This window comes from Rana temporaria, chromosome 6 (assembly GCF_905171775.1).
Source record: "Rana temporaria chromosome 6, aRanTem1.1, whole genome shotgun sequence".
In the NCBI taxonomy this organism is placed as follows: Eukaryota; Metazoa; Chordata; class Amphibia; order Anura; family Ranidae; genus Rana; species Rana temporaria.
The window spans coordinates 676,237-744,946 of NC_053494.1; the positions used below are offsets into that span (position 1 = coordinate 676,237).

The 68,710-nt window shown below is 55.7% G+C and overlaps 3 protein-coding genes across 5 annotated transcripts; 2 read left to right on the top strand and 1 right to left on the bottom strand.

The window, feature by feature from the left end:
- Positions 1-3,721: 3,721 nt before the first annotated feature.
- Positions 3,722-19,179, top strand: LOC120942882 (TBC1 domain family member 10B-like). Of its 3 annotated transcripts, none has more exons than XM_040355823.1 (10): positions 3,722-4,715; positions 4,758-6,265; positions 10,149-10,248; positions 10,337-10,444; positions 10,817-10,923; positions 15,601-15,715; positions 15,810-15,875; positions 16,886-17,075; positions 17,149-17,303; positions 18,229-19,179. In XM_040355823.1, the coding sequence occupies exons 1-10, from the start codon at positions 3,780-3,782 to the stop codon at positions 18,865-18,867; spliced, it is 3,924 nt and encodes a 1,307-aa protein (XP_040211757.1). In that variant the 5' UTR covers positions 3,722-3,779; the 3' UTR covers positions 18,868-19,179. The 3 variants fall into 3 exon arrangements, with proteins under 3 accessions (XP_040211757.1, XP_040211756.1, XP_040211755.1); XM_040355822.1 differs by having other exon boundaries at positions 3,722-4,279; positions 4,316-6,265; XM_040355821.1 differs by having other exon boundaries at positions 3,722-6,265.
- Positions 19,180-24,820: 5,641 nt separating this feature from the next.
- LOC120942883 (sesquipedalian-1-like) lies at positions 24,821-33,995 on the bottom strand. Its single transcript, XM_040355824.1, has 2 exons — positions 33,058-33,995; positions 24,821-25,394 (listed from the first exon to the last, which is right to left on the bottom strand). Exon 2 carries the CDS (start codon positions 25,385-25,387, stop codon positions 24,869-24,871), a length of 519 nt encoding a protein of 172 aa, XP_040211758.1. The 5' UTR covers positions 25,388-25,394; positions 33,058-33,995; the 3' UTR covers positions 24,821-24,868.
- Positions 33,996-45,198: 11,203 nt separating this feature from the next.
- On the top strand, positions 45,199-51,659 carry CD2BP2 (CD2 cytoplasmic tail binding protein 2). Its single transcript, XM_040355825.1, has 6 exons — positions 45,199-45,341; positions 48,025-48,157; positions 49,210-49,367; positions 50,079-50,670; positions 51,165-51,259; positions 51,339-51,659. Exons 1-6 carry the CDS (start codon positions 45,270-45,272, stop codon positions 51,441-51,443), a joined length of 1,155 nt encoding a protein of 384 aa, XP_040211759.1. The 5' UTR covers positions 45,199-45,269; the 3' UTR covers positions 51,444-51,659.
- The last annotated feature ends 17,051 nt before the right edge of the window (positions 51,660-68,710 follow it).

Sequence of the window (68,710 nt, forward strand, 5' to 3'; positions counted from 1 at the left end):
AGACATTGCGGCATCAAGGAAGTGACGGAATACCCGCACACTACCCCGATGAATCCATATACAGGAAGTGACGGAATACCCGCACACTTCCCGATGAATCCATATACAGGAAGTGACGGAATACCCGCACACTACCCCATGAATCCATATACAGGAAGTGACGGAATACCCACACACTACCCCATGAATCCATATACAGGAAGTGACGGAATACCCGCACACTACCCGATGAATCCATATACAGGAAGTGACGGAATACCCGCACACTACCCGAGGAATCCATATACAGGAAGTGACGGAATACCCGCACACTACCCCATGAATCCATATACAGGAAGTGACGGAATACCCGCACACTACCCGAGGAATCCATATACAGGAAGTGACGGAATACCCGCACACTACCCGAGGAATCCATATACAGGAAGTGACGGAACACCCGCACACTACCCGATGAATCCATATACAGGAAGTAACGGAATACCCGCACACTACCCCGATGAATCCATATACAGGAAGTGACGGAATACCCGCACACTACCCCGATGAATCCATATACAGGAAGTGACGGAATACCCGCACACTTCCCGATGAATCCATATACAGGAAGTGACGGAATACCCGCACACTACCCCATGAATCCATATACAGGAAGTGACGGAATACCCACACACTACCCCATGAATCCATATACAGGAAGTGACGGAATACCCGCACACTACCCGATGAATCCATATACAGGAAGTGACGGAATACCCGCACACTACCCGAGGAATCCATATACAGGAAGTGACGGAATACCCGCACACTACCCCATGAATCCATATACAGGAAGTGACGGAATACCCGCACACTACCCGAGGAATCCATATACAGGAAGTGACGGAATACCCGCACACTACCCGAGGAATCCATATACAGGAAGTGACGGAACACCCGCACACTACCCGATGAATCCATATACAGGAAGTAACGGAATACCCGCACACTACCCGATGAATCCATATACAGGAAGTGACGGAATACCCGCACACTACCCCATGAATCCATATACAGGAAGTGACGGAATACCCGCACACCACCCGATGAATCCATATACAGGAAGTAACGGAATACCCGCACACTACCCGATGAATCCATATACAGGAAGTAACGGAATACCCGCACACTACCCGATGAATCCATATACAGGAAGTGATAGAATACCCGCACACTACCCCATGAATCCATATACAGGAAGTGACGGAATACCCGCACACCACCCGATGAATCCATATACAGGAAGTGACGGAATACCCGCACACTACCCGATGAATCCATATACAGGAAGTGACGGAATACCCGCACACTACCCGATGAATCCATATACAGGAAGTGACGGAATACCCGCACACTACCTGATAATTCCATATACAGGAAGTGACGGAATACCCGCACACCACCCCATGAATCCATATACAGGAAGTGACGGAATACCCGCACACTACCCCATGAATCCATATACAGGAAGTGACGGAATACCCGCACACTACCCGATGAATCCATATACAGGAAGTGACGGAATACCCACACACTACCCCATGAATCCATATACAGGAAGTGACGGAATACCAGCACACTACCCGAGGAATCCATATACAGGAAGTGACGGAATACCCGCACACTACCCGATGAATCCATATACAGGAAGTGACAGAATACCTGCACACTACCCCATGAATCCATATACAGGAAGTGACGGAATACCCGCACACTACCCCATGAATCCATATACAGGAAGTGACGGAATACCCGCACACCACCCGATGAATCCATATACAGGAAGTGATAGAATACCCGCACACTACCCGATGAATCCATATACAGGAAGTGACAGAATACCTGCACACTACCCCATGAATCCATATACAGGAAGTGACGGAACACCCGCACACTACCCCATGAATCCATATACAGGAAGTGACGGAATACCCGCACACTACCCGATGAATCCATATACAGGAAGTGATAGAATACCCGCACACTACCCGATGAATCCATATACAGGAAGTGATAGAATACCCGCATACTACCCGATGAATCCATATACAGGAAGCGGCCAGTAACATAAAGGATTACTAAGGTACAGTGGATCGGAAAAAAAAACCGTGCGGTTTAGTTATATGAGCGTACCATTTTTTTTTTGGTGGGGGAGGGGATCTTGGGTGGGAGTTCCCACACTTTTTCCCCCAGGACTTGACCCCCCCTGGGGTAGAGCTGACGAATCTGGCATCATTACCACCAGCTGTATGAAGACGTGGCGGCACAACAAGCGGCATTACTGATCCCTGTCCTACAGCCTTGCGATCTGCAAGCAGAGTTACCCGGTGTGCTGTGAAATATATCGTCTCTGCCCAGGTACAATGTCGCAGTCCTGATAAAAATCGCAGATCGCTGCCATTTCTAGTAAAAAATAATAATAATAAAAATGCCATAAAACTATCTCCCCTATTTTGTAGACGCTATACCAATCAATAAACGCTTATTGAGATTTTTTTTTTTAACCAAAAATATGTAGAAGAAGAATACAAATCGGCCTAAACTGAGGACATTTTTTATTTTTATACATTTTTGGGGATATTTATTATAGCAAAAAGTAAAAAATATTGATTTTTTTTAAAAATGTCCGCTCTATTTTTGTTTATAGCACAAAAAATAAAAACCGCAGAGGTGATCAAATACCACCAAAAGAAAGCTCTATTTGTGGGAAAAAAAGGACGTCTTTTTTTTGTTTGGGAGCCACGTCGCACGACCGCGCAATTGTCAGTTAAAGCCTGGTCATAAGGGGGGTAAATCCTTCCAGGGCCTCAGATCCGTGTAATTCACGTGTTTTCGGGTTTATAGGGATGACGTCACAACTCTAGTATACACACGGATCGGCGGGTTCACCCCAAAAATACATTTTTACATGACATTCAGGCGAGTTGTCAGAATGACAATCGGCTGTTTTTTTTCATTGCGGCACATACCGTATTTTCACCGCCGCTTCCGGGTATGTAATGTGCGGAACTGGGCGTTCCTAATTGATTGACATCCTTCCGACCGGCGCATACAGCGTGTCACGAGTTGCCGAAAGAAGCCGAACGTCGGTGCGCAGGCGCCGTATAGAGCCGATTCGCAGTCCGGCTTCTTTCGGCAACTCGTGGCGCGCTGTATGCGCCGGTCGGAAGCCTGTCAATCAATTAGGAACATTACATACCCGGAAGCCGCGGTTGTCATTCTGACAACTCGGCTGAATGTCATGTTAAAACGTTTTTTTTGGGGTGAACCCCCCGCTTTAAGGGGCGGGGCTCATGGGAACGAGCCTTCAGTCACATCAAATCTGTTCGCATTCGGGTGTGTAAATAAAGTTTTTGAAAGAGAACTTCACCCCACTTCCTTGTTTGTCTCTCTTCCTAGAGCTGATTGGTCAGGCGGCCTGGCGCTGAACGCTGATTGGTTGAGACTCCGCCCTTTTTCGGAGACCGCTACTTCCTTTTCCTGGTTCCGGGCTCCGCCCTTCTGCGCCTTGCACTCAACATGCCCCTGATTGGTCAGGTGGCATTAAGCTTATCCAGTCACCGTTCACCTTACATTCGTCAGCGGACAGCCATACGTGTCCCTCACTCCAATTGGCTGTATCTACGTCCCCGCCCAGTTCCTGCCGCTCGCTGATTGGCCGAGGTTCTGTCAGGGCTGGGCAGGGATTGGTGGTTACTGTCCGCTGTCATTTGGGCCGGTGAGCGCTGCAGAGCCCCGACATGGAGCCTCCACCGCCCGGGCCCTGCTCCTCCCCGCCGGGGCCCCGGCCCGTACCGCCTCCCCGGAAAGGCTCCATGGAGCGCCGGCCCCACAGAGAGCCCAGCGAGGTCCGGGGCCCCGGAGGACAGCCAGGGACCCCAGAGAGGGCCACAGTCACCCAGACAGTGCTGATCGTCATGGAGGGCCGTTCTGTCACCTCAGAGGAGACCAACCTGGGGGGTCAGAGGGCCCCTCCACTACAGTCTATGGATACAGAGAAGACGGGGCCCCCACCGCCTGGGAATACCACTGACCTGGGGCCCCTACTGCCCCAGGGGCCCCCACCGCCTGGATATAACACTGATCCGGGGCCCCGATACACCGTTACTGAGAGCCAGGGGCCCATACTGCCCCAGGGGCCCCCACCGCCTAGAGATAACACTGATCCGGGGCCCCGATACACCGTTACTAAGAGCCAGGGGCCCCCACCGCCTGGAAATAACACCGATTCCGACAGCCAGGGGCCCCCACCACCGCCTGGGAAGACCACCGATCCGGGGCCCCCACCACCCCGATACATCGCTTCCGAGAGCATGGGGCACCTACCACCTGGAAATATCACCGCTACCCCCAATCTGGGGCCCCTCCTACCACAATACACAGTTACCGAGAACCAGGGGCCCCTACCACACCAATACACAGTTACCGAGAGCCAGGGGCCCCTACAACCCGGGAGTTACAGCGCTACTCTTGATCCGGGGCCCCTACCACACCAATACATCTTATCTGAGAGCCAGGGGCACCTACCACCTGGGAATACCACCGATCTGGGGCCCCCACCACCCCGATACATTGCTTCCGAGAGCCAGGGGCACCTACCACCTGGAAATATCATCGCTACCCCCAATCTGGGGCCCCTCCTACCACAATACAGCGTTACCGAAAGCCAGGGGCCCCTACAACCCGAGAGTTACAGCGCTACTCTTCATCCGGGGCCTCTACCACACCAATACACAGTTACCGAGAGCCAGGGGCCCCTACCACACCAATACATCTTATCTGAGAGCCACGGGCACCTACCACCCAGGAGTACCACTGTTGTACAAGAAGCGGGGCCCCCACCACTGCAGTATTCCATAACTGAGAGCCAGGGGCCCCTACCACCTGGGAGTACCACTGGAGGGCCAGAACTAGGGCCCCCACCGGCTGGGAGCATCACCACTGTGCAGGATCCAGGGCCCTTACCACCACAGTACACCATGCCAGAGAGCAAGGGGCCCCCAGCACCTGTGCCAAATCTGAGGCCCGTATCACCACAATACACAGCGCCCGAGAGCCAGGGGCCCCCACGGGCTGGGGCGGCCACTGGTGTACCAGATTCGGGGCCCATACCGCCACTATACACCACGTCGGAGTGCCGGGCAATGGTCACTGTTAGCACTCCGCCTCATGATGAGCTGATCCCGCCCCCGAGGGACTCTCCAAGAAAAGCCCCAGTGATCAGACCTGTGTGGGTAATGCCAAGAAAGGTCCCTGAGAACCTGGGGGGCCCTCCAACACAAGGCCCCGCCTCTCCACCCACACAAAGTAACACTGGACGAGGAGTGGCCCTAATACAGACCTCGGGGGAGGTACCCATAGAGCACATGGCCGCACAGAGGGTACCACCCCCTCAGGACTCCCCGGCACACCTCGTTCCATCTCAGGGCCAAAGAACATCCGAACTGCCAATAAAGGGGCCACAGGAGACGTCACAAGATGGCAGACAGTGGGCTCAGGGCGCCGTGGCGTCACTCCTGAATAAGCGCAGTGAAGAAGTGATTGCAGCGCCCCGGGTGATGTCTGACCCCGATACCGCAGCTGAGAAAATGGGGCCCCCACCACCTGTGACGCAGGGCCCAACCTCCGCGGAGGCTCCGGCACATGGCGGGCAGATTGAGCCCTCCGTACCCCCCGGCACAACGTCTGCGGGGCCACAGAACTCTTCTATCCCACCAGAGGGCGCCCTTCCCGATGGTTCCTCTCAGAGCTCCGCGGCTCCCCCACCGGGCTCTGTGATTGGTCCACCCGCTTCCTCCACCCTCCCTCAGCAGCAGGACACTTCGGAGAAGAAGGCTTTGCCTGGCCAGAATTCCACCCCCCCGACGGGTCCACCTTCCACCCAGCTGGGGACATCCCTCTCTCCTCATCGGAGCGTCTCCTCCAAACCCCCGCTTCCCATTCCACCCAGATCCTCCCTCTACCCCGGCCACGCCCCTTCTATACGGGAGCAGGAACCCTCCCTCAGCCTTGACACCGCCTCTCTGTCCAGCTTCAGGTCCAAGGCCCCCGCCCCCGACACGCTCAGCTACCTGGACTCTGTCAGCCTGATGTCAGGTACGATGGAGTCCCTCAGCCACCTGGATGACGCCAGCTCTCTGGGCTCGGACTCTGAGATCAACGGCATGCCCTACCGCAGGACCGACAAGTACGGCTTCCTGGGAGGAAACCAGTTCAGCGGGAACGGGTCAGTATGTGAAGAACACTCTCATATAGGGGGGCGCTGCAGCACTATATACAGATGTATGTGTAGCCTTCACTGGTCACCTCAGAGGGGCGCTCTCCCAGAGAAGATGGATGTGTAGTCCAGTGTGGAGGGCCTGGGCAACCAGGGAAGCTGAGGGTCTGGGCAACCAGGGAAGCTGAGGGCATGGGCAACCGGGGAAGCTGAGGGCCTGGGCAACCGGGGAAGCTGAGGGTCTGGGCATCCAGGGAAGCTGAGGGTCTGGGCATCCGGGGAAGCTGAGGGTCTGGGCAACCGGGGAAGCTGAGGGTCTGGGCAACCGGGGAAGCTGAGGGTCTGGGCAACCAGGGAAGCTTGAGGGTCTGGGCAACCAGGGAAGCTTGAGGGCCTGGGCATCCAGGGAAGCTGAGGGCCTGGGCATCCAGGGAAGCTGAGGGCCTGGGCATCCGGGGAAGCTTGAGGGTCTGCTCTGGTTAAGGGGGGAGGGGGGCGGTTGCTTCTGCTCTGGGCAATCAGGGAAGCGGATGTTTAGAAATAAGACAATGATGGTGATGGTAGGGAGTGAGAAGATGCTGGTTGGGAATGGAATAATGTTGTTTAGAAATGGGACAATGATGCTCAGGGATGGGATGATGATGGTTGGAATGGTCAGGACTGGGGGGGACGATGATGGAAGAAGGTGAGCAGACGCTGGTTAGGAATGGGCTCGTGATGGGAGGAAGTGGGACGATGATCTTCAATAATTAGATGCTAATTGTCGGAACTGGGACAGTAATGGTGGAGAGTAGGACAGCAACGATTGGGACGATGATGGTCGGGAATAGAATTGGGATTTGGATGGTGATGGTTGAGGGTGTGACGGTGGTGATGGGGGGGGGTGTGACGGTGGTGATGGGGGGGGGTGTGACGGTGGTGATGGGGGGGGTGTGACGGTGGTGATGGGGGGGTGTGACGGTGGTGATGGGGGGTGTGATGGGGCGGTGACGGTGGTGATGTGGGCGGTGGGGGGTGTGACGGTGGTGATGGGGGGGGTGTGACGGTGGTGATGGGGGTGTGACGGTGGTGATGGGGGCGGTGACGGTGGTGATGGGGGCGGTGGGGGGTGTGACGGTGGTGATCGGGATGGTGGGGGGTGTGACGGTGGCGGTGGGGGGTGTGACAGTGGTGATGGGGGCGGTGACGGTGGTGATGGGGGCGGGTGACGGTGGTGATGGGGGGTGTGATGGGGGCGGTGACGGTGGTGATGGGGGGGTGACGGTGGTGATGGGGCGGTGTCGGTGGTGATGGGGGCGGTGTCGGTGGTGATGGGGGCGGTGTCGGTGGTGATCGGGGCGGTGACGGTGGTGATCGGGGCAGTGGGGGGTGTGACGGTGGTGATGGGCGGTGACGGTGGTGATGGGCGGTGATGGGGGCGGTGACGGTGGTGATGGGGGGCGGTGACGGTGGTGATGGGGGGCGGTGACGGTGGTGATGGGGGGCGGTGACGGTGGTGATGTGGGCGGTGTGACGGTGGTGATCGGGATGGTGGGGGGTGTGACAGTGGTGATGGGGGCGGTGACGGTGGTGATGGGGGCGGGTGACGGTGGTGATGGGGGCGGTGATGGGGTGACGGTGGTGATGGGGGCGGTGTCGGTGGTGATGGGGGCGGTGTCGGTGGTGATGGGGGGCGGTGACGGTGGTGATCGGGGCAGTGGGGGGTGTGACGGTGGTGATGGGCGGTGACGGTGGTGATGGGCGGTGATGGGGGCGGTGACGGTGGTGATGGGGGGCGGTGACGGTGGTGATGGGGGGCGGTGACGGTGGTGATGTGGGCGGTGTGACGGTGGTGATCGGGATGGTGGGGGGTGTGACGGTGGTGATGGGCGGAGGGGGGTGTGACGGTGGTGATGGGCGGTGATGGTGGTGATGGGGGGTGTGACGGTGGTGATGGGGGCGGTGACGGTGGTGATCGGGATGGTGGGGGGTGTGACGGTGGTGATGGGGGGCGGTGGGGGGTGTGACGGTGGTGATGGGCGGTGACTGTGGTGATGGGGGTGGTGATGGGGGCGGTGACGGTGGTGATGTGGGCGGTGACGTTGGTGATGGGGGCGGTGACGGTCGGTGATGGGGGGTGTGATGTGGGGGGTGTGACGGTGGTGATGTGGGCGGTGACGGTGGTGATCGGGGGCGGTGACTGTGGTGATGGGGGCGGTGACGGTGGTGATGGGGGGTGTGACGGTGGTGATGGGGGCGGTGACGGTGGTAATGGGGGCGGTGGTGACGGTGGTGATGGGGGGGGTGTGACGGTGGTGATGGGGGGCGGTGGGGGTGGTGATGGGGGCGGTGACGGTGGTGATGTGGGCGGTGTGACGGTGGTGATCGGGATGGTGGGGGGTGTGACGGTGGTGATGGGGGCGGTGACGGTGGTGATCGGGATGGTGGGGGGTGTGACGGTGGTGATGGGGGGCGGTGGGGGGTGTGACGGTGGTGATGGGCGGTGACTGTGGTGATGGGGGTGGTGATGGGGGCGGTGACGGTGGTGATGTGGGCGGTGACGTTGGTGATGGGGGCGGTGACGGTCGGTGATGGGGGGTGTGATGTGGGGGGTGTGACGGTGGTGATGTGGGCGGTGACGGTGGTGATCGGGGGCGGTGACTGTGGTGATGGGGGCGGTGACGGTGGTGATGGGGGGTGTGACGGTGGTGATGGGGGCGGTGACGGTGGTAATGGGGGCGGTGGTGACGGTGGTGATGGGGGCGGTGACGGTGGTAATGGGGGCGGTGGTGACGGTGGTGATGGGGGCTGTGACTGTGGTGATGGGGGCGGTGACGGTGGTGATGGGGCGGTGACGGTGGTAATGGGGGCGGTGGTGATGGGGGCGGTGACGGTGGTGATGGGGGCTGTGACGGTGGTGATGGGGGCTGTGACTGTGGTGATGGGGGCGGTGACGGTGGTGATGGGGGGTGTGACGGTGGTGATGGGGGCGGTGACGGTGGTGATGGGGGCGGTGACGGTGGTGATGGGGGGTGTGACGGTGGTGATGGGGGCGGTGGTGACGGTGGTGATGGGGGCGGTGGTGACGGTGGTGATGGGGGCGGTGGTGACGGTGGTGATGGGGGGTGTGACGGTGGTGATGGGGGCGGTGACGGTGGTGATGGGGGGTGTGACGGTGGTGATGGGGGCGGTGGTGACGGTGGTGATGGGGGCGGTGACGGTGGTGATGGGGGGTGTGACGGTGGTGATGGGGGCGGTGGTGATGGGGGCGGTGACGGTGGTGATGGGGGGTGTGACGGTGGTGATGGGGGCGGTGGTGACGGTGGTGATGGGGGCGGTGGTGACGGTGGTGATGGGGGCGGTGGTGACGGTGGTGATGGGGGCGGTGACGGTGGTGATGGGGGCGGTGGGGGGTGTGACGGTGGGGGTGGTGACGTGGGTGGTGATGGGGGCGGTGACGGTGGTGATGGGGGGTGGGGCGGTGACGGTGGTGATGGGGGGTGTGACGGTGGGGGTGGTGACGTGGGTGGTAATGGGGGCGGTAACGGTGGTGATGGGGGCGGTGGGGGCGGTGACGTGGGTGGTGATGGGGGCGGTGACGGTCGGGAAATGAACGCCAATATTCTTTCTCTTGCAGGGAGAGTAACCTGTGGGCGGTGACGGTGGTGATGGGGGGGGGGGGGGGTGTGACGGTGGTGATGGGGGGGGTGTGACGGTGGTGATGGGGGGGGTGTGACGGTGGTGATGGGGGGGGTGTGACGGTGGTGATGGGGGGGGGGGTGTGACGGTGGTGAGGGGGGCGGTGACGGTGGTGATGGGGGCGGTGGGGGGTGTGACGGTGGGGGCGGTGACGTGGGTGGTGATGGGGGCGGTGACGGTCAGGAAATGAACGCCAATGTTCTTTCTCTTGCAGGGAGAGTAACCTTTCTGTGGAAATCGCCCGGCAGAGGGAGTTGAAGTGGCTGGACATGTTCAATCATTGGGACAAATGGCTGATCCGGCGATTCCAGAAGGTGAGAACGATGTCGCCCACCTATAGGGGAGCGCATACACTGCTCTAGTCCAGGGACAATGTTCACCTCCCTTCTGTCTCATGTACAGGTGAAGCTGCGATGTAGAAAAGGAATCCCATCTTCTCTACGTGCGCGTGCGTGGCAATATCTCTCCAACAGTCACTATCTCCTCAGCAAGAACCCGGGGAAGTTCGAGGTAATTCCTGATCGCGTGTTTCTCTCCCCTGTATGATGAGCGCTGTGTTTCTCTCCCCTGTATGATGAGCGCTGTGTTTCTCTCCCCTGTTTGATGATCGCTGTGTTTCTCTCCCCTGTATGATGATCGCTGTGTTTCTCTCCCCTGTATGATGAGCGCTGTGTTTCTCTCCCCTGTATGATGAGCGCTGTGTTTCTCTCCCCTGTATGATGAGCGCTTTGTTTCTCTCCCCTGTATGATGAGCGCTGTGTTTCTCTCCCCTGTATGATGAGCGCTGTGTTTCTCTCCCCTGTATGATGAGCGCTGTGTTTCTCTCCCCTGTATGATGAGCGCTGTGTTTCTCTCCCCTGTATGATGATCGCTGTGTTGCAGGAGTTGGAGAGACATCCTGGAGACCCCAAGTGGTTGGATGTGATAGAGAAAGATCTTCACCGGCAGTTCCCATTCCATGAAATGTTTGCTGCACGCGGGGGCCATGGGTGAGTCTGGGTTTGTAGTTTGGGGTGGGGGTGGGGACAGGGTGGTGGGTTTGTAGTTTGGGGTGGGGACGGGGTGGTGGGTTTGTAGTTTGGGGTGGGGACGGGGTGGTGGGTTTGTAGTTTGGGGTGGGGACGGGGTGGTGGGTTTGTAGTTTGGGGTGGGGACGGGGTGGTGGGTTTGTAGTTTGGGGTGGGGACGGGGTGGTGGGTTTGTAGTTTGGGGTGGGGACGGGGTGGTGGGTTTGTAGTTTGGGGTGGGGACGGGGTGGTGGGTTTGTAGTTTGGGGTGGGGCCATGGGTGGTGGGTTTGTAGTTTGGGGTGGGGGTTGGGACAGGGTGGTGGTCTAAGGGGGAAGTTAATGAGTTGGGTGACCTCAGGCAGGGATTGACTTGGGTATTGGGATGGAAGCATGGTGGTCTGAGGGGGGAAGGCAGTTTGAGGGAGGGGGGGGCATTGTAGAATGAGGGGGGTTGCATTGTAGAATGAGGGGGGGGCATTGTAGAATGAGGGGGGGCATTGTAGAATGAGGGGGGGCATTGTAGAATGAGGGGGGGGGAGTTAAAGGGGTTGTAAAGGAAATAATAATCCTCCTTTCCCTGCAGACATTCCTCTTCTCACTTCCTCATTGTTGGTTTTTGCTCAGAAGTTGCTCTATTTCTTCTCTGTTCTGCTCACTTCCTGCTTGTCTGATTGTTACTCACCACCGTGACGGGAGGCTTTCCTGCGGTGGTCAGTGACGTGCCCCGCCCCCTTCTGGGATCTGTGCGGCAGGACGCTCTCTACGTGTTAGAGACTTCAAGGAGGTGTGAATTACTGGGCGTGCCGCAATGCATACTGGGAAATGTAGTTCTTACATGAACGAGCGCAGCAAAGCAGGAAGTGAATGAGAGAACAGAAACTAGAACCCCGGAGGTGATATAGAGGAAGGAATTTATTACACTGTTCTCTCTGTCTACCGCGCACATTCATTGTAGGCAAAAAATGTTTTTCCTTTATAACTCCTTTAAGGGCGGCAGTGTGGAGTGGGGGAAGGGGCAAGTTGGGTGTACTGGATGGTTTGGGGGTGTAACGGACACATGCATGCTGCCGGGACAGTTATGATCTTCGTGCAGGGGGACTACAAGGAACTGCATGGCTTGTCACAATTGGATGTACCACATTGTATTCTGAGCTCAAAGGGTTAATTGGACAAGGGTCTCTGTCACTGCTGAATGCTAATGTTCCCTTCGCATAGATAATGAACCCTCTTTTGTGTGTAGGTAACAGCCCCCCTGTGAGGTGTATGCTGATGGGGATTATGTGTGAGTGATAATTGTTTTAAAGGTTAATTGAATTCTATTGAGAAAGGAATGTGCCTGGCCAGAAAATGTTAAGTGGTTTGCGGTGCCGAAGCGTCTAGAGACTGGTCAAGTGATTAATTCAAGGAGATGTCATTGTTTCAGGGGGTCTGTGTTGAAGCCCCCTACTGGGAAAAGGGGAGGGCGGAAACTGTCATTGTTCTTGTAACAGTTGTAACCAGATATAAGCAGGTGAAATATGCCAAATAAAGTCAGTCTGCTTGACCCTTCAAACGTAGCACGTCTCGTTTCTTGGAAGGGCGTTCGATGGGATATACCGGCGGTACCTGCATATCGCAGCTTGCCAGGGAAAAGGACGTCTCCAATGGCTGAGACCCTCTCACTACATGGGTAGCCGTTACATTGGTTGGCAGCGGTGGGATGGTCCTTTTATCCAAAGAGCAAGTGCTGAATGGAGTCGCAGTACGCCAGGCTGAAAAGATCCACACTAAAAGATCTATTGGAGAGTCGTGGTAGGAGTACCAGTAACAGACCACGGAGGGAGCTGATAGCTGACCTGCTGGAGCTGGACGAAATGGATGGATCCATGGAAGGAACGGATAGCTGACCTGCTGGAGCTGGACGAAATGGATGGATCCATGGAAGGAACGGAGCCCCTTGCACCGGTCAGCAAAGAAGATGTAATTACTGGGATTGTACAGCGGAGATTATCCTTGTATCCAGAAACGTCCGTGGAACTAATCAACCAGCTGTTCCGGGAAGCAAGGGAGGAGATACAAACGAAGAGGGGACAAGAACTGGAACTGGTAAGAGCGAGACAGCCCATTACACCTGCAGTTCCTACCCCCCCACCTGCTGCTACAGGAAAGAAAATACCGTTCACGGCATTTAAAGCTTTTGTAGAAAGTGAGGAGGAAATCGATGGATATTTGGCGGACTTTGAGAGGCAGTGCTCACTACACCAGGTACCACCAGACCAATTGGTCACTATTTTGTCGGGGAAATTGTCGGGCAAAGCCAACGAAGCCTTTCGGGCTCTCGCTCCAGAGGATATTTTACAATACCAGCAAGTTAAAAAGGCGCTGCTAACCCGATATGCCGTAACGCCAGAAGCCTACCGCCGGCGCTTCCGGGAGTCCAAGAAGATGGCTGTGGACTCCCACATGGAATGGGCCAACCAGTTACAAAGGGTGGCATCCCTTTGGGTCCAAGGGTGCAAGGCCAACACCGGGGAGGAAGTATTGCAGCTGTTCCTAATGGAACATTTCTTCCAAGACCTGGCCGCAGACATACAAGACTGGGTACGAGATCGCCGTCCCGCTAACTTAAACGAGGCGGCTCGGCTAGCAGATGAGTACGCGGAGACAAGGAAAGTAAGCCAGAGTACTATGCGGCTGGCTCAGAAGGTAGAACCGCGTACTCCAACCGTCACCCCATGCCCAGAGTTTCGGGCTCCAGTCCCACCACGTCCTCAGGGGCCTAGCAACTACCCCCGGGATTCGCCTAGGGTGACGTGCCATCACTGCAGCGACACTGGACATATTGCTCATTATTGCCCTGTGAGAGCTACAAATAACAATTGGAGACGCACAACACCCAACACAGAGGTCACTCCATCACGTCCCTCTGCGGCCCACTGCCTGGAGACCGAGGGTGGCCCGGAGGAATGTCTGGGAATTTGGTATGAGGCAGACCCAATACAAGCGGCCTCTCCAGATAACCGTCAGCATCACCGTCAGGAGGTACGAGTGAATGGACAAGTAGCACAAGGCTTAAGAGATTCCGGGACTACTATCACTCTGATTCAAAAACATCTGGTAAAGCCAGAGAACGTGTCCACTCGCACAGTTGCCGTCCGGGTCGCAGGGGGTGCTGTATTTCGCGTACCCACCACCCGTGTGCACTTAGACTGGGGAGCCGGGTCAGGAAAGACCACAGTTGGTATCATGGACAACCTACCTGCCGAGGTGGTGCTGGGCAACGACATTGGCCCTCTGACTTCGGCTTATTTACCTACACCTGCTGCTGCTTGTGCCGTGACCACCCGCGTTGCTGGAATCAACCCACTTGCTGCTGAGAACCGGGTAAGACTACCTTCCCCGACATGTACTGTAGATCCGGCACAATATCACAGTCTAAAATGGGAATGTGACAAGTTGGCCAGTGAGAAATCAGAGATGCACCGACACTATGTCATGTATTATGAGATGTCCCGTGGCTTGAACATTGAAATGCACAAACAGGCGGAAATTGTCAAAAGATTAAATGGGATTTGCATCCAGGTGGTGCCGTATCTGTCCCAAGAGCATCAGCAACAGGTTTTGGGAGCCATTGAGAGAGCAAAACAAGTGACTGTTCCAGAACTGAATTCTATTATTCACCTTCACCATCAGCTACCGACCTGGTAAGTCAATGGGAAGGCCGACGGACTGTCCAGGCAAACGGAACTTTTACCCTAACAGCAGACCGGACATCCCCAAGTTGATCCGAAAAGGATCAATCCGGGTCTGCCGGAGTGTTCCACAAAGGGGGAGTAGTGTAACGGACACATGCATGCTGCCGGGACAGTTATAATCTTCGTGCAGGGGGACTACAAGGAACTGCATGGCTTGTCACAATTGGATGTACCACATTGTATTCTGAGCTCAAAGGGTTAATTGGACAAGTTTCTTTTCATTGCTGAATGCTAATGTTCCCTTCGCATAGCTAATGAACCCTCTTTTGTGTGCAGGTAAACAGCCCCCCTGTGAGGTGTATGCTGAGGGGGATTATGTGTGAGTGATAATTGTTTTAAAGGTTAATTGAATTCTATGTGCCTGGCCAGGAAATGTTAAGTGGGGTGAGGTGCCGAAGAGTCTAGAAACTGGCCAAGTGATTAATTCAAGGAGATGTCATTGTTTCAGGGGGTCTGTGTTGAAGCCCCCTACTGGGAAAAGGGGAGGGCGGAAACTGTCATTGTTCTTGTAACAGTTGTAACCAGATATAAGCAGGTGAAATATGCCAAATAAAGTCAGTCTGCTTGACCCTGCAAACGTAGCACGTCTCGTTTCTTGGAAGGGCGTTCGATGGTATATACCGGCGGTACCTGCATATCGCAGCTTGCCAGGGAAAAGGACGTCTCCAACGGCTGAGACCCTCACACCAGTGGGTAGCCGTTACAGGGGGTGATATGGATTCTGCAGTGTTTAGTTCCATAGAGTTGGGTTCTGCATTGTTGGGTGGAAGGGGGTTGGGTTCTGCAAGGAGGGGGGGTTGGGTCATGTAATTACAGTGGGGGGGGGGGGCATATATAGAATATGGGGGGGGTGTAGAAAGTTACTTCCTGTGGTCGGTATATAACGGACATCCTATGTGACGCTGTGATTGGCCCCCATGCAGGCAGCAGGACTTGTACCGCATACTGAAGGCGTACACGGTGTATCGCCCGGAGGAGGGGTACTGCCAGGCGCAGGCTCCGGTGGCCGCCGTCTTGCTGATGCACATGCCGGCAGAGGTGAGGATTCTGTTGATGATTTCCGGTGATGTCAGTAGGGATTGTGCCGTCCTTGTATTCTGACCAATCACAATGTTTCTCTCTCACCCCCCAGCAAGCATTCTGGTGTTTGGTCCAAATCTGTGACAAGTATCTGCCGGGATATTACAGTGCCGGCCTGGTGAGAAAACTGCCCCCCCCCCCCTTGTGTGACTGACCACCGTTCACATTCGTGTCCACCTTCTGTCCTCCGATCCTCCCCGTCTCCTCCCCCTTCTGTCCTCCGATCCTCACTATCCCCTCCCCCTTCTGTCCTCCGATCCTCACTATCTCCTCCCCCTTCTGTCCTCCGATCCTCACCGTCTCCTCCCCCTTCTGTCCTCTGATCCTCACCGTCTCCTCCCCCTTCTGTCCTCTGATCCTCACCGTCTCCTCCCCCTTCTGTCCTCCGATCCTCACCGTCTCCTCCCCCTTCTGTCCTCTGATCCTCACCGTCTCCTCCCCCTTCTGTCCTCTGATCCTCACCGTCTCCTCCCCCTTCTGTCCTCTGATCCTCACCGTCTCCTCCCCCTTCTGTCCTCTGATCCTCACCGTCTCCTCCCCCTTCTGTCCTCTGATCCTCACCGTCTCCTCCCCCTTCTGTCCTCCGATCCTCACTATCTCCTCCCCCTTCTGTCCTCCGATCCTCACTATCTCCTCCCCCTTCTGTCCTCCGATCCTCACCATCTCCTCCCCCTTCTGTCCTCCGATCCTCCCCCTTCTGTCCTCCAATCCTCACCATCTACTCCCCCTTCTGTCCTCTGATCCTCACCGTCTCCTCCCCCTTCTGTCCTCCGATCCTCACCATCTCCTCCCCCTTCTGTCTTCCGATCCTCACCATCTCCTCCATCCTTCTGTCCTCCGATCCTCACCCTTCTGTCCTCCGATCCTCACCATCTCCTCTCCCTTCTGTCCTCTGATCCTCCCTGTCTGCTCTCCCATTACTTGGTGTTTATTCCCTCTCCTCTCCCCCGGTGTCCTCCTCTCCTCTCCTCTCCCCCGGTGTCCTCCTCTCCTCTCCTCTCCCCCGGTGTCCTCCTCTCCCCTCCCCTCCCCCGGTGTCCTCCTCTCCCCTCCCCCGGTGTCCATTCCCTCTCCCCTCCCCCGGTGTCCTCCTCTCCGTGGGTCTCACCCCCGTTTCTCTCCTGATAGGAAGCCATCCAGCTGGACGGAGAGATCTTCTTTGCTCTGCTGCGTAGGGTTTGCCCCATGGCTTACAGACATCTGAAGAAGTTTAAGATTGACCCGATCCTGTACATGACGGAGTGGTTCATGTGCATCTTCTCCCGCACTCTGCCGTGGTCCTCGGTGCTGCGTGTGTGGGACATGTTCTTCTGTGAAGGTGGGTGTGGCCCCAGCATAGCCTTGTACTGCCCACATCCAGGGGGGTGCTGATTTCTTCCTCTCTCTTGTAGGGGTGAAGATCGTTTTCCGGGTCGGTCTCGTGTTGCTTCGGCACACGTTGGGATCGGTGGACAAGCTGCGGAGCTGCCAAGGAATGTATGAGACGATGGAGAAGTTACGTAGCCTCCCACCTCACTGCATGCAGGAGGAAGTTCTTCTCCCGGAGGTGAGCGTCCCCCCCCCCCCCGACCCTCCTTATATCCGAACTAGTCTTACAACATGACCCCCTCCCCCAACACCTAGTACTAAGGATTGGGATGGTGAAGGAGGTAGAGGAAGGGGTATACAATGAGGTTATTGGGGAGAGGGATGGGTGAGAACCTAGTATCAAGGATGGCATGGTGGGGAGGTACTATGTATGTAAGAGTATACAATGGGGTTATTGGGTAGAGGTCCTATGAGGTTGAGAGGGATGATGGTGATGTAGAGTGAGGGGTATACAATGGGGTTATTGGGTAGAGGTCCTATGAGGTTGATGGGGATGTAGAGTGAGGGGTATACAATGGGGTTATTGGGTAGAGGTCCTATGAGGTTGAGAGGGATAGGTGAGAACATAGTATCAAGCATTGGGATGATGGGTGAGGTAGAGGGAGGGGTTTACAATGGGGTTATTGGGTAGGGATGCTATGGGGTTGCGAGGCATGGGTGAAAACCTAGTATCAAGGATTGGGATGATGGGGAGGTACTATATATGGAGGGGTTTACAATGGGGTCATTGGGTAGAGGAACTATGAGGTTGATGGGGATGACGGTGATGTAGAGTAAGGGGTATACAATGAGGTTATTGGGTAGAGGTGCTATGGGGTTGCGAGGGATGGGTGAGAACCTAGTATCAAGGATTGGGATGATGATGAAGAAGATGGGAGAGGTAGAGGGAGGGGTTATTGGGTAGAGATACTATGTGGTTGAGAGGGATTGGTGAGGGTCTATTATCAAACATTGGGAGGGTGGTGGAAAGGGGAGGGGGTAAAGATGTGAGAAGGGCCTGGGATGGAGGTGGGAGGAGTTGGGGGGGGTCTCTGTGTAGTAAAGCCTTTTCTTTATCCCGGAGAATTCTGGGATTTTTATGACCTTTATATTTGACTTTTCAGGTGAGTGCCCTTGCGGTTACCGATGCTCTTATAGAAAGGGAAAGCAATACACAGCTGCGCAAGTGGAGAGAAAACCGAGGAGAGTTGCAGTACCGCCCTTCACGCCGCTTACACGGGGCTCGCCAAATTCAGGAAGAAAAGCTGCGCCTGAACCCTTCTCTGAGCGGTAGTCGGCTTAGCTTATCCAGCCTATCCAGTTTTCGAAGGCCCTCTCCTCCCGCCAGTCCCGCTCTCGTCCTCCAACCACCAGAGTCTGTGGTGGTGTCTGAGGGTCTGCATCCTGTTCTGCCTTCTCCCACCGCCAATAAAGCACCCTTGGGACCACCCAAGGAGGCCGCCAAGAAGGGTAAGGAGAAACAAAAAGAACAGGACAAAAAGAGAGAGAGGGAAGAAAGGGAGCGGGAAAAGAAGAGAGAGAAGGAAGAGAGAGAAGAGAGGGAGCGCGAGCGGAAAAGGGAGAAAGAGCGAGAAAAACTAAAAGAAAAAGAAGAAAAGCGACTTCAGAAAGAGAAGGAGAAAGCGGAGGCCAAACAGAAGAAAGAGAGGAAAGTTTCTTTCCGTCGTAAGGAGTCGTCTTCCCCGGCCACTGACTCCACCCACAAAGGTGCCACTGGCTCAGCCGATGACACGTATTTCTAACAGACCACGTTGTGGATTCTCCGAGTGGAACTGTGTGTCAGTCACTGGATAGTCTTACGAAGAGAGGGAGGTCCTCTGTCTGGGGAAAGTCCTGCAAGACAGGACATGTTTATATTCTGGATCCGTGTTACCTCCAGCAGGGCACTCCTGGATATTTCCCCCCGCCCCCCTTTGTTCAGGCTGGTCTCTCCTGATACTCTGGTCTCTCTGAAGTTATGGTGGACGTTACAGATTTTAACTGCTCCACATCTTAGGAAACCCAAAACCTGGAACTGGAACCCCTCCAAAGCTCTTTTTTTCATTTTTTTTTTTTACCCCCCCTTTCCTCTCCCCCATCCCTCTACCCACCAACTCCAGCAGCCCATAGCATTTCTTCAACATTTCCTGGGGTAACCCCAGCAGCCCTGTGTGAACAAAGTCAGAGGACAGTTGATTTGGTAGTCATGTAAATTGGTTTGTGAGTGCATTATCCAGTTCTAAAAAACAGGACAGGGTGGGGTGGAGAAAACCAGGTCTGTAATAACCTTTAAACTCGGCTTAACCCCCCCCCCCCGGTGTTGCTGACTACTTGCTGAAGACTAACACTCCAAGTCTTCCTTTGATTGTATGTCATACTTATTCATTCCCTCCCCGATTGACCTTTGTGCAATGGGCTGTGGTGCGTGCCCATGGCAGTGCCTTGCACAATGGTCTGTGGTGCGTGCCCATGGCAGTGCCTTGCACAATGGGCTGTGGTGCATGCCCATGGCAGTGCCTTGTGTACAGGCAGAAAGTTACATGAAGTGTTATGCACTCCACATCGAGTAAAGGAAACTGATTATGTTTACAACCCTGAGAAGATTGCACTCCACCCCTGTCCCCATCCCCTCTGATCGGCGCATGAACCTCCCCCCCCCCATCCCCTCTGCTGTGCGCATGAACCCCCCCCCCCCCCTTTGCATTTCAGGTATACACTTTTATTTGTATATATATATTGGTTGCGTTGCTTTCTGTTTTTAAATGATGATCTGTGAGTGTTATATATACATGAGAGCCTTCGATAACTGGATCCCGATCTGACCCTCGGCATTTCATTCTGGAACAAAGCAGAGCGTCGCACTCTGCACCTGGAGCATAGGACAACCCAAGCCTTGTATTTGTATGTACATATATGTATATTTCTTTGTCTATTCTCTCTGAAGAAACCAACTGTTCTTGCTCAGTCATGCTGTATTGATGCCGTAAACACATGCTTTTCCCTCTGCTTTACACCTTACTCAGCTCTTTGCTCTCTGACCTCTGCTCCATCCCTCGGGTCCCCCTCCGATCTTTTATCTATTCCTCTAGTCCCCCTCCAACCTCTGGTCCTTTCTCTATCCCTCTAGTTCCCCTCTAGCCTCCTGTCCTCTGCTCTAACCCTCTGGTCCCCTCCCCCTTCTGGTCTCTGCCTTGTCCCTCTGGCTCCCCTCCACCCGCCGGTTTCGGCTTTGTCCCTCTGGCTCCCCTCCACCCGCCGGTTTCGGCTTTGTCCCTCTGGCTCCCCTCCACCCGCCGGTTTCGGCTTTGTCCCTCTGGCTCCCCTCCACCCGCCGATTTCGGCTTTGTCCCTCTGGGCCCCCACCCCTTACCCGCCTGTCCTCTCGCCTTTGCTCCACCCTTCTGGTCCCTACACTACCCTCTAGTCTGTTGTCACGCCCCAGTCCCTCTCTACCCTCTGCTCCCCCTATCACACCTCTGCTCCATGCTCCAGTACCTTTTGCACCCTCTTTGTTGTCCTCAGTGGTTTGCATGATACATTTCATATGGGCCACACCAGTGTGCGGCAGCCTCTCCTGCACTGAAGATTGGAACTTATATTTAATATTATGGATGTGTGAGGATTTAGGGGGCAGTGTGTGTGGGGAGGGTCTACCTGCATTGCTGTTACTCCTCATCCTTGGCTACAACATTACAAAGATCTAACCCTAAACTGAGTGTCGTCTCCTTTTTCCCCACATGGAGGGGATCTTGTCTGAGTTTAGTTCTGTTGGTCATGGAAGCTCGGGCAACGCATGGCCACAATCTCTCTTCATGGCCGGGAGAATGTAGGGCAGGCCAGTGGGAGACAAGTCACCCGGAAATCAAGATAAATGTTTATTGTGAAAATGGTGTCACATAAGTCAAGATACATATCCCGGGATGTGCCCCCCGCATCTCAGTGGTTCCTCCCACCAACCACTATGTCACTCTACTGTATCCTGAGCTAGAGGGAGGAACCTCCTGAGATCTGCAAGGAGAAGGGGCAAGAGATGGACGTTCCTGGAAGTGTCGGTCTTTGTGTCCTGCAGCTCTGATTGGTTCCACCTACCAACCCCCATATAATAATTCTCTACTGCTGGTCAGAGAGAAGAACCACTGGGAGCCGAAGCGATGGATATCCCTGGAAGTGTCGCTCTTCTGTGTCCTCTGCATCTCTGAGTGGTTCCTTCTACTGACCCCAATGTCACTCTACTGTATCCTGATATGAGTGGAGGTCAGAGCGAGGAACCAGTGAGAGCTGGAGGGGGAACCTCAGACATGACTTGTGTGGAACCCCTGAGATCTTTAGGGGGGGTGGAGGAGATGGAAATTCCTGGAAGTGTTGGTCTTCTGTGTTCCTCCCACTGACCCCCCAATGTCACTTTACTGTATCCTGAGATGGTGGTCAGGAGAAGGAACCAGTGAGAGCTGGAGGGGGAACCTAGGACATGGACATTCTGGGAAGTGTTGGGCTTGTGTGGAACCCCTGAGATCTTGGGGGGAGGGGTGCACATTCCTGTAAGTGTTGGTCTTCTCTGAACCCTGCAGCTCTGAGTGGTTCCTCCCACGAACCCCCATATGACTGTGCTATCCTGCAATGGGTGGAGGTCAGAGAGAGGAATCCCTGAGATCTGCAGGGGAGCCAAGGTGATAGATATCCCTGGTTGGGTCCCCTAAATATCAGTGGTTCCTCCCACCAACCACTGTGTCACTCTACTGTATCCTGTGCTAAAGGGAGGAACCTGAGATCTGCAAGGAGAAGGGGCAAGAGATGGACGTTCCTGGAAGTGTCGGTCTTTGTGTCCTGCATCTCTGATTGGTTCCACCTACCAACCCCCATATAATTATTCTCTACTGCTGGTCAGAGAGAAGAACCACCGAGATCTGCATGGGAGCCGAAGCGATGGATATCCCTGGAAGTGTCGCTCTTCTGTGTCCTCTGCATCTCTGAGTGGTTCCTCCTACTGACCCCTATGTCACTCTACTGTATCCTGAGATGAGTGGAGGTCAGAGGGAGGAACCAGTGAGAGCTGGAGGGGGAACCTCAGACATGACTTGTATGGAACCCCTGAGATCTTGGTGGGGGTGCTCATTGCTGTAAGTGTTGGTCTTCTCTGAACCCTGCAGCTCTGAGTGGTTCCTCCCACCAACCCCCATATGCTCTCCTACAATGGGTGGAGGTCAGAGAGAGGAATCCCTGAGCTCTGCAGGGGAGCCAAGGAGATACATATCCCTTGATGTGTCGCCTGCATCTCTGAATGGTTCCTCCTACCGACCCCTATGTCACTCTACTGCAGGGGGTGTCAAACTGGCGGCCCTCCAGCTGTTGCGAAACTACAAGTCCCATCATGCCTCTGCCTGTGGGAGTCATGCTTGTAACTGTCAGCCTTGCAATGCCCCATGGAACTTGTAGTTTCACAACAGCTGGAGGGCTGCCGGTTTGAGAACCTGCTCTACTATATCTTGTGCTAGATGGAGGTCAGAGGGGAGGAACCACTGACATCTGCATGGAGGGAGGGGGGGGGGGGGAGACATTCCTAGAAGTGTCAGGCTTGTGTGCCCTACAGCTCTGGGCAGTTCCTCCCACCACACCCTCTTCACTAATGTATTCTGTAATATGTCAGAGAGAGGAACCAAGGGCATTCTGGGAAATGTTCCCTGCAGCTTTCAGAGTGAGTGAGTAACTTGTATAGCGCAGCAAATGCGAACTTAATCGCCTCAAGGCGCTTGGAATCCAGCGTCATACCGGTCCTTCAGAAGAGGTGGGTCTTTAGTTTTTTCCTAAAGGCCTGATGGTTTTCCTCCAAGCGGAGGAAAACCCCTAAAGGCTTTCAGGGGTTCTTTCTTCCCACTAAACCCCCAACGTCACTCTACTATAATGTGTTATAGGCGGAGGAACCACTGAGCACTGCTGGGGGCGGCTCTAAGAAGTTTTGGGGGACGGGGGGGGTCCTCACCAATGGGAGTGTTCGGGGGCTATGAAATAAATGGCAGTAATACAATGACCCCTCTGGGCTGGTGGTACGAGGCGGTTCTACTCTGCAGAGCCGTCATGGACTTCTGTGTCCAGGAAGACGTCTTCCATATGGGGAGCGGAATGGAGAAGACGGGGACAGACGTCAATCTAATGGAACCACACCAGCGTCTCACCATCGGAGGGCACCGGGGTGATGATTGGTAGTACCAGGCTGTGGGCCCAGGGGTGATGATTGGTAGTACCAGGCTGTGGGCCCAGGGGTGATGATTGGTGGGCCCAGGGGTGATTATTGGTAGTACCAGGCTGTGGGCACCGGGGTGATGATTGGTAGTACCAGGTTGTGGGCCCAGGGGTGATGAGTGGTAGTACCAGGCTGTGGGCCCAGGGGTGATGAGTGGTAGTACCAGGCTGTAGGCCCAGGGGTGATGATTGGTAGTACCAGGTTGTGGGCCCAGGGGTGATGAGTGGTAGTACCAGGCTGTGGGCCCAGGGGTGATGAGTGGTAGTACCAGGCTGTAGGCCCAGGGGTGATGATTGGTAGTACCAGGTTGTGGGCCCAGGGGTGATGAGTGGTGGTACCAGGCTGTAGGCCCAGGGGTGATGAGTGGTGGTACCAGGTTGCGGGCCCAGGGGTGATGAGTGGTGGTACCAGATTGCGGGCCCAGGGGTGATGAGTGGTAGTACCAGGGGTGATGAGTGGTAGTACCAGGTTGTGGGCCCAGGGGTGATGATTGGTAGTACCAGGTTGTGGGCCCAGGGGTGATGAGTGGTAGTACCAGGCTGTGGGCCCAGGGGTGATGATTGGTAGTACCAGGTTGTGGGCCCAGGGGTGATGAGTGGTAGTACCAGGGGTGATGAGTGGTAGTACCAGGCTGTAGGCCCAGGGGTGATGATTGGTAGTACCAGGCTGTGGGCCCAGGGGTGATGAGTGGTAGTACCAGGCTGTAGGCCCAGGGGTGATGATTGGTAGTACCAGGTTGTGGGCCCAGGGGTGATGAGTGGTGGTACCAGGTTGCGGGCCCAGGGGTGATGAGTGGTGGTACCAGATTGCGGGCCCAGGGGTGATGAGTGGTAGTACCAGGGGTGATGATTGGTAGTACCAGGTTGTGGGCCCAGGGGTGATGAGTGGTGGTACCAGGCTGTAGGCCCAGGGGTGATGAGTGGTGGTACCAGGTTGCGGGCCCAGGGGTGATGAGTGGTGGTACCAGATTGCGGGCCCAGGGGTGATGAGTGGTAGTACCAGGGGTGATGAGTGGTAGTACCAGGTTGTGGGCCCAGGGGTGATGATTGGTAGTACCAGGTTGTGGGCCCAGGGGTGATGAGTGGTAGTACCAGGCTGTGGGCCCAGGGGTGATGATTGGTAGTACCAGGTTGTGGGCCCAGGGGTGATGAGTGGTAGTACCAGGGGTGATGATTGGTAGTACCAGGCTGTGGGCCCAGGGGTGATGAGTGGTAGTACCAGGCTGTAGGCCCAGGGGTGATGATTGGTAGTACCAGGTTGTGGGCCCAGGGGTGATGAGTGGTGGTACCAGGTTGCGGGCCCAGGGGTGATGAGTGGTGGTACCAGATTGCGGGCCCAGGGGTGATGAGTGGTAGTACCAGGGGTGATGAGTGGTAGTACCAGGTTGTGGGCCCAGGGGTGATGATTGGTGGTACCAGGTTGCGGCCCGGTTTCTCTCTCCTCCTGCCCTCAGGTGAAATAATTGGATCTCCTCGGGGTTGGGGTCACATAATATCTTTATTTCTCTTTGGCACACAACATTCAGATCATAAAAGGTCAATGAGCTTCGTGTCCCTCAGTGATTGGATTTCCTCTCCCAACCAGTGATGCAGAAGCCCAAACTCCGCCTCCCATGTTGCCTCCTCAGAGGCGGAGCCTCCAGTCTGTATGGATTTCTGTTCAGTTTGGCTTTGTGTGAGACTCAGATACTGGCTGCGCAGCTCCCCGAGGAGCGCCTTGGTGTAGCCCAGGTTGGCACTGAGTAACGCCCGCACCCACAGCTCTAGGTCCCTCCGGCTCTCGGCTGCCATTTTGTAGACGCGAGACACCGAGCAGATAGAGAAGGCGAATTCCAGTTTAGAGTTCCTCAAGGTGACGGAGCTTCCCTCTAAGAGGATGAGGCCGAGAGGCTGCGGGTCCCCCTGGCGATCCCAATACAAGAGCAGATTGCCGCAGAGCAGGAACCAGCGGCGGTGGTAGGAGGCATGGCGGCTCCCCTTCTTCAGCAAGTAGCCTTCCTTCTGTGCCGAGGAACAGGCCAGCCGGGAGCTGCTGTCCAGCTTCATGGGGCCCCTGAAAGAGACAACACGTGACCTCGGGGGACAGTCCTACACCCCCCATAGTGTCCCATAGAGATACCGGCCTCACCTGACCTCGGGGGACAGTCCTACACCCCCCATAGTGTCACATAGAGATACCGGCCCCACCTGACCTCGGGGGACAGTCCTACACCCCCCATAGAGATACCGGCCCCACCTGACCTCGGAGTACAGTCCCACACCCCCCATAGTGTCCCATAGAGATAGTGGCCCCACCTGACCTCGGGATACAGTCCTACACCCCCCATAGTGTCCCATAGAGATACCGGCCCCACCTGACCTCAGGATACAGTCCCACACCCCCCATAGTGTCCCATAGAGATAGTGGCCCCACCTGACCTCGGGGGACAGTCCCACACCCCCCATAGTGTCCCATAGAGATACCGGCCCCACCTGACCTCAGGATACAGTCCTACACCCCCCATAGTGTCACATAGAGATACCGGCCCCACCTGACCTCGGGGGACAGTCCCACACCCCCCATAGTGTCCCATAGAGATACCGGCCCCACCTGACCTCAGGATACAGTCCTACACCCCCCATAGTGTCCCATAGAGATACCGGCCCCACCTGACCTCGGGATACAGTCCTACACCCCCCATAGTGTCCCATAGAGATACCGGCCCCACCTGACCTCGGGGTACAGTCCTACACCCCCCATAGTGTCCCATAGAGATACCGGCCCCACCTGACCTCGGGGTACAGTCCTACACCCCCCATAGTGTCACATAGAGATATCGGCCCCACCTGACCTCGGGATACAGTCCTACACCATCCATAGTGTCCCATAGAGATACCGGCCCCACCTGACCTCGGGATACAGTCCTACACCCCCCATAGTGTCCCATAGAGATACCGGCCCCACCTGACCTCGGGGTACAGTCCTACACCCCCCATAGTGTCCCATAGAGATACCGGCCCCACCTGACCTCGGGATACAGTCCTACACCCCCCATAGTGTCCCATAGAGATAGTGGCCCCACCTGACCTCGGGGTACAGTCCCACACCCCCCATAGTGTCCCATAGAGATACCGGCCCCACCAGACTTCGGGGTACAGTCCCACACCCCCCATAGTGTCCCATAGAGATACCGGCCCCACCTGACCTCGGGGGACAGTCCCACGCCCCCCATAGTGTCCCATAGAGATACCGGCCCCACCTGACCTCGGGATACAGTCCCACATCATCCATAGTGTCCCATAGAGATAGTGGCCCCACCTGACCTCGGGATACAGTCCTACACCCCCCATAGTGTCACATAGAGATTCCGGCCCCACCTGACCTCGGGATACAGTCCTACACCCCCCATAGTGTCCCATAGAGATACCGGCCCCACCTGACCTCGGGGGACAGTCCCACGCCCCCCATAGTGTCCCATAGAGATACCGGCCCCACCTGACCTCGGGATACAGTCCTACACCCCCCCATAGTGTCCCATAGAGATACCGGCCCCACCTGACCTCGGGGTACAGTCCTACACCCCCATAGTGTCCCATAGAGATAGTGGCCCTACCTGACCTCGGGGTACAGTCCTACACCCCCATAGTGTCCCATAGAGATACCGGCCCCACCTGACCTCGGGGTACAGTCCTACACCCCCCATAGTGTCCCATAGAGATACCGGCCCCACCTGACCTCGGGGTACAGTCCCACACCCCCCATAGTGTCCCATAGAGATACCGGCCCCACCTGACCTCGGGGTACAGTCCTACACCCCCCATAGTGTCCCATAGAGATACCGGCCCCACCAGACTTCGGGGTACAGTCCCACACCCCCCATAGTGTCCCATAGAGATACCGGCCCCACCTGACCTCGGGGTACAGTCTCACACCCCCCATAGTGTCCCATAGAGATACCGGCCCCACCTGACCTCGGGATACAGTCCTACACCCCCCATAGTGTCCCATAGAGATAGTGGCCCCACCTGACCTCGGGGTACAGTCCCACACCCCCCATAGTGTCCCATAGAGATACCGGCCCCACCAGACTTCGGGGTACAGTCCCACACCCCCCATAGTGTCCCATAGAGATACCGGCCCCACCTGACCTCGGGGGACAGTCCTACACCCCCCATAGTGTCCCATAGAGATACCGGCCCCACCTGACCTTGGGATACAGTCCTACACCCCCCATAGTGTCCCATAGAGATACCGGCCCCACCTGACCACGGGGTACAGTCCTACACCCCCCCATAGTGTCCCATAGAGATACCGGCCCCACCTGACCTCGGGGTACAGTCCCACACCCCCCATAGTGTCACATAGAGATACCGGCCCCACCTGACCTCGGGGTACAGTCCTACACCCCCCATAGTGTCCCATAGAGATACCGGCCCCACCTGACCTCGGGATACAGTCCTACACCCCCCATAGTGTCCCATAGAGATAGTGGCCCCACCTGACCTCGGGGTACAGTCCCACACCCCCCATAGTGTCCCATAGAGATACCGGCCCCACCAGACTTCGGGGTACAGTCCTACACCCCCCATAGTGTCCCATAGAGATACTGGCCCCACCTGACCTCAGGGTACAGTCCCACACCCCCCATAGTGTCCCATAGAGATTCCGGCCCCACCTGACCTCGGGGTACAGTCCCACACCCCCCATAGTGTCCCATAGAGATACCGGCCCCACCTGACCTCGGGGGACAGTCCTACACCCCCCATAGTGTGCCATAGAGATACCGGCCCCACCTGACCTCTGGGGACAGTCCTACACCCCCCATAGTGTCACATAGAGATACCGGCCCCACCTGACCTCGGGATACAGTCCCACACCCCCCATAGTGTCCCATAGAGATAGTGGCCCTACCTGACCTCGGGGTACAGTCCTACACCCCCCATAGTGTCCCATAGAGATACCGGCCCCACCTGACCTCGGGGTACAGTCCTACACCCCCTCATAGTGTCCCATAGAGATTCCGGCCCCACCTGACCTTGGGGTACAGTCCTACACCCCCCATAGTGTCCCATAGAGATACCGGCCCCACCTGACCTCGGGATACAGTCCTACACCCCTCATAGTGTCCCATAGAGATACCGGCCCCACCTGACCTCGGGGTACAGTCCTACACCACCCCATAGTGTCCCATAGAGATACCGGCCCCACCTGACCTCGGGATACAGTCCCACACCCCCCATAGTGTCCCATAGAGATACCGGCCCCACCTGACCTCGGGGTACAGTCCTACACCCCCCATAGTGTCCCATAGAGATACCGGCCCCACCTGACCTCGGGGGACAGTCCTACACCCCCCATAGTGTCCCATAGAGATAACGGCCCCACCTGACCTCGGGGGACAGTCCTACACCCCCCCATAGTGTCCCATAGAGATACCGGCCCCACCTGACCTCGGGATACAGTCCTACACCCCCCATAGTGTCCCATAGAGATACCGGCCCCACCTGACCTCGGGATACAGTCCTACACCCCCCATAGTGTCCCATAGAGATACCGGCCCCACCTGACCTCGGGGTACAGTCCTACACCACCCCATAGTGTCCCATAGAGATACCGGCCCCACCTGACCTCCGGATACAGTCCCACACCCCCCATAGTGTCCCATAGAGATACCGGCCCCACCTGACCTCGGGATACAGTCCCACACCCCCCATAGTGTCCCATAGAGATACCGGCCCTACCTGACTTCGGGGGACAGTCCTACACCCCCCATAGTGTCCCATAGAGATACCGGCCCCACCTGACCTCGGGATACAGTCCTACACCCCCCCATAGTGTTCCATAGAGATACCGGCCCCACCTGACCTCGGGATACAGTCCTACACCCCCCATAGTGTCCCATAGAGATACCGGCCCCACCTGACCTCGGGGTACAGTCCTACACCCCCCATAGTGTCCCATAGAGATACCGGCCCCACCTGACCTCGGGATACAGTCCTACACCCCCATAGTGTCCCATAGAGATACCGGCCCCACCTGACCTCGGGGTACAGTCCTACACCCCCCATAGTGTCCCATAGAGATACCGGCCCCACCTGACCTCGGGTACAGTCCTACACCCCCCATAGAGATACCGGCCCCACCTGACCTCGGGGTACAGTCCTACACCCCCCCATAGTGTCCCATAGAGATACCGGCCCCACCTGACCTCGGGGTACAGTCCTACACCCCCCATAGTGTCCCATAGAGATACCGGCCCCACCTGACCTCGGGGGACAGTCCTACATCCCCCATAGTGTCCCATAGAGATACCGGCCCCACCTGACCTCAGGATACAGTCCTACACCCCCCATAGTGTCCCATAGAGATACCGGCCCCACCTGACCTCGGGGTACAGTCCTACACCCCCCATAGTGTGCCATAGAGATACCGGCCCCACCTGACCTCGGGGTACAGTCCTACACCCCCCATAGTGTCCCATAGAGATTCCGGCCCCACCTGACCTTGGGGTACAGTCCTACACCCCCCATAGTGTCCCATAGAGATACCGTCCCCACCTGACCTCGGGATACAGTCCTACACCCCTCATAGTGTCCCATAGAGATACCGGCCCCACCTGACCTCGGGGTACAGTCCTACACCACCCCATAGTGTCCCATAGAGATACCGGCCCCACCTGACCTCGGGATACAGTCCCACACCCCCCATAGTGTCCCATATAGATACCGGCCCCACCTGACCTCGGGGTACAGTCCTACACCCCCCATAGTGTCCCATAGAGATACCGGCCCCACCTGACCTCGGGGTACAGTCCTACACCCCCCATAGTGTCCCATAGAGATACCGGCCCCACCTGACCTCGGGGGACAGTCCTACACCCCCCATAGTGTCCCATAGAGATAACGGCCCCACCTGACCTCGGGGGACAGTCCTACACCCCCCCATAGTGTCCCATAGAGATACCGGCCCCACCTGACCTCGGGATACAGTCCTACACCCCCCATAGTGTCCCATAGAGATACCGGCCCCACCTGACCTCGGGATACAGTCCTACACCCCCCATAGTGTCCCATAGAGATACCGGCCCCACCTGACCTCGGGGGACAGTCCTACACCACCCCATAGTGTCCCATAGAGATACCGGCCCCACCTGACCTCGGGATACAGTCCCACACCCCCCATAGTGTCCCATAGAGATACCGGCCCCACCTGACCTCGGGGTACAGTCCTACACCCCCCATAGTGTCCCATAGAGATACCGGCCCCACCTGACCTCGGGATACAGTCCCACACCCCCCATAGTGTCACATAGAGATACCGGCCCTACCTGACCTTGGGGTACAGTCCTACACCACCCCATAGTGTTCCATAGAGATTCCGGCCCCACCTGACCTCGGGGTACAGTCCTACACCCCCCATAGTGTCCCATAGAGATACCGGCCCCACCTGACCTCGGGGTACAGTCCTACACCCCCCATAGTGTCCCATAGAGATACCGTCCCCACCTGACCTCGGGGTACAGTCCTACACCCCCCCATAGTGTCCCATAGAGATACCGGCCCCACCTGACCTCGGGGTACAGTCCCACACCCCCCATAGTGTCCCATAGAGATAGTGGCCCTACCTGACCTCGGGGGACAGTCCTACACCCCCCATAGTGTCCCATAGAGATACCGGCCCCACCTGACCTCGGGGTACAGTCCTACACCCCCCATAGTGTCCCATAGAGATACCGGCCCCACCTGACCTCGGGATACAGTCCTACACCCCCCATAGTGTCCCATAGAGATACCGGCCCCACCTGACCTCGGGGTACAGTCCTACACCCCCCATAGTGTCCCATAGAGATACCGGCCCCACCTGACCTCGGGATACAGTCCTACACCCCCCATAGTGTCCCATAGAGATACCGGCCCCACCTGACCTCGGGATACAGTCCTACACCCCCCATAGTGTCCCATAGAGATACCGGCCCCACCTGACCTCGGGATACAGTCCTACACCCCCCATAGTGTCCCATAGAGATACCGGCCCCACCTGACCTCGGGATACAGTCCCACACCCCCCATAGTGTCCCATAGAGATACCGGCCCCACCTGACCTCGGGGGACAGTCCTACACCCCCCCATAGTGTCCCATAGAGATACCGGCCCCACCTGACCTCGGGATACAGTCCTACACCCCCCATAGTGTCCCATAGAGATACCGGCCCCACCTGACCTCGGGATACAGTCCCACACCCCCCATAGTGTCCCATAGAGATACCGGCCCCACCTGACCTCGGGGGACAGTCCTACACCCCCCATAGTGTCCCATAGAGATACCGGCCCCACCTGACCTCGGGGGACAGTCCTACACCCCCCATAGTGTCCCATAGAGATACCGGCCCCACCTGACCTCGGGATACAGTCCTACACCCCCCATAGAGATACCGGCCCCACCTGACCTCGGGGTACAGTCCTACACCCCCCCATAGTGTCCCATAGAGATACCGGCCCCACCTGACCTCGGGGTACAGTCCTACACCCCCCATAGTGTCCCATAGAGATACCGGCCCCACCTGACCTCGGGATACAGTCCTACACCCCCCCATAGTGTCCCATAGAGATACCGGCCCCACCTGACCTCGGGATACAGTCCTACACCCCCCATAGTGTCCCATAGAGATACCGGCCCCACCTGACCTCGGGGGACAGTCCCACACCCCCCATAGTGTCCCATAGAGATAGTGGCCCCACCTGACCTCGGGGGACAGTCCCACACCCCCCATAGTGTCCCATAGAGATACCGGCCCCACCTGACCTCGGGATACAGTCCTACACCCCCCATAGTGTCCCATAGAGATACCGGCCCCACCTGACCTCGGGGTACAGTCCAACATAATACCATGTCCATTGGCAGGTTCTACGTGTCTCATCTTATATCTGACAGTCTCTCCTCTCCTCTGATCCCTGACAGTCTCTCCTCTGATCTCTGACTGTCTCTCCTCTCCTCCCTGACACTCTCTCCTCTCCTCTGATCTCTGACAGTCTCTCCTCCTCTGATCCCTGACAGTCTCTCCTCTGATCCCTGACAGTCTCTCCTCTCCTCCCTGACAGTCTCTCCTCTCTTCCCTGACAGTCTCTCCTCTCCTCTGATCCCTGACACTCTCTCCTCTCCTCTGATCTCTGACAGTCTCTCCTCTCCTCCCTGACAGTCTCTCCTCCTCTGATCCCTGACAGTCTCTCCTCTCCTCTGATCCCTGACAGTCTCTCCTCCCTGACACTCTCTCCTCTCCTCTGATCTCTGACAGTCTCTCCTCTCCTCCCTGACAGTCTCTCCTCCTCTGATCCCTGACAGTCTCTCCTCCCTGACAGTCTCTCCTCCTCTGATCTCTGACAGTCTCTCCTCTCCTCCCTGACAGTCTCTCCTCTCCTCTGATCCCTGACAGTCTCTCCTCCCTGACAGTCTCTCCTCCTCTGATCCCTGACAGTCTCTCCTCTCCTCCCTGACAGTCTCTCCTCTCTGACAGTCTCTCCTCTCCTCTCTGACAGTCTCTCCTCTCCGACAGTCTCTCCTCTCCTCTCTGACAGTCTCTTCTCTCCTCTCTGACAGTCTCTTCTCTCATCTCTGGCAGTCTCTCCTCCCTGACAGTCTCTCCTCTCTGACAGTCTCTCCTGTGCTCTCTGACAGTCTCTCCTCTCTGACAGTCTCTCCTTTCTCTCATACAGTGTCTTCTCTTTATATTTGAACTCACCTTGCTCTGTGAAGTCTCTCGGCTGTCTCTTGTGCTATGGATGAGTTGCAGTCTCCTCTGATCAGCGATCGCTCTGATATCTCACTTCCTGTACCAGCGGGGGGCGGTCTCCTCCAGGTGTGGGTGTGTCTGAGCTCTCACCTGTCAGGTACACCTGGGAAGCAGAGCACTCTGGGAGTTGTAGTTCAGGTTCTTGTCTCTCTACTCTGTGATCTCTCTCACATCTCACTTCCTGTACCAGCAGGGGGCGGTCTCCTCCAGGTGTGGGTGTGTCTGAGCTCTCACCTGTCAGGTACACCTGGGAAGCAGAGCACTCTGGGAGTTGTAGTTCAGGTTCTTGTCTCTCTACTCTGTGATCTCTCTCACATCTCTCTTCCTGTACCAGCGGGGGGGCGGTCTCTTCCAGGTGTGGGTGTGTCTGAGCTCTCACCTGTCAGGTACACCTGGGAACCAGAGCACTCTGGGAGTTGTAGTTCAGGTTCTTGTCTCTCTACTCTGTGATCTCTCTGGTATCTCTCTTCCTGTACCAGCGGGGGGCGGTCTCCTCCAGGTGTGGGTGTGTCTGAGCTCTCACCTGTCAGGTACACCTGGGAAGCAGAGCACTCTGGGAGTTGTAGTTCAGGTTCTTGTCTCTCTACTCTGTGATCTCTCTCACATCTCACTTCCTGTACCAGCGGGGGGCGGTCTCTTCCAGGTGTGGGTGTGTCTGAGTTCTCACCTGTCAGGTACACCTGGGAAGCAGAGCACTCTGGGAGTTGTAGTTCAGATTCTTGTCTCTCTACTCTGTGATCTCTCTCACATCTCACTTCCTGTACCAGCGGGGGGCGGTCTCCTCCAGGTGTGGGTGTGTCTGAGATCTCACCTGTTGGACACACCTGGGGTGGAGAGCATTCTGGGAGTTGTAGTCCAGTCTCTGCTCTGTTGAGTGTCTCTATAGAAGCAGAAGCTGTCTCGGAGTGATCTCACTCACTTCCCATTTCTCTGACCATCCCCCCACTCCACTTCATATATATGTAGTGAGGATCCAATCACAGGGCTCCTTGTGTGTGATGTCATCATACAGAGAGAAGTGTTCTGGTGTCATGTCCATCCTCTGGATTCCCCCCAATATTCCATTCTATACAATCCCAAGAAACATCCAGCTGTGTCAGTGAGTGGAGTGTCAGTGAGTGGAGTGTCAGTGATTGGAGTGTCAGTGAGTGGAGTGTCAGTGAGTGGAGTGTCAGTGAGTGGAGTGTCAGTGAGTGGAGTGTCAGTGAGTGGAGTGTCAGTGAGTGGAGTGTCAGTGAGTGGAGTGTCAGTGAGTGGAGTGTCCGTGAGTGGAGTGTCAGTGATTGGAGTGTCAGTGATTGGAGTGTCAGTGATTGGAGTGTCAGTGAGTGGAGTGTCAGTGATTGGAGTGTCAGTGAGTGGAGTGTCAGTGAGTGGAGTGTCAGTGAGTGGAGTGTCCGTGAGTGGAGTGTCAGTGATTGGAGTGTCAGTGAGTGGAGTGTCCGTGAGTGGAGTGTCAGTGATTGGAGTGTCAGTGATTGGAGTGTCAGTGAGTGGAGTGTCAGTGAGTGGAGTGTCAGTGAGTGGAGTGTCAGTGATTGGAGTGTCAGTGAGTGGAGTGTCAGTGAGTGGAGTGTCAGTGATTGGAGTGTCAGTGATTGGAGTGTCAGTGAGTGGAGTGTCAGTGAGTGGAGTGTCAGAGAGTGGAGTGTCAGTGAGTGGAGTGTCAGTGAGTGGAGTGTCAGTGAGTGGAGTGTCAGTGAGTGGAGTGTCAGTGAGTGGAGTGTCAGTGAGTGGAGTGTCAGTGAGTGGTGTCAGTGAGTGGAGTGTCAGTGAGTGGAGTGTCAGTGAGTGGTGTCAGTGAGTGGAGGGTCAGTGAGTGGAGTGTCAGTGAGTGGAGTGTCAGTGAGTGGAGTGTCAGTGAGTGGAGTATCAGTGATTGGAGTGTCAGTGAGTGGAGTGTCAGTGAGTGGAGTGTCAGTGAGTGGAGTGTCAGTGATTGGAGTGTCAGTGAGTGGAGTGTCAGTGAGTGGAGTGTCAGTGATTGAAGTGTCAGTGAGTGGAGTGTCAGTGAGTGGAGTGTCAGTGAGTGGAGTGTCAGTGATTGGAGTGTCAGAGAGTGGAGTGTCAGTGATTGGAGTGTCAGTGATTGGAGTGTCAGTGAGTGGAGTGTCAGTGAGTGGAGTGTCAGTGATTGGAGTGTCAGTGAGTGGAGTGTCAGTGAGTGGAGTGTCAGTGATTGGAGTGTCAGTGATTGGAGTGTCAGTGAGTGGAGTGTCAGTGAGTGGAGTGTCAGTGAGTGGAGTGTCAGTGAGTGGAGTGTCAGTGAGTGGAGTGTCAGTGAGTGAAGTGTCAGTGATTGGAGTGTCAGTGAGTGGAGTGTCAGTGAGTGGAGTGTCAGTGAGTGGAGTGTCAGTGAGTGAAGTGTCAGTGATTGGAGTGTCAGTGAGTGGAGTGTCAGTGAGTGAAGTGTCAGTGATTGGAGTGTCAGTGAGTGGAGTGTCAGTGAGTGGAGTGTCAGTGAGTGGAGTGTCAGTGAGTGGAGTGTCAGTGATTGGAGTGTCAGTGAGTGGAGTGTCAGTGAGTGGAGTGTCAGTGAGTGGAGTGTCAGAGAGTGGAGTGTCAGTGAGTGGAGTGTCAGTGATTGGAGTGTCAGTGAGTGGAGTGTCAGTGAGTGGAGTGTCAGTGATTGGAGTGTCAGTGAGTGGAGTGTCAGTGAGTGGAGTGTCAGAGAGTGGAGTGTCAGAGAGTGGAGTGTCAGTGAGTGGAGTGTCAGTGAGTGGAGTGTCAGTGATTGGAGTGTCAGTGAGTGGAGTGTCAGTGAGTGGAGTGTCAGTGAGTGGAGTGTCAGTGATTGGAGTGTCAGTGAGTGGAGTGTCAATCAGGTCCCTACAATGGCTGCCTATTCCTGGGGTGTTTTTATATGACCCTCTCTAGTGTCTCTCGTGGTCTCCTCTCTCTCTCTAGTCTCTCTCGTGGTCTCCTCTCTCTAGTCTCTCTCGTGGTCTCCTCTCTCTCTAGTCTCTCTCGTGGTCTCCTCTCTCTCTCTAGTCTCTCTCGTGGTCTCCTCTCTCTCTCTAGTCTCTCTCGTGGTCTCCTCTCTCTAGTCTCTCTCGTGGTCTCCTCTCTCTCTAGTCTCTCTCGTGGTCTCCTCTCTCTCTCTAGTCTCTCTCGTGGTCTCCTCTCTCTCTAGTCTCTCTCGTGGTCTCCTCTCTCTCTAGTCTCTCTCGTGGTCTCCTCTCTCTCTAGTCTCTCTCGTGGTCTTCTCTCTCTCTCTCTCTAGTCTCTCTCGTGGTCTCCTCTCTCTCTAGTCTCTCTCGTGGTCTCCTCTCTCTCTAGTCTCTCTCGTGGTCTCCTCTCTCTCTAGTCTCTCTCGTGGTCTCCTCTCTCTCTCTCTATAGTCTCTCTCGTGGTCTCCTCTCTCTCTAGTCTCTCTCGTGGTCTCCTCTCTCTCTCTAGTGTCTCTTGTGGTCTCCTCTCTCTCTCTCTAGTCTCTCTCGTGGTCTCCTCTCTCTCTAGTCTCTCTCGTGGTCTCCTCTCTCTCTCTCTCTAGTCTCTCTCGTGGTCTCCTCTCTCTCTCTCTTGGTCTCCTCTCTCTAGTCTCTCTTGTGGTCTCCTCTCTCTAGTCTCTCTCAGGGTCTCCTCTCTCTCTAGTCTCTCTCGTGGTCTCCTCTCTCTAGTGTCTCTCTCTAGTGGTCTCCTCTCTCTCTCTTGGTCTCCTCTCTCTCTAGTCTCTCTTGTGGTCTCCTCTCTCTAGTGTCTCTCGTGGTCTCCTCTCTCTCTAGTGTCTCTTGTGGTCTCCCCTCTCTCGTGTCTCACCTCTCTCTAGTCTCTCTTGTGGTCTCCTCTCTCTCTCTCTCTAGTCTCTCTCGTGGTCTCCTCTCTCTCTAGTCTCTCTCGTGGTCTCCTCTCTCTCTAGTCTCTCTCGTGGTCTCCTCTCTCTCTCTAGTCTCTCCTCTCTCTCTCTAGTCTCTCTCGTGGTCTCCTCTCTCTCTCTAGTCTCTCCTCTCTCTCTCTAGTCTCTCTCGTGGTCTCCTCTCTCTCTAGTCTCTCTCATGGTCTCCTCTCTCTCTCTCTCTAGTCTCTCTCGTGGTCTCCTCTCTCTCTCTCGTGGTCTCCTCTCTCTCTCTAGTCTCTCTCGTGGTCTCCTCTCTCTCTCTAGTCTCTCTCGTGGTCTCCTCTCTCTCGTGGTCTCCTCTCTCTCTCTCGTGGTCTCCTCTCTCTCTAGTCTCTCTCGTGGTCTCCTCTCTCTCTCTAGTCTCTCTCGTGGTCTCCTCTCTCTCTCTAGTCTCTCTCGTGGTCTCCTCTCTCTCTCTAGTCTCTCTCGTGGTCTCGTCTCTCTCGTGGTCTCCTCTCTCTCTCTAGTCTCTCTCGTGGTCTCCTCTCTCTCTAGTCTCTCTCGTGGTCTCCTCTCTCTCGTGGTCTCCTCTCTCTCTCTAGTCTCTCTCGTGGTCTCCTCTCTCTCTCTCGTGGTCTCCTCTCTCTCTAGTCTCTCTCGTGGTCTCCTCTCTCTCTCCTCTCTCTCTCTAGTCTCTCTCGTGGTCTCCTCTCTCTCGTGGTCTCCTCTCTCTCTAGTCTCTCTCGTGGTCTCCTCTCTCTCTCTCGTCTCTCTCGTGGTCTCCTCTCTCTCTAGTCTCTCTCGTGGTCTCCTCTCTCTCTAGTCTCTCTCGTGGTCTCCTCTCTCTCTCGTGGTCTCCTCTCTCTCTAGTCTCTCTCGTGGTCTCCTCTCTCTCTCTAGTCTCTCTCGTGGTCTCCTCTCTCTCTCTCGTGGTCTCCTCTCTCTCTAGTCTCTCTCGTGGTCTCCTCTCTCTCTCTAGTCTCTCTCGTGGTCTCCTCTCTCTCTCTCGTGGTCTCCTCTCTCTCTCTAGTCTCTCTCGTGGTCTCCTCTCTCTCTCTCTTGGTCTCCTCTCTCTCTAGTCTCTCTCGTGGTCTCCTCTCTCTCTCTAGTGGTCTCCTCTCTCTCTAGTCTCTCTCGTGGTCTCCTCTCTCTCTAGTCTCTCTCGTGGTCTCCTCTCTCTCTAGTCTCTCTCGTGGTCTCCTCTCTCTCTCGTGGTCTCCTCTCTCTCTAGTCTCTCTCGTGGTCTCCTCTCTCTCTCTAGTGTCTCTCGTGGTCTCCTCTCTCTCTAGTCTCCTCTCTCTCTCTCTCTCTCTAGTCTCTCTCGTGGTCTCCTCTCTCTCTCTCTCGTGGTCTCCTCTCTCTCGTGGTCTCCTCTCTCTCTAGTCTCTCTCGTGGTCTCCTCTCTCTCGTGGTCTCCTCTCTCTCTCTAGTCTCTCTCGTGGTCTCCTCTCTCTCTAGTCTCTCTCGTGGTCTCCTCTCTCTCTCTAGTCTCTCTCGTGGTCTCCTCTCTCTCTCTTGGTCTCCTCTCTCTCTAGTCTCTCTCGTGGTCTCCTCTCTCTCTCTAGTCTCTCTCGTGGTCTCCTCTCTCTCTAGTCTCTCTCGTGGTCTCCTCTCTCTCTAGTCTCTCTCGTGGTCTCCTCTCTCTCTCTCGTGGTCTCCTCTCTCTCTAGTCTCTCTCGTGGTCTCCTCTCTCTCTCTAGTCTCTCTCGTGGTCTCCTCTCTCTCTCTAGTCTCTCTCGTGGTCTCCTTTCTCTCTAGTCTCTCTCGTGGTCTCCTCTCTCTCTCTAGTCTCTCTTGTGGTCTCCTCTCTCTCTCTAGTCTCTCTCGTGGTCTCCTCTCTCTCTCTCTCGTGGTCTCCTCTCTCTCTAGTCTCTCTCGTGGTCTCCTCTCTCTCTAGTCTCTCTCGTGGTCTCCTCTCTCTCTCGTGGTCTCCTCTCTCTCTCTAGTCTCTCTCGTGGTCTCCTCTCTCTCTCTCGTGGTCTCCTCTCTCTCTAGTCTCTCTCGTGGTCTCCTCTCTCTCTAGTCTCTCTTGTGGTCTCCTCTCTCTCTCTCTCTAGTGTCTCTCGTGGTCTCCTCTCTCTCTCTAGTCTCTCTCGTGGTCTCCTCTCTCTCTAGTCTCTCTCGTGGTCTCCTCTCTCTCTAGTCTCTCTCGTGGTCTCCTCTCTCTCTTGTCTCTCTCGTGGTCTCCTCTCTCTCTCTAGTCTCTCTCGTGGTCTCCTCTCTCTCTAGTCTCTCTCGTGGTCTCCTCTCTCTCTAGTCTCTCTCGTGGTCTCCTCTCTCTCTAGTCTCTCTCGTGGTCTCCTCTCTCTCTCTAGTCTCTCTCGTGGTCTCCTCTCTCTCTCTAGTCTCTCTCGTGGTCTCCTCTCTCTCTAGTCTCTCTCGTGGTCTCCTCTCTCTCTTGTCTCTCTCGTGGTCTCCTCTCTCTCTTGTCTCTCTCGTGGTCTCCTCTCTCTCTCTAGTCTCTCTCGTGGTCTCCTCTCTCTCTCTCTAGTCTCTCTCGTGGTCTCCTCTCTCTCTAGTCTCTCTCGTGGTCTCCTCTCTCTCTTGTCTCTCTCGTGGTCTCCTCTCTCTCTTGTCTCTCTCGTGGTCTCCTCTCTCTCTAGTCTCTCTCGTGGTCTCCTCTCTCTCGTGGTCTCCTCTCTCTCTCTCTCTCTAGTCTCTCTCGTGGTCTCCTCTCTCTCTAGTCTCTCTCGTGGTCTCCTCTCTCTCTCTAGTCTCTCTCGTGGTCTCCTCTCTCTCTCTAGTCTCTCTCGTGGTCTCCTCTCTCTCTTGTCTCTCTCGTGGTCTCCTCTCTCTCTCTAGTCTCTCTCGTGGTCTCCTCTCTCTCTCTAGTCTCTCTTGTGGTCTCCTCTCTCTCTTGTCTCTCTCGTGGTCTCCTCTCTCTCTTGTCTCTCTCGTGGTCTCCTCTCTCTCTAGTCTCTCTCGTGGTCTCCTCTCTCTCTCTCGTCTCTCTCGTGGTCTCCTCTCTCTCTCGTGGTCTCCTCTCTCTCTCTAGTCTCTCTCGTGGTCTCCTCTCTCTAGTCTCTCTCGTGGTCTCCTCTCTCTCTTGTCTCTCTCGTGGTCTCCTCTCTCTCTCTAGTCTCTCTCGTGGTCTCCTCTCTCTCTTGTCTCTCTCGTGGTCTCCTCTCTCTCTCGTGGTCTCCTCTCTCTCTCTAGTCTCTCTCGTGGTCTCCTCTCTCTCTAGTCTCTCTCGTGGTCTCCTCTCTCTCTAGTCTCTCTCGTGGTCTCCTCTCTCTCTAGTCTCTCTCGTGGTCTCCTCTCTCTCTCTTGTCTCTCTCGTGGTCTCCTCTCTCTCTTGTCTCTCTCGTGGTCTCCTCTCTCTCTTGTCTCTCTCGTGGTCTCCTCTCTCTCTAGTCTCTCTCGTGGTCTCCTCTCTCTCTTGTCTCTCCTCTCTCTCTTGTCTCTCTCGTGGTCTCCTCTCTCTCTAGTCTCTCTCGTGGTCTCCTCTCTCTCTCGTGGTCTCCTCTCTCTCTCTAGTCTCTCTCGTGGTCTCCTCTCTCTCTTGTCTCTCTCGTGGTCTCCTCTCTCTCTAGTCTCTCTCGTGGTCTCCTCTCTCTCTCTCGTGGTCTCCTCTCTCTCTCTAGTCTCTCTCGTGGTCTCCTCTCTCTCTCTAGTCTCTCTCGTGGTCTCCTCTCTCTCTAGTCTCTCTCGTGGTCTCCTCTCTCTCTTGTCTCTCTCGTGGTCTCCTCTCTCTCTAGTCTCTCTCGTGGTCTCCTCTCTCTCTCTAGTCTCTCTCGTGGTCTCCTCTCTCTCTCTAGTCTCTCTCGTGGTCTCCTCTCTCTCTCTAGTCTCTCTCGTGGTCTCCTCTCTCTCTCTAGTCTCTCTTGTGGTCTCCTCTCTCTCTTGTCTCTCTCGTGGTCTCCTCTCTCTCTTGTCTCTCTCGTGGTCTCCTCTCTCTCTAGTCTCTCTCGTGGTCTCCTCTCTCTCTAGTCTCTCTCGTGGTCTCCTCTCTCTCTCTCGTCTCTCTCGTGGTCTCCTCTCTCTCTCTCGTGGTCTCCTCTCTCTCTCTAGTCTCTCTCGTGGTCTCCTCTCTCTAGTCTCTCTCGTGGTCTCCTCTCTCTCTCTAGTCTCTCTCGTGGTCTCCTCTCTCTCTCTAGTCTCTCTCGTGGTCTCCTCTCTCTCTTGTCTCTCTCGTGGTCTCCTCTCTCTCTCTAGTCTCTCTCGTGGTCTCCTCTCTCTAGTCTCTCTCGTGGTCTCCTCTCTCTCTCTAGTCTCTCTCGTGGTCTCCTCTCTCTCTCTAGTCTCTCTCGTGGTCTCCTCTCTCTCTTGTCTCTCTCGTGGTCTCCTCTCTCTCTCTAGTCTCTCTCGTGGTCTCCTCTCTCTCTTGTCTCTCTCGTGGTCTCCTCTCTCTCTCGTGGTCTCCTCTCTCTCTCTATTCTCTCTCGTGGTCTCCTCTCTCTCTAGTCTCTCTCGTGGTCTCCTCTCTCTCTTGTCTCTCTCGTGGTCTCCTCTCTCTCTATTCTCTCTCGTGGTCTCCTCTCTCTCTAGTCTCTCTCGTGGTCTCCTCTCTCTCTTGTCTCTCTCGTGGTCTCCTCTCTCTCTTGTCTCTCTCGTGGTCTCCTCTCTCTCTAGTCTCTCTCGTGGTCTCCTCTCTCTCTTGTCTCTCTCGTGGTCTCCTCTCTCTCTTGTCTCTCTCGTGGTCTCCTCTCTCTCTTGTCTCTCTCGTGGTCTCCTCTCTCTCTAGTCTCTCTCGTGGTCTCCTCTCTCTCTTGTCTCTCTCGTGGTCTCCTCTCTCTCTCGTGGTCTCCTCTCTCTCTCTAGTCTCTCTCGTGGTCTCCTCTCTCTCTAGTCTCTCTCGTGGTCTCCTCTCTCTCTAGTCTCTCTCGTGGTCTCCTCTCTCTCTAGTCTCTCTCGTGGTCTCCTCTCTCTCTCTAGTCTCTCTCGTGGTCTCCTCTCTCTCTAGTCTCTCTCGTGGTCTCCTCTCTCTCTAGTCTCTCTCGTGGTCTCCTCTCTCTCTAGTCTCTCTCGTGGTCTCCTCTCTCTTGTCTCTCTCGTGGTCTCCTCTCTCTCTCGTGGTCTCCTCTCTCTCTCTAGTCTCTCTCGTGGTCTCCTCTCTCTCTAGTCTCTCGTGGTCTCCTCTCTCTCTAGTCTCTCTCGTGGTCTCCTCTCTCTCTCTAGTCTCTCTCGTGGTCTCCTCTCTCTCTAGTCTCTCTCGTGGTCTCCTCTCTCTCTAGTCTCTCTCGTGGTCTCCTCTCTCTCTAGTCTCTCTCGTGGTCTCCTCTCTCTCTTGTCTCTCGTGGTCTCCTCTCTCTCTCTAGTCTCTCTCGTGGTCTCCTCTCTCTCTAGTCTCTCTCGTGGTCTCCTCTCTCTAGTCTCTCTCGTGGTCTCCTCTCTCTCTAGTCTCTCTCGTGGTCTCCTCTCTCTCTTGTCTCTCGTGGTCTCCTCTCTCTCTCTAGTCTCTCTCGTGGTCTCCTCTCTCTCTAGTCTCTCTCGTGGTCTCCTCTCTCTCTAGTCTCTCTCGTGGTCTCCTCTCTCTCTAGTCTCTCTCGTGGTCTCCTCTCTCTCTAGTCTCTCTCGTGGTCTCCTCTCTCTCTCTTGTCTCTCTCGTGGTCTCCTCTCTCTCTCTAGTCTCTCTCGTGGTCTCCTCTCTCTCTTGTCTCTCTAGTGGTCTCCCCTCTCTCTCTAGTCTCTCTCGTGGTCTCCCCTCTCTCTCTAGTCTCTCTCGTGGTCTCCTCTCTCTCTCTCTAGTCTCTCTCGTGGTCTCCTCTCTCTCTTGTCTCTCTCGTGGTCTCCTCTCTCTCTCTAGTCTCTCTCGTGGTCTCCTCTCTCTCTTGTCTCTCTCGTGGTCTCCTCTCTCTCTTGTCTCTCTCGTGGTCTCCTCTCTCTCTAGTCTCTCTCGTGGTCTCCTCTCTCTCTTGTCTCTCTCGTGGTCTCCTCTCTCTCTCGTGGTCTCCTCTCTCTCTCTAGTCTCTCTCGTGGTCTCCTCTCTCTCTAGTCTCTCTCGTGGTCTCCTCTCTCTCTCTAGTCTCTCTCGTGGTCTCCTCTCTCTCTAGTCTCTCTCGTGGTCTCCTCTCTCTCTAGTCTCTCTCGTGGTCTCCTCTCTCTCTAGTCTCTCTCGTGGTCTCCTCTCTCTCTAGTCTCTCTCGTGGTCTCCTCTCTCTCTCGTGGTCTCCTCTCTCTCTTGTCTCTCTCGTGGTCTCCTCTCTCTCTCTAGTCTCTCTCGTGGTCTCCTCTCTCTCTAGTCTCTCTCGTGGTCTCCTCTCTCTCTCTAGTCTCTCTCATGGTCTCCTCTCTCTCTAGTCTCTCTCGTGGTCTCCTCTCTCTCTAGTCTCTCTCGTGGTCTCCTCTCTCTCTCTTGTCTCTCTCGTGGTCTCCTCTCTCTCTAGTCTCTCTCGTGGTCTCCTCTCTCTCTTGTCTCTCTAGTGGTCTCCCCTCTCTCTCTAGTCTCTCTCGTGGTCTCCCCTCTCTCTCTAGTCTCTCTCGTGGTCTCCTCTCTCTCTCTCTAGTCTCTCTCGTGGTCTCCTCTCTCTCTTGTCTCTCTCGTGGTCTCCTCTCTCTCTCTAGTCTCTCTCTCGTGGTCTCCTCTCTCTCTTGTCTCTCTAGTGGTCTCCCCTCTCTCTCTAGTCTCTCTCGTGGTCTCCTCTCTCTCTCTAGTCTCTCTCGTGGTCTCCTCTCTCTAGTCTCTCTCGTGGTCTCCTCTCTCTCTAGTCTCTCTCTCTCTAGTCTCTCTCGTGGTCTCTCTCTCTCTCGTGGTCTCCTCTCTCTCTCTCTAGTCTCTCTTGTGGTCTCCTCTCTCTAGTCTCTCTCAGGGTCTCCTCTCTCTCTCTCTAGTCTCTCTTGTGGTCTCCTCTCTCTCTTGTCTCTCGTGGTCTCCTCTCTCTCTAGTCTCTCTCGTGGTCTCCTCTCTCTCTAGTCTCTCTCGTGGTCTCCTCTCTCTTTCTAGTCTCTCTCGTGGTCTCCCCTCTCTCTCTAGTCTCTCTTGTGGTCTCCTCTCTCTCTCTAGTCTCTCTTGTGGTCTCCTCTCTCTCTTGTCTCTCTCGTGGTCTCCTCTCTCTCTCGTGGTCTCCTCTCTCTCTCTCGTGGTCTCCTCTCTCTCTCTAGTCTCTCTCGTGGTCTCGTCTCTCTCGTGGTCTCCTCTCTCTCTCTAGTCTCTCTCGTGGTCTCCTCTCTCTCTTGTCTCTCTCGTGGTCTCCTCTCTCTCTCTAGTCTCTCTCGTGGTCTCCTCTCTCTCTAGTCTGTCTCGTGGTCTCCTCTCTCTCTCTAGTCTCTCTCGTGGTCTCCTCTCTCTCTTGTCTCTCTCGTGGTCTCCTCTCTCTCTAGTCTCTCTCGTGGTCTCCTCTCTCTCTAGTCTCTCTCAGGGTCTCCTCTCTCTCTTGTCTCTCTCGTGGTCTCCTCTCTCTCTAGTCTCTCTCGTGGTCTCCTCTCTCTCTAGTCTCTCTCGTGGTCTCCTCTCTCTCTCTAGTCTCTCTCGTGGTCTCCTCTCTCTCTTGTCTCTCTCGTGGTCTCCTCTCTCTCTCTAGTCTCTCTCGTGGTCTCCTCTCTCTCTAGTCTCTCTGGTCTCCTCTCTCTCTCTCTAGTCTCTCTCGTGGTCTCCTCTCTCTCTCTCTCTAGTCTCTCTCGTGGTCTCCTCTCTCTCTAGTGTCTCTTGTGGTCTCCTCTCTCTCTAGTCTCTCTCGTGGTCTCCTCTCTCTCTCTCTAGTCTCTCTCGTGGTCTCCTCTCTCTCGTGGTCTCCTCTCTCTCTCTAGTCTCTCTTGTGGTCTCCTCTCTCTCTCTAGTCTCTCTCGTGGTCTCCTCTCTCTCTCTAGTCTCTCTCGTGGTCTCCTCTCTCTCTCTCTAGTCTCTCTCGTGGTCTCCTCTCTCTCTCTAGTCTCTCTCGTGGTCTCCTCTCTCTCTCTAGTCTCTCTTGTGGTCTCCTCTCTCTCTCGTGGTCTCCTCTCTCTCGTGGTCTCCTCTCTCTCTCTAGTCTCTCTCGTGGTCTCCTCTCTCTCTCTAGTCTCTCTCGTGGTTTCCTCTCTCTCTAGTCTCTCTCGTGGTCTCCTCTCTCCTCCAAATCCGGGACAATCCCTCCAAATCCGGGACAGTTGGGAGGCGTGGTTTCTCTGGTCTCTATTCTTGGGCCTCCCACCTATTGGCTATACACAGACCCGCCCCCTATATGAGGTATATATACATAGCTGTGTTCTAGGCTGTGATTGGATGATCAGTGACTGTGATACATGAACACTTCCGGGTAACGTGCGTGCTCTGTATACGTACATGACGTCACACACAGTGCGCTCTGTGATTGGTTTTTAGGTAGAGCACCTCCCCCCCTTATGTCACCTCGCTGATCAAACCCAGACCACGCCCACCCTACGCTGTACGTAACGTTGAAAATCCGGCGGTGGGGTGACGTCATCAGTGTGCGCCGAACACACCGAGCAGCGGCGAGAACCGGAGAGGATGAAGAGGCGGGTGACTTTCCTGGAGGAGGAGGAGGGGGAAGATGAGGGGCGGAGCTCCGCCAAGAAGACGGTGAGAGAATCCCGGATGTAGAGAGGGGGAAGGGGTGCGATCCTTCCTGATCCCTCCGTTCTTCTCCCCCTCACACCTTTATAAAACCCCCAAACCTGTCAGCAGAGACCCCGGAGAATGAAATGGCGGTCACTCCAGAGACACACTAAAGTGACAAAATCACCCCCCAATATTCTTGATTTCACCCCGAAAATCTGCGTTTATTTACTGGAACCCCCCAATTTTTATCAGAGACCCCGGAGAATGAAGCGGCGGATGTTCTCGTTCTTTACATCGCGCCACGTTTTCTCATCGATCGTTCAAATGACACAAAATCCCAATAATATTCCTCCCACGGGGGGATCCCTCTCCTCCTTCCTCCCCGGGGGGGTCCCTCTCCTCCTTCCTCCCCGGGGGGATCCCTCTTCTCCTTCCTCCCCGGGGGGATCCCTCTCCTCCTTTCTCCCTGGGGGGATCCCTCTCCTCCTTCCTCCCCGGGGGGATCCCTCTCCTCCTCCCTCCCCGGGGGGATCCCTCTCCTCCTTCCTCCCCGGGGGGATCCCTCTCCTCCTCCTTCCTCCCGGGGGGGGGATCCCTCTCCTCCTTCCTCCCCGGGGGGATCCCTCTCCTCCTTCCTCCCCGGGGGGATCCCTCTCCTCCTTCCTCCCCGGGGGGATCCCTCTCCTCCTTCCTCCCTGGGGGGATCCCTCTCCTCCTTCCTCCCCGGGGGATCCCTCTCCTCCTTCCTCCCCGGGGAATCCCTCTCCTCCTTCCTCCCCGGGGTGATCCCTCTCCTCCTTCCTCCCCGGGGTGATCCCTCTCCTCCTTCCTCCCCGGGGGGATCCCTCGCCTCCTTCTTCCCCGGGGGGATCCCTCTCCTCCTTCCTCCCTGGGGGGATCCCTCTCCTCCTTCCTCCCCGGGGGATCCCTCTCCTCCTTCCTCCCCGGGGGGGACCCCTCTCCTCCTTCCTCCCCGGGGGGATCCCTCTCCTCCTTTCTCCCCCGGGGGGATCCCTCTCCTCCTTCCTCCCCGGGGGATCCCTCTCCTCCTTCCTCCCCGGGGGGATCCCTCTCCTCCTTCCTCCCCGGGGGGATCCCTCTCCTCCTTCCTCCCCGGGGGGATCCCTCTCCTCCTTCCTCCCCGGGGGGATCCCTCTCCTCCTTCCTCCCCGGGGGGATCCCTCTCCTCCTTCCTCCCCGGGGGGATCCCTCTCCTCCTTCCTCCCCGGGGGGATCCCTCTCCTCCTCCCTCCCCGGGGGGATCCCTCTCCTCCTTCCTCCCGGGGGATCCCTCGCCTCCTTCTTCCCCGGGGGGGATCCCTCTCCTCCTTCTTCCCCGGGGGGATCCCTCTCCTCCTTCCTCCCCGGGGGGATCCCTCGCCTCCTTCTTCCCCGGGGGGATCCCTCTCCTCCTTCCTCCCCGGGGGGATCCCTCTCCTCCTCCCCCCCCCCCGGGGCGATCCCTCTCCTCCTTCCCCCCCCCCCCGGGGGGATCCCTCTCCTCCTTCCCCCCCCGGGGGGATCCCTCTCCTCCTTCCTCCCCGGGGGGATCCCTCTCCTCCTTCTTCCCCGGGGGGATCCCTCGCCTCCTTCTTCCCCGGGGGGATCCCTCTCCTCCTTCCTCCCCGGGGGGATCCCTCTCCTCCTTCCTCCCGGGGGATCCCTCTCCTCCTCCCCCCCCCCCGGGGGGATCCCTCTCCTCCTTCCTCCCTCGCCGGGGGGATCCCTCTCCTCCTCCTCCTCCTCCTCCTCCTCCCTCGCCGGGGGGATCCCTCTCCTCCTCCTCCCTCGCCGGGGGGATCCCTCTCCTCCTCCCTCGCCGGGGGGATCCCTCTCCTCCTTCCTCCCTCGCCGGGGGGATCCCTCTCCTCCTCCTCCTCCTCCCTCCCCGGGGGGATCCCTCTCCTCCTTCCTCCCCGGGGGGATCCCTCTCCTCCTTCCTCCCCGGGGGGACCCTCAGTGACAGTCTATCTTTCCTCTCAGTACCCGGAGGCGGTGGGGGGGGGAGGGTAGGACCCTCAGTGACAGTCTCTCTTTCCTCTCAGTACCCGGAGGCGGTGGGGGGAGGAGGGTAGGACCCTCAGTGACAGTCTCTCTTTCCTCGCAGTACCCGGAGGCGGTGGTGGGGGGGGGTAGGACCCTCAGTGACAGTCTCTCTTTCCTCTCAGTACCCGGAGGCGGTGGGGGGAGGAGGGTAGGACCCTCAGTGACAGTCTCTCTTTTCCTTTCCTCGCAGTACCCGGAGGCGGTGGGGGGGGAGGGTAGGACCCTCAGTGACAGTCTCTCTTTTCCTTTCCTCGCAGTACCCGGAGGCGGTGGGGGGGGGTAGGACCCTCCGTGACAGTCTCTCTTTCCTTGCAGTACCCGGAGGCGGTGGGGGGAGGAGGGTAGGACCCTCAGTGACAGTCTCTCTTTTCCTTTCCTCGCAGTACCCGGAGGCGGTGGGGGGGGGGGGGGGTAGGACCCTCAGTGACAGTCTCTCTTTTCCTTTCCTCGCAGTACCCGGAGGCGGTGGGGGGGGGGTAGGACCCTCAGTGACAGTCTCTCTTTCCCTTTCCTCGCAGTACCCGGAGGCGGTGGGGGGGGAGGGTAGGACCCTCAGTGACAGTCTCTCTTTTCCTTTCCTCGCAGTACCCGGAGGCGGTGGGGTGGGGGGGGGAGGGTAGGACCCTCCGTGACAGTCTCTCTTTTCCTTTCCTCGCAGTACCCGGAGGCGGTGGGGGGTCCCGGCAGCAGATTTAAGGGAAAACATTCTTTGGACAGCGATGAGGAGGATGAAGAGGAAGACCCCAGAGATTCAGCCAAATACAACATGTTGGCCCCAGAGGACGTGGAAGGTAAAAGTCTGAGGAGTGGGACTTGTCAGAGGAGAGGGGGCGGTGTGGTGGGAGGGGAGGAGACTTGTCAGAGGGGAGTGGACTTGTCAGAGGGGAGGGGGCGGTGTGGTCAGAGGGGAGGGGACTTGTGAGAGGGGAGGGGCGGTGTGGTCAGAGGGGTGGGGGGCGGTGTGGTCAGAGGGGTGGGGGGCGGTGTGGTCAGAGGGGAGGGGACTTGTCAGAGGGGAGGGGGCGGTGTGGTTGGAGGGGAGGAGACTTGTGAGAGGGGAGGGGCGGTGGGGTCAGAGGGGAGGGGGCGGTGTGGTCAGAGGGGAGGGGACTTGTGGGAGGGGAGGGGCGGTGGGGTCAGAGGGGAGGAGACATGTCAGAGGGGAGGGGGCGGTGTGGTCAGAGGGGTGCGGGGCGGTGTGGTCAGAGGGGTGGGGACTGGTCAGAGGGGAGGGGGCGGTGTGGTCAGAGGGGTGCGGGGCGGTGTGGTCAGAGGGGTGCGGGGCGGTGTGGTCAGAGGGGAGGGGACTGGTCAGAGGGGTGGGGGGCGGTGTGGTCAGAGGGGAGGGGACTTGTGAGAGGGGAGGGGCGGTGTGGTCAGAGGGGAGGGGGCGGTGTGGTCAGAGGGGAGGAGACTGGTCAGAGGGGTGGGGGGGCGGTGTGGTCAGAGGGGAGGGGACTTGTCAGAGGGTAGGGGGCGGTGTGGTTGGAGGGGAGGGGACTGGTCAGAGGGGTGGGGGGCGGTGTGGTCAGAGGGGTGGGGGGCGGTGTGGTCAGAGGGGAGGGGGCGGTGTGGTCAGAGGGGTGGGGGGCGGTGTGGTCAGAGGGGTGGGGGGCGGTGTGGTCAGAGGGGAGGGGGCGGTGTGGTCGGAGGGGAGGGGGCGGTGTGGTCGGAGGGGAGGGGACTTGTGAGAGGGGTGGGGGGCGGTGTGGTCAGAGGGGTGGGGGGCAGTGTGGTCAGAGGAAGGTGGGTGGGTTTTCCCTAGGCATCATGTGGTCGGTGAAGTGCACAGTGGGAGGGGCTGTACATGGGTGTCACCTGGATGCCGTTATTTGTGTTTCAGGCCAGGAGAGCGCCACCCTGGATTCGGAGGGGGGAGTGCAGATCACACCCTTCAACCTAAAGGAAGAGATGGAGGAGGGGCACTTTGACTCCGAGGGCAATTATTTCCTGAATAAAGAGGCCCAGATCCGAGACCACTGGCTGGACAACATTGATTGGGTAAGGAGCGGCGCTTACATGTGATCCCTAATCCTCCAATCGGAGGTCAGATGTGTGTCACATGACCCCACAGGAATATCCGACCAGTGTGGAGCCGCAAAATACTCCCCACAAGGCACAGCGACATTGTATGGTCCCCCCCCCCATTCATTGTTGCTCTGCTCTGTCTATATTACCCCTCCAGTCTCCTGTCCCCCCCCCCCAATTCATTGTTGTTCTGCTCTGTCTATATTACCCCTACTGTCTCCTGCCCCCCCCCTCCATTCATTGTTGCCCTGCTCTGTCTATATTACCCCTCCTGTCTCCTGCCCTCCCCCTCCATTCATTGTTGCCCTGCTCTGTCTATATTACCCCTCCTGTCTCCTGCCCCCCCCCCATTCATTGTTGCCCTGCTCTGTCTATATTACCCCTCCAGTCCCCCCCCCTCCATTCATTGTTGCCCTGCTCTGTCTATATTACCCCTCCAGTCTCCTGTCCCCCCCCCCCCCCATTCATTGTTGCCCTGCTCTGTCTATATTACCCCTCCAGTCTCCTGCCCCCCCCCCCCATTCATTGTTGCCCTGCTCTGTCTGTATTACCCCTCCAGTCTCCTGTCCCCCCCCCCCTCCATTCATTGTTTCTCTGCTCTGTCTATATTACCCCTCCAGTCCCCCCCCTCCATTCATTGTTGCCCTGCTCTGTATCCCCCTCACCCCTGTCTTCCTCTGCTAGGTTCAGATTAAGGAACGCGCGGCGCCCCCTCCCGGCTCTGGGGAGGAGGAGGGTTCAGACAATGATGAGGGTCGGGCTCCCCTAGAGATGAAGACGTTATTGGAGGAGATCTTGAAGTTTTTGTTGCCGGGGGAGACGGTGGCGAAGGGTATCCGGCGTTTAGGAGGCGACAGGAAGAGGCCCCAGAAAGTGCGGCGAGGACGAGGAGGAAGAAGAGGCGGATCGGAGTCTCGGGGCATTAAAGCTCCATCACCGGCGGGAGGAGAAGAGGAGGGGATGGAGGGGGAGGAGAAGGACGCACCCATGGATCAAAGCGACATCCAGCAACAGGAGCAGGAGGATGTGGAGAGAAAGGAGGCGGAGAGGAAGGCGATGGCGGAGAGGAAGGCGGCAGAGAGGAAGGAGGCGGAGGAGGCGGAGCCTCTGAATCAGCTCATTTCTCTGGCTGACCAGATGGTGGCGCTGGGAGTGTATGAAGTGTATCAGGACACGTATGAGAAGCTGGCCTTCCGATTACGAGGAATGACTGCCGCGCCCTCCCTGGACATGTTCGCTGACGAGGTGACCGAGGAGAAGCTGGAGAAGAAGGAAGGTAATGCCCAGCAAGGGGTTGGCAGACGGGGAAAGGGCTGTACCCAGGGAAGGGGTTGGCAGGGGGGGGAGGGCAGTGCCCAGGGAAGGGGGTTGGCAGGGGGGGGGGGCACTGCCCAGGGAAAGGGGTTGGCAGACGAAGGGAAGGGGTTTGCATACTGGGGAAGGGCAGTGCCCAGGGAAGGGGTTGGCCGACAGGAGAAGGGCAGTGCCCAGGGAAGGGGTTGGCAGACAAAGGGAAGGGGTTGGCAGACGGGGGGAAGGGCAGTGCCCAGGGAAGGGGGCTGGCCGACAGGAGAAGGGCAGTGCCCAGGGAAGGGGTTGGCAGACGAAGGGAAGGGGTTGGCAGACGGGGGGAAGGGCAGTGCCCAGGGAAGGGGGTTGGCAGACAGAAGGGCAGTGCCCAGGGAAGGGGGTTGGCAGATGGGGGAAGGGCAGTGCCCAGGTCCGCCGCCATCTTTAAATCTGATCCTCCTTTCTTCTCTTCCTCCCCAGAGTCGCCGGTTATAGACGAAGTTCTGTGGGAATACAGATGGGAGAACAAGGACAGCGCCGAGCTGTACGGACCCTTCACCAGCACACAGATGCAGGTAAGACTCCACCCTCTCCCCCTCCCCCACCCCTGCTATGTAGCCCCACCCCTCATTGTATTGTCTTTCTTCTCCCCAGGAATGGGTGGACCAGGGATACTTCTCGGATGGAGTCTACTGCCGGCGGATCACCGGTGGGCAGTTCTACAACTCTCATCGGATAGACTTCGACCTGTATGTGTGAGGAACGTCGCCGCCGCGCTGCGGATTTATATCTCGCTTCATCGGTGCCCCTGGTGGCAGGACTGTATGTGAGCTCCCCCTCGATCTTCCCAGAAGCCTTTGCTGTCTGACTAAGACCTCCTATCCAGAGACTCCATATGTGATGTGGTGGGGAGAGACGGACTTCGGTGTGTGTCTCTGACAAGATGTTTGTAATAAAACTTTCATTGAACTTTTATATTCTCTCCTCGTATCTCTGAGGGTTCAAATAGACGGCTGTGTGCGGAGGCCGGCCTTAGTGACCCTTCCCTGGAGGCTCCATACATCGTCTTCATATCTTGTGTCTGTATAGCCCATTATTTGTGATACACAGTGCCCCTCCTCTCCAGAGGGACCGCCCCCTGGTCATCTGGGTCCACCTCTCCAGAGGGACCCTCCATGGTCATCTGGGTCTACCTCTCCAGAGGGACCCTCCATGGTCATCTGGGTCCACCTCTCCAGAGGGACCCTCCATGGTCATCTGGGTCCACCTCTCCAGATGGACCTCCCCGGTCATCCTGGGTCCACCTCCAGATGGACCTCCCCGGTCATCTGGGTCCACCTCTCCAGATGGACCTCCCCGGTCATCTGGGTCCACCTCTCCAGAGGGACCCTCCATGGTCATCTGGGTCCACCTCTCCAGAGGGACCCTCCATGGTCATCTGGGACCACCTCTCCAGATGGACCTCCCCGGTCATCTGGGACCACCTCTCCAGGTGGTGTTGGTGGGTTTCCCTATGTGGTATAGGGATGGACTTCACCCAGTCCAATTGGATGACGGAGAGCTCCCTCAAACTTAATGGATCCAAAACAGAACTTCTTTCTCCATGCAAACCGAAAGACAAACTCTAGGACAGCAGGCACACCACCCATTATCCTTGGGAAAATCATCACCCCAAACACCAAAGTCAAAAGCCTCGGAGTCGTCTTTGACTCAGACGTGACTATGGACACCCAAATAGGATCAGTAGTCAGCGGATCTCACCATCTTCTAGTAGTGGGGATGTAATGGGGGTCAGAGGTGTGGCAGAGTTGGTGGGGATGTAATGGGGTCAGAGGTGTGGCAGAGTTGGTGGGGATGTAATGGGGGTCAGAGGTGTGGCAGAGTTGGTGGGGGTGTAATGGAGGCTGCTTACCCATAATGCCCTCGGTGTACTTGGCGTAGTAGTTATACTTGTTCTTGGTCCCGCTGGAGTCATAGATGGGTCGGTGGATCTCCACACAGGTGTCCTGGGTACTCGCACAGTCCACCTCATTGCGACGTTTTCACCCCTATTATCAGAGACTCCGCCTCCATTAAAGATCAGTGTGTGTGTATATAATAGGTACGGTACAGAATGGGATGGAAGTTGGAGGAGGCCAGTAGATGCTGGAACTATGGTGGAAGGAAGCAGTGCAGTCTGGGATGGAGAAGACAATGGAGGCTGGGATAGAGGTGAAGGCTGAGGAGCAAGCAATGGAGGTGGAGGCTGAGGAGCAAGCAATGGAGGTGGAGGCTGAGGAGCAAGCAATGGAGGTGGAGGCTGAGGAGCAAGCAATGGTGGCCAGGATAGAGATGGAGGATGGGGAGCAAGCAATGGAGACCGGGATGTAGGAGAGAAATCAGTGGGAGGAATGCAGAAACTGTCGGAGGTCGGGATTGTGGCACAGACAGTTGTGGTAGAGAAGGTCCCACTGGAGTTTTGCATTTTACTTCTAGGATTTTGTGGTCCCGGACTCCACCACTAGGAGAAAAGAGAAGATGAATTTAGTATCCCGGGTATGACCCCGGATATCACTCTGTTCCCTGTATCTCCCCTCCCCCTCACTATGTTATTATCACAGGGGGCACTTCTGGCTCTGCTTGGCCTCATCCCTGGAGCAGCACTGGTTTTTGCTCAGGTGGTTCCAATGGCACGCCTCCCTCTTCTGGGCCCGTTCTGGCAGGGCCTCCCTGCCCTCCCCCCTTTTTTTTTTCCGGGCCTGCTCCAGGGTGTGGCGGGTTTCGTTAGCTTTGGCTGGTGTAGCCAGTATGAGGGTGAGAAATCGGTGATCAGTGGCTGGTTGAGGATGTTTGGCCATCCTGGTCCCAGTAAGTAGACAGCCCGTGTGAGTGAGTGTGGGGCAGTACCTTCCCCCTGAGGGCACCCACCTACCTCCTCAAGGCCAAAAGCTGGATTGAATATCTGACTACGAAATCTTCCCGAGGGCTGGGAGGAGAAGGAGCTGCATGGAGTGTGTCTGGAAGGGTGACAATGACAAACTCCATACTGCTCTTGCTTGCAACTATTTCCTATAGGTTTACCTGCTATGGAGTCACTACAAGAACCAGCATGCACCCTCACTAGGACTCATTGATGGAGGTGGGGAGGGAAGGCTCGTTGATGGAGGTTGGGGAGGGAAGGCTCGTTGATGGAGGTTGGGGAGGGAAGGCTCGTTGATGGAGGTGGGAAAGGGAAGGCTCGTTGATGGAGGTGGGGAAGGAAGGCTCGTTGATGGGGGAGGGAAGGCTCATTGATGGAGGTGGGGAGGGAAGGCTCAGTGATGGAGGTGGGGAGGGAAGGCTCAGTGATGGAGGTGGGGAGGGAAGGCTCGTTGATGGAGGTGGGGAGGGAAGGCTCATTGATGGAGGTGGGGAGGGAAGGCTCAGTGATGGAGGTGGGGGGGGAGGCTCAGTGATGGAGGTGGGGAGGGAAGGCTCGTTGATGGAGGTGGGGAGGAAGGCTCGTTGATGGAGGTGGGGAGGGGGAAGGATCATTTATGGAGGTGGGAGGAGGGAAGGCTTGTTGATGGAGGTTGGGGAGGGAAGGCTCCTTGATGGAGGTGGGGAGGAAGGCTCGTTGATGGAGGTGGGGAGGGGGAAGGATCATTTATGGAGGTGGGAGGAGGGAAGGCTTGTTGATGGAGGTTGGGGAGGGAAGGCTCATTGATGGAGGTGGGGAGGGAAGGCTCAGTGATGGAGGTGGGGAGGGAAGGCTCGTTGATGGAGGTGGGGAGGGAAGGCTCATTGATGGAGGTGATGAGGGAAGGCTCATTGATGGAGGTGGGGAGGGAAGGCTCGTTGATGGAGGTGGGGAGGGAAGGCTCGTTGATGGAGGTTGGGGAGGGAAGGCTCGTTGATGGAGGTGGGGAAGGAAGGCTCGTTGATGGAGGTGGGGAGGGAAGGATCATTGATGGAGGTGGGGAGGGAAGGATCATTGATGGAGGTGGGGAGGGAAGGCTCATTGATGGAGGTGGGGAGGGAAGGCTCATTGATGGAGGAGGGGAGGGAAGGCTTATTGATGGAGGTGGGGAGGGAAGGCTCATTGATGGAGGCTGGGGAGGGAAGGATCATTGATGGAGGTTGGGAGGGAAGGCTCATTGATGGAGGTGGGGGAGGGAAGGCTCATTGATGGAGGTGGGAGGGGAAGGCTCATTGATGGAGGAGGGGAGGGAAGGCTCATTGATGGAGGTGGGGAGGGAAGGCTCATTGATGGAGGTGGGGAGGGAAGGCTCATTGATGGAGGTGGAGGGGGAAGGCTCGTTGATGGAGGTGGGGAGGGAAGGCTCGTTGATGGAGGAGGGGAGGGAAGGCTTATTGATGGAGGTGGGGAGGGAAGGCTCATTGATGGAGGTGGGGAGGAAAGGTTCGTTGATGGAGGTGGGGAGGGAAGGCTCATTGATGGAGGTGGGGAGGGAAGGCTCATTGATGGAGGCTGGGGAGGGAAGGCTCATTGATGGAGGAGGGGAGGGAAGGCCCATTGATGGAGGTGAGGAGGGAAGGCTCTTTGATGGAGGTGGGGAGGGAAGACTCGTTGATGGAGGTGGGGAGGGAAGGCTCGTTGATGGAGGTGGGGAGGAAGGCTCGTTGATGGAGGTGGGGAGGGGGAAGGATCATTTATGGAGGTGGGAGGAGGGAAGGCTCGTTGATGGAGGTGGGGGAGGGAAGGCTCGTTGATGGAGGTGGGGAGGAAGGCTCGTTGATGGAGGTGGGGAGGGGAAGGATCATTTATGGAGGTGGGAGGAGGGAAGGCTCGTTGATGGAGGTGGGGAGGGAAGGCTCAGTGATAGAGGTGGGGAAGGAAGGCTCGTTGATGGAGGTGGGGAGGGAAGGCTCGTTGATGGAGGTGGGGAGGGAAGGCTTGTTGATGGAGGTGGGGAGGGAAGGCTCAGTGATGGAGGTGGGGAGGGAAGGCTCGTTGATGGAGGTTGGGGAGGGAAGGCTCATTGATGGAGGTGGGGAGGGAAGGCTCATTGATGGAGGTGGGGAGGGAAGGATCATTGATGGAGGTTGGGGAGGGAAGGCTCGTTGATGGAGGGAAGGCTCGTTGATGGAGGTGGGGAGGGAAGGCTCGTTGATGGAGGTGGGGAGGGAAGGCTCATTGATGGAGGTGGGGAGGGAAGGCTCGTTGATGGAGGTGGGGAGGGAAGGCTCGTTGATGGAGGTGGGGGAGGGAAGGCTCGTTGATGGAGGTGGGGAGGGAAGGCTCGTTGATGGAGGGGGGAAGGCTCGTTGATGGAGGTGGGGAGGAAAGGTTCGTTGATGGAGGTGGGGAGGGAAGGCTCATTGATGGAGGTGGGGAGGGAAGGATCATTGATGGAGGTTGGGGAGGGAAGGCTCGTTGATGGAGGTGGGGAGGGAAGGCTCGTTGATGGAGGTGGGGAGGGAAGGTTCGTTGATGGAGGTGGGGAAGGAAGGCTCGTTGATGGAGGTGGGGAAGGAAGGCTCGTTGATGGGGGAGGGAAGGCTCATTGATGGAGGTGGGGAGGGAAGGCTCAGTGATGGAGGTGGGGAGGGAAGGCTCAGTGATGGAGGTAGGGAGGGAAGGCTCGTTGATGGAGGTGGGGAGGGAAGGCTCATTGATGGAGGTGGGGAGGGAAGGCTCAGTGATGGAGGTGGGGAGGGAAGGCTCGTTGATGGAGGTGGGGAGGAAGGCTCGTTGATGGAGGTGGGGAGGGGGAAGGATCATTTATGGAGGTGGGAGGAGGGAAGGCTTGTTGATGGAGGTTGGGGAGGGAAGGCTCGTTGATGGAGGTGGGGAGGAAGGCTCGTTGATGGAGGTGGGGAGGGGGAAGGATCATTTATGGAGGTGGGAGGAGGGAAGGCTTGTTGATGGAGGTTGGGGAGGGAAGGCTCATTGATGGAGGTGGGGAGGGAAGGCTCAGTGATGGAGGTGGGGAGGGAAGGCTCGTTGATGGAGGTGGGGAGGGAAGGCTCATTGATGGAGGTGGGGAGGGAAGGCTCATTGATGGAGGTGGGGAGGGAAGGCTCGTTGATGGAGGTGGGGAGGGAAGGCTCGTTGATGGAGGTTGGGGAGGGAAGGCTCGTTGATGGAGGTGGGGAGGGAAGGCTCATTGATGGAGGTGGGGAGGGAAGGATCATTGATGGAGGTGGGGAGGGAAGGCTCATTGATGGAGGTGAGGAGGGAAGGCTCATTGATGGAGGTGGGGAGGGAAGGCTCATTGATGGAGGAGGGGAGGGAAGGCTTATTGATGGAGGTGGGGAGGGAAGGCTCATTGATGGAGGCTGGGGAGGGAAGGATCATTGATGGAGGTGGGGAGGGAAGGCTCATTGATGGAGGTGGGGGAGGGAAGGCTCATTGATGGAGGTGGGAGGGGAAGGCTCATTGATGGAGGAGGGGAGGGAAGGCTCATTGATGGAGGTGGGGAGGGAAGGCTCGTTGATGGAGGTGGGGAGGGAAGGCTCATTGATGGAGGTGGAGGGGGAAGGCTCGTTGATGGAGGTGGGGAGGGAAGGCTCGTTGATGGAGGAGGGGAGGGAAGGCTTATTGATGGAGGTGGGGAGGGAAGGCTCATTGATGGAGGTGGGGAGGAAAGGTTCGTTGATGGAGGTGGGGAGGGAAGGCTCATTGATGGAGGTGGGGAGGAAAGGCTCATTGATGGAGGCTGGGGAGGGAAGGCTCATTGATGGAGGAGGGGAGGGAAGGCCCATTGATGGAGGTGAGGAGGGAAGGCTCTTTGATGGAGGTGGGGAGGGAAGGCTCGTTGATGGAGGTGGGGAGGGAAGGCTCGTTGATGGAGGTGGGGAGGAAGGCTCGTTGATGGAGGTGGGGAGGGGGAAGGATCATTTATGGAGGTGGGAGGAGGGAAGGCTCGTTGATGGAGGTGGGGGAGGGAAGGCTCGTTGATGGAGGTGGGGAGGAAGGCTCGTTGATGGAGGTGGGGAGGGGAAGGATCATTTATGGAGGTGGGAGGAGGGAAGGCTCGTTGATGGAGGTGGGGAGGGAAGGCTCAGTGATAGAGGTGGGGAAGGAAGGCTCGTTGATGGAGGTGGGGAGGGAAGGCTCGTTGATGGAGGTGGGGAGGGAAGGCTTGTTGATGGAGGTGGGGAGGGAAGGCTCAGTGATGGAGGTGGGGAGGGAAGGCTCGTTGATGGAGGTTGGGGAGGGAAGGCTCATTGATGGAGGTGGGGAGGGAAGGCGCATTGATGGAGGTGGGGAGGGAAGGATCATTGATGGAGGTTGGGGAGGGAAGGCTCGTTGATGGAGGTGGGGAGGGAAGGCTCGTTGATGGAGGTGGGGAGGGAAGGCTCATTGATGGAGGTGGGGAGGGAAGGCTCGTTGATGGAGGTGGGGAGGGAAGGCTCGTTGATGGAGGTGGGGAGGGAAGGCTCGTTGATGGAGGTGGGGGAGGGAAGGCTCGTTGATGGAGGTGGGGAGGGAAGGCTCGTTGATGGAGGGGGGAAGGCTCGTTGATGGAGGTGGGGAGGAAAGGTTCGTTGATGGAGGTGGGGAGGGAAGGCTCATTGATGGAGGTGGGGAGGGAAGGATCATTGATGGAGGTTGGGGAGGGAAGGCTCGTTGATGGAGGTGGGGAGGGAAGGCTCGTTGATGGAGGTGGGGAGGGAAGGCTCGTTGATGGAGGTGGGGAGGGAAGGCTCATTGATGGAGGTGGGGAGGGAAGGCTCATTGATGGAGGTGGAGGGGGAAGGCTCATTGATGGAGGTGGAGGGGAAAGGCTCGTTGATGGAGGTGGGGAGGGAAGGCTCATTGATGGAGGTGGAGGGGGAAGGCTCGTTGATGGAGGTGGAGGGGGAAGGCTCGTTGATGGAGGTGGGGAGGGAAGGCTCGTTGATGGAGGTGGGGGAGGGAAGGCTCGTTGATGGAGGTGGGGGAGGGAAGGCTCGTTGATGGAGGTGGGGAGGGAAGGCTCGTTGATGGAGGTGGGGAGGGAAGGCTCGTTGATGGAGGTGGGGAGGAAAGGCTCATTGATGGAGGTGGAGGGGGAAGGCTCGTTGATGGAGGTGGGGAGGGAAGGCTCGTTAATGGAGGTGGGGAGGGAAGGCTCGTTGATGGAGGTGGGGAGGGAAGGCTCATTGATGGAGGTGGGGAGGGAAGGATCATTAATGGAGGTGGGGAGGGAAGGCTCGTTGATGGAGGAGGGGAGGGAAGGCTCGTTGATGGAGGTGGGGAGGGAAGACTGACGTTGACGTTATACAGTTGGGTCCATATATATTTGGACACAGGCACAATTTTTTTCAGGTATTTACCATATCATATTCAAGCTATAGTTCTATAATGGATATGGGGTGAAAGGTCACTCTCGGGTATAATTTGGGGGTATGTACATCTAAATCAGGGGAAGGGTTTAGGAATTACAGCTCTTAAGAATAGCCATCCCCTCTTTTTCAAGGGACCTAAAGTAATTGGACAAATTTAATGAAAAGCGGTTTCATTGTCGGGTGTGGGCAACGCCTTCGTTTCTTTCTTCATCAATTAAGCAGGTAAAGGGTCTGGAGTGGATTCTAAAGGCTCATACACACGGTAGGACATCCAACAAAATTTCCCTTGGATTTTTGTCCTAATTGATTTGTCCGGCCACACCCATAGCATACACACAGTCAGACTTTTCTGCAAACTTTTCTAAAAGTTTCCTAACATCATGTGTTTTTTTTTTGCTCTTTTCTGCTCTTTACCGCCACCCTTTGGTTAACTTCTGCTATTGTTTTTTGCTTTTAACATTGGTTTTGAGCATTTGTATTTGCACTTTGTCCAAAAGTTGGTTGGATTGCTGTACACACGGTCACGCAAAGCACCATCGGACTTTTGTTGCCGAAAAGTTGGTCCGTTCGCAGACCCAACTTTTTGTTGGATGAAACCAGAAAAAGTTGGTCTGATGGAGCGTACACACGGTCGGACAAATTTGAAAAGTTGCAGATTTTGAAGTTGGTTGGCCAAAAGTCCTACCGTGTGTACAGGGCTTTAGTGTGGTATTTGCATTTGGAATCTCTTGCTGTGAACCTCCATCATGCGTTCAAAGGAGCTGTCCATGCAAGTGAAACCGGCCATTGTAAGGTTTTAAAAACCAAAGAAATCCATCAGAGAGATAGCAGCAACATTAGGAGTGGCAAAATCAACAGTTTGGTTCATTGTGAGGAAAGAAGAACGCACTGGTGAGCTCCGCAACATAAAAAGGCCTGAAGGCAAAGGCTCTGCATTACCTCCTTCCTTCTCATCCGGGCATCAGAAGAGCTGCGGGCCAATTGCCACCCAGTCCGCCCCTGCCATGACTCCTACCCGCCTCCTCCTCCTGTCTGTGTGCAGGGAAGCATCACAGCCAAGGAGGAGATGGGTTCAGCCTAGAGCTGCTGTTAGCTGTGTATGTGTGAGGCAGCCGGCATCTTTCACCTCTGGCTGCCTGTCACATTTATACGGCTATGCTTGCGGTGTCCGGGACACCGTATGTCGGGTGTAATTCTCGGTATCTCCTCTTATTCTGTATGTATGGACTCTGCACAGTACTACTTCTCCTGTCCTGTATGTCGGGTGTAATTCTTGGTATCTCTTCTTATTCTGTATGTATGGACTCTGCACAGTACTACTTCTCCTGTCCTGTATGCCGGATGTAATTCTCGGTATCTCTTCTTATTCTGTATGTATGGACTCTGCACAGTACTACTTCTCCTGTCCTGTATGTCGGGTGTAATTCTTGGTATCTCTTCTTATTCTGTATGTATGGACTCTGCACAGTACTACTTCTCCTGTCCGGGACACCGGACACCCCACACAAGCTGCAGGGTGGGTGTGACTGGTGCCTGCTCGCGGGAAAGCCACTGGAGCCGAGTGCTGGAACTTGGCTCCTCTCCAGGACAAAGCCTTCATTCGCTGGGACTTGCATCAAGTCCCGGGACAGTCCCGGTGAATCTGGGACAGTTGGGAGGTATGCTGAGCTGAATGTGCCCCACCCTGCTGGGCTTGCAATGGCAGAACTCGGATGTTGCTGAGTAATGTTACCTCCCTGCTGACTTCCTCTTATTCTGTATGTATGGGCTCTGCACAGTACTACTTCTCCTGTCCTGTATGTCGGGTGTAATTCTCAGTATCTCCTCTTATTCTGTATGTATGGACTCTGCACAGTACTACTTCTCCTGTCCTGTATGTCGGGTGTAATTCTCGGTATCTCCTCTTATTCTGTATGTATGGACTCTGCACAGTACTACTTCTCCTGTCCTGTATGTCGGGTGTAATTCTTGGTATCTCTTCTTATTCTGTATGTATGGACTCTGCACAGAACTACTTCTCCTGTCCTGTATGCCGGATGTAATTCTCGGTATCTCTTCTTATTCTGTATGTATGGACTCTGCACAGTACTACTTCTCCTGTCCTGTATGTCGGGTGTAATTCTCGGTATCTCCTCTTATTCTGTATGTATGGACTCTGCACAGTACTACTTCTCCTGTCCTGTATGCCGGATGTAATTCTCGGTATCTCTTCTTATTCTGTATGTATGGACTCTGCACAGTACTACTTCTCCTGTCCTGTATGTCGGGTGTAATTCTCGGTATCTCTTCTTATTCTGTATGTATGGACTCTGCACAGAACTACTTCTCTTGTCCTGTATGTCGGGTGTAATTCTCGGTATCTCCTCTTATTCTGTATGTATGGACTCTGCACAGTACTACTTCCCCTGTCCTGTATGTCGGGTGTAGATCTCGGTATCTCTTCTTATTCTGTATGTATGGACTCTGCACAGTACTACTTCCCCTGTCCTGTATGTCGGGTGTAATTCTCGGTATCTCCTCTTATTCTGTATGTATGGACTCTGCACAGTACTACTTCTCCTGTCCTGTATGTCGGGTGAAATTCTCAGTATCTCTCCTTATTCTGTATGTATGGACTCTGCACAGTACTACTTCTCCTGTCCTGTATGTCGGGTGTAATTCTCGGTATCTCCTCTTATTCTGTATGTATGGACTCTGCACAGTACTACTTCTCCTGTCCTGTATGTCGGGTGTAATTCTTGGTATCTCTTCTTATTCTGTATGTATGGACTCTGCACAGTACTACTTCTCCTGTCCTGTATGCCGGATGTAATTCTCGGTATCTCTTCTTATTCTGTATGTATGGACTCTGCACAGTACTACTTCTCCTGTCCTGTATGTCGGGTGTAATTCTTGGTATCTCTTCTTATTCTGTATGTATGGACTCTGCACAGTACTACTTCTCCTGTCCTGTATGCCGGGTGTAATTCTCGGTATCTCTTCTTATTCTGTATGTATGGACTCTGCACAGAACTACTTCTCCTGTCCTGTATGTCGGGTGTAATTCTCGGTATCTCCTCTTATTCTGTATGTATGGACTCTGCACAGTACTACTTCTCCTGTCCTGTATGTCGGGTGTAATTCTCGGTATCTCTTCTTATTCTGTATGTATGGACTCTGCACAGTACTACTTCTCCTGTCCTGTATGTCGGGTGTAATTCTTGGTATCTCTTCTTATTCTGTATGTATGGACTCTGCACAGAACTACTTCTCCTGTCCTGTATGCCGGATGTAATTCTCGGTATCTCTTCTTATTCTGTATGTATGGACTCTGCACAGTACTACTTCTCCTGTCCTGTATGTCGGGTGTAATTCTCGGTATCTCCTCTTATTCTGTATGTATGGACTCTGCACAGTACTACTTCTCCTGTCCTGTATGCCGGATGTAATTCTCGGTATCTCTTCTTATTCTGTATGTATGGACTCTGCACAGTACTACTTCTCCTGTCCTGTATGTCGGGTGTAATTCTCGGTATCTCTTCTTATTCTGTATGTATGGACTCTGCACAGAACTACTTCTCCTGTCCTGTATGTCGGGTGTAATTCTCGGTATCTCCTCTTATTCTGTATGTATGGACTCTGCACAGTACTACTTCTCCTGTCCTGTATGCCGGATGTAATTCTCGGTATCTCTTCTTATTCTGTATGTATGGACTCTGCACAGTACTACTTCCCCTGTCCTGTATGTCGGGTGTAATTCTCGGTATCTCCTCTTATTCTGTATGTATGGACTCTGCACAGTACTACTTCTCTTGTCCTGTATGTCGGGTGTAATTCTCGGTATCTCCTCTTATTCTGTGTGTATGGACTCTGCACAGTACTACTTCTCCTGTCCTGTATGTCGGATGTAATTCTCGGTATCTCTTCTTATTCTGTATGTATGGACTCTGCACAGTACTACTTCCCCTGTCCTGTATGTCGGGTGTAATTCTCGGTATCTCCTCTTATTCTGTATGTATGGACTCTGCACAGTACTACTTCTCTTGTCCTGTATGTCGGGTGTAATTCTCGGTATCTCTTCTTATTCTGTATGTATGGACTCTGCACAGTACTACTTCTCCTGTCCTGTATGTCGGGTGTAATTCTCGGTATCTCTTCTTATTCTGTATGTATGGACTCTGCACAGTACTACTTACATTTATATATTTTACATATTTGATATCTGGATGACAATGACAGATTTTCAGACACAGAAGTTCTTTAATCCGAGTTTATTGAATTTCAATACATTGGTGAAGTCCTTGTCTCTCTCCTCCTGGTGGCGCTCTCAGGGGTTGCACAGGGGCTCATGGCAGCACTCTACTGTGGTATTGAGATTCCCCTTCATTTTCTTCTGTTTTTCTTTCTCACATTTTACTTTGGTGCTGCAACCACGTCCCCAGACTGGAGGAAAGACATCAGGGGGGTCAGTAGGTGATGGTCTGGGGGTACAGAGTGTGTGGGTTGGGGTAGGGAGGAGGAGATCAGGGGGGTCAGTAGATGATGGTCTGGGTATGGGGGGTACAGAGTGTGTGGGTTGGGGTAGGGAGGAGCAGGAGGAGATCGATGGGGGGGGGAGTCAGGGGATGGTCTGGGTATGGGGGGTACAGAGTGTGTGGGTTGGGGTAGGGAGGAGATTGGGGGGGGGTTAGCCAGGTGATGGTCTGGGTATGGGGGTACAGAGTGTGTGGGTGGGGGTAGGGAGGAGAAGGAGATCAGGGGGTTAGTAGGTGATGGTTTGGGTATGGGGGTACAGAGTGTGTGGGTTGGGGTACGGAGGAGTAGGAGATCGGGGGGGGGTGAGTAGATGATGGTCTGGGTATGGGGGGTACAGAGTGTGTGGGTTGGGGTAGGGAGGAGCAGAAGGAGATCGGGGGGGGGTCAGGTGATGGTCTGGGTATGGGGGGTACAGAGTGTGTGGGTTGGGGTAGGGAGGAGCAGGAGGAGATTGGGGGGGGTTAGACAGGTGATGGTCTGGGTATGGGGGTACAGAGTGTGTGGGTGGGGGTAGGGAGGAGAAGGAGATCAGGGGGGTCAGTAGATGATGGTATGGGGGGTACAGAGTGATGGTCTGGGTATGGGGGGTACAGAGTGTGTGAGTTGGGGTAGGGAGAAGGAGATCGGGGGGGGTCAGTAGATGATGGTCTGGGTATGGGGGTACAGAGTGTGGGGGGGGGGGTCAGGTGATGGTCTGGGTATGGGGGGTACAGAGTGTGTGAGTTGGGGTAGGGAGAAGGAGATCGGGGGGGGGGGTCAGTAGATGATGGTCTGGGTATGGGGGTACAGAGTGTGTGGGTTGGGGTAGGGAGGAGGAGGAGATCGGGGGGGGGGGTCAGTAGGTGATGGTCTGGGGGTACAGAGTGTGTGGGTTGGGGTAGGGAGGAGGTTAGGGGTGTGGTAGAGTGGGGGTTGGGATTTTAGAAATTGAGGTGTAATGGGGTTAGGAGTGGGGGGAGGGTGTTGGAATCTCATGGGGGGTGTAATGGAGGCTGCTTACCCATAATGCCCTCTGCGTACTTGGCGTAGTAGTTGTCCTTGTTCTCGGTCCCGCTGGGGTCATAGATGGGTCGGTGGATCTTCACACAGGTGTCCTGGGTACTCGCACAGTCCTTCTCATTGTGACGTTTGCACCCCTCCGGCATCTCACATACATGACATCTCAGTGCTGAGGATGGAGAGAGAGAGTAAAGAGCGGAGGCTGAGATGGAGGGTGAAGAATGTAGATGGTGGAGGCTGGGATGGGGGGGAGAGTAGAGGGCGGAGGCTGGGATGGAGGGGGAAGAATGTAGAGGGCGGAGGCTGGGATGGAGGGAGAGGAAAGTAGAGGGCGGAGGCTGGGATAGAGGGTGAGGAAAGTAGAGGGCGGAGGCTGTGTGGAGCCCCCATGCTGTGTTCTGGCTTCCCATGGAGGAGGTCACATGCTGTGACATCACTTCCTATGGTCACATGCTGTGATCTCCTCCAATCAGATGTGGTCTGTGAAGGCTTTTGTGGTAATAAAAAGACGTTGGATGGGCGTCGGCGGCAGTCTGATGAGGATGTCGGGATGAGAACAAGCTGATGGGTGATGGTGTCTGATTGGATGAATGGTGAGTGAAAGTTTTAGCGTAAAGATGGATTATTTCACTAAGACGAAATGTGTTCCTATTAGAGACACGATATCTGTGCTCTGCAAACAGACAGATTTCTATAACAGGATGGAGGTTGAAGGAGGCAGTTGGCACTGGAATGATGGCGGGAGGAAGCAGTGCACTCTGGGATGGAGATGATAGTGGAGGATAAAATGGATTTTGGGGTGACAGTGGAAGTTGGAGGAGGCATTAAAATGGCGGTGGAGGATGGGATGGAGGAGGAGGCTGTGTTTGAGGCTGGGATGATAGTAGGAAGAGGCAGTTGTAACGGAATGACCGGTGACAACCAGAGACTTTTGAAGGATGGGGGGTACTCCTGTGCCAGCGTCACTAATGCCTCTTGGGTCCAAGGTCACCCTGTACCCCTTTTGGGCATAGGGTGACTGATAAATGATAATTCATGTTTTGCAGGATATCTTGGAATATTAGTTTGGTTAATGCTGTCCACAACAGGTCAATAGGATGTCTCCTTCAATGCTTAACCTAGGCTGTTGAGATGCTAATTAAGTCTGTAAAGGTCAGATGTCTAGCTTTTAGGTGTTAATTCAGTCTGGCTTCTAAGACCTTTCATTATGTATGCTAATAACACTGTTTTGTGTGAAAAGTATAAGATGTGGAATGTGACTTGTCGAGCTGTATGCGGAGACAGGCTGTCTGGATATGGATTAGTGATTAGGTCATGTTAATTATGTCAGAACGGTGCCAAAATGTCTGACATAGGAATGTGTATTATGCAGGTGAATCGCTCATTGTCGGAGTCAGGACGTCTGGGGGGTAATTAACTCCTCTGAATGTCATTATCTAAAAGAATGTGATTGAAGCCCCATTGTGTGATGTGTGGGTGGAGAGTTTCTTTGTTCCTTTGATTACTGTAACATGCTTGTACTGTATATAAGAGAGCTAACCATTAAAGCATTCGTTCATACATTTTGGAACCAGTAACAGAGCTGTGTCTCGTTATTTCTGGGGAAAATCCAATGGGTCCTGTCTGCTGGATTGTGGATTGTCGGATGAGCTGTCGTGGGCGATGGAATGGAATATCGTAAACGGTGGTGACCGCTACAGTGGTAACACAGCAGTGAGATGTTTCCATCGCCGGAAAAACGGCTACAAGGACACAGGACAATGGAGACGCAGTATGAACGGCTGAAGCTCTCTTCCCTCATGGACTGCCTGGAGAGCCGGGGCAGACCGGCCAGCAACCGTAAGAGAAGGGACATTATCGCAGAACTTGTGGAAATGGATAGAGCTGAGAGGCCCGGCGTAACAGACAGGACACCCGAGGAAGAAAGTTTTGATCGGGCTGTTAAACGAGGACTGGCACAGTATGGTCCTAACCCTCCAGCGGAGATCATAGACCTGGTTATAATGGCTGTGGATGCCACTTGGCTACATCAAAGAGGTGCTGCAGCAGCAGAAGTCACAGCAGCACCAACTGAAGAGAGAGGAGAGGTACAGATACCAGTCTCCATGGAAGAGGAATTCAGGAGGAGGTTACAAGAGATGCGGATACAGCACAGAGGACCAGTATCAGAGGAGGCCCTGCTGGGATGGTCGGATGTGATTCGTTGCCAACTCTGGAAGGAAGCGCTAGCTCTCGAGCTCCAACACCAGGGGAAGGTCCTCCCCTCCATCCATGTAAGGTACTGGTCGCAGTATGACGCACGAATGCCGTTATTGGGGGAACAACCGAAGCAGGAGGTGACAGCCGAGTTAAGCAGGCTGATCCGGGCAGAGATGCGGTTGGACGAGAGCTACAGAGCCCTCCGGTGGTATGTAGCCCAAGAGTGCCCGTGGTCAGCGGATGACAGCCCCACGGAAGGCTATGACTATGATGGCCTGGGATTGTTGTATTGGAGGATGTCCAGTGACCCTGACTTCAGGGATGATCGGGAGTGGCGCTTGGAGGACATAATGGAGCACAGAGAGCAAAAATTGAATGTCTCGGAAGGGCACTGGGCACAGGAAGATTTGGAATTTCTGGCCATTCAGAAATGGGAGCTGGAGATCGCCTACAGACGGCTGCTAGACTCGGCTCAGCAGCAGGGTGGCGCTCCCGTTGCCTGGGACTATGAGGAAATTTCAGATGACAACTGTGAAATCCTGGCTGATGAATCGGCAGTGGAAAATATGGAGATTGCCATCCCTAAAGCCGAAGCGGATGGTGTGGAGTTCCAGGGAGCTGGGGCAGTTGGCTCATCTCCCCAGCAACAAGCTGAGGTGGTAAAGCTTTTACTCCCAGCTGAATCACTGGCAACAGAGCAGAGTGCCACAAGCCTCTGCTCTCAATGTCTAGATGTCTAGCTTTTAGGTGTTAATTTATCCTGGCTCCTAAGACCTTTCATTATGTATGCTAATAACACTGTTTTGTGTGAAAAGTATAAGATGTGGAATGTGACTTGTCAAGCTGTATGCGGAGACAGGCTGTCTGGATAAGGATTAGTGATTAGGTCATGTTAATTATGTCAGACCGGTGCCAAAACGTCTGACATAGGAATGTGTATTATGCAGGTGAATCACTTATTGTCGGAGTCCGGACGTCTGGGGGGTAATTAACTCCTCTGACTGTCATTATATAAAACAGTGAAGGTTGGTATGAATGTGTGAGGAGGCTGTGAAAGCTGACATGGCAAGGGGAGGAAGTAGTAGAGACTGGAAATGTGGTGGGAGGAGGCAGTAGAGACCGGAATGGTAATAGGAGGAAGCAGAGGAGGCTGGGATGGAAGAATCAGAGGAGGCTGGGATGGAGGAAGCGGTGGAGGCTGGGATGGAGGAAGCGGTGGAGGCTGGGATGGAGGAAGCGGTGGAGGCTGGGATGGAGGAAGCGGTGGAGGCTGGGATGGAGAAAAAGGTGGAGGCTGGGATGGAGGAAAAGGTGGAGGCTAGGATGGAGGAAACGGTGGAGGCTGGGATGGAGGAAGTGGTGGAGGCTGGGATGGAGGAAGCTGTGGAGGCTGGGATGGTGGAGGCTGGGATGGTGGAAGCGGTGGAGGCTGGGATGGTGGAAGCGGTGGAGGCTGGAATGGTGGAAGCGGTGGAGGCTGGGATGGAGGAAGCGGTGGAGGCTGGGATGGAGGAAGCGGTGGAGGCTGAGATGGAGGAAGCGGTGGAGGCTGGGATGGAGGAAGTAGTGGAGGCTGGAATGGAGGAAGCGGTGGAGGCTGGGATGGAGAAAGCAATGGGAAGGATGCAGAGACTGTCGGAGGCCAGGAAGTGTGACACAGACAGAGGTAGAGAAGGTCGTATTTTACTTACGGGATTTTGCTGTGGTCGTGGACTTCACCGCTAGGAGAAAAGAGAAGATGAATTTAGTATCCCGGGTATGACCCCGGATATCACTCTGTTCCCTGTATCTCCCCTCCCCCTCCCTATGTTATTATCACAGGGGGCCCTCCTGGCTCTGCTCGGCCTCATCCCTGGAGCCGCACTGGTGGGAACCTCTCTGGAGGCCCTTCTGTATGAGACCTCCTAACCCCATACAATGGTCACCTCTCGGCCTCTCCCAGCATCCAATGATAGAACCTGAGCTGGAGGTCAGCTTTCCATGCAGAATTTTTAGGTTGCCAAGGGGAACGGCACTTTCCTCTAAGTGGAGGCTGGGATGCTGGTGGGAGGAAGCAG

Excerpts from the sequence above, each read along its gene's own strand:
- CD2BP2 (XM_040355825.1), top strand. The coding sequence starts at position 45,270 with ATGAAGAGGCGGGTGACTTTCCTGGAGGAGGAGGAGGGGGAAGATGAG. Across the intron at positions 49,368-50,078 it reads GGCTGGACAACATTGATTGG|GTTCAGATTAAGGAACGCGC; the intron begins GTAAGGAGCGGC and ends TTCCTCTGCTAG. Across the intron at positions 50,671-51,164 it reads GAAGCTGGAGAAGAAGGAAG|AGTCGCCGGTTATAGACGAA; the intron begins GTAATGCCCAGC and ends CTTCCTCCCCAG.
- LOC120942882 (XM_040355821.1), top strand. The coding sequence starts at position 3,780 with ATGGAGCCTCCACCGCCCGGGCCCTGCTCCTCCCCGCCGGGGCCCCGG. Across the intron at positions 15,876-16,885 it reads GATATTACAGTGCCGGCCTG|GAAGCCATCCAGCTGGACGG; the intron begins GTGAGAAAACTG and ends CTCTCCTGATAG. Across the intron at positions 17,076-17,148 it reads GGACATGTTCTTCTGTGAAG|GGGTGAAGATCGTTTTCCGG; the intron begins GTGGGTGTGGCC and ends TCTCTCTTGTAG.
- LOC120942883 (XM_040355824.1), bottom strand. The coding sequence starts at position 25,387 with ATGAAGCTGGACAGCAGCTCCCGGCTGGCCTGTTCCTCGGCACAGAAG.